The following is a 72,089-nucleotide window of genomic DNA, read 5'->3' as shown; positions in this document are numbered from 1 at the left end:
GATAGGCCTTCCCTTTATTAATAAATAACTCACTCTACCTACAAATGAATGTAGGGTTTTTCCAAACCCTGTAAAAAAAAATAAGCAAATAGGTTAAAGACTTAGGTTGTCAACCATATGCTGTTGGAAAGGTGAATACAATTGAAAACATAATTCTCTAGGAAAGACTTTACTTTCCAGTATAGCGTACTTTGCTTAGACTGTTTTTCCAGCACTCTGACTCAACTGTCTGCAAACATTCAATTATACCCTGCAGCTATTTCCAGAGAAATAAACAAGGCCAGCCTTCATTGGCAGAAACTTGAAATCATACAAAATGCTTTTGGCATTCGTTACTTGTAATCAACTGTTTGAGTACAAATAAGAATTCAGCACAGCATGAGCAGCAAGAATATGCGGATCGTTATCCTGTTCAAACCAGAACAAAGATATAGCATTCTAAAAATTTAAAGGGTTAAATGCAATAGATACGCTCTCTCTACAGAATATAACACACAGAAGATGTTTCCTAAACATTAGGCTGCTGAGATAGGAGTGGACTATAATGCATCAGGTATATTCTATTTGCCTTGCACTGTAAATAGTAAATTGCCTTAATTCTAAGCATGAAACGTGTAGCTAGATACGATATTCCCTCTTCATATACAACCCATAGTGAATATCACAACTGTGTTAAGCAGTTACCTGCAGCAACCTTAGTTCAAAACTGTCAGAGTCTTGTTTATAAAGACCTACATAAAATACAGGAAACACTGCTTTCTGTTCTGTGACTATAATTAAAATATAATATTTATATCTGTTTTAAGCAAAAGAACCTCAAAACATGGACCATCTCTGTAGTCAAGGTAGAAGAGGTCTAAAATGAGGACTATAATTAAACAATTCCATTTTCCATTAGCTGAAAATCTGGTATGTCACACTTTATAGTACAAGTCATTTTATAATGTACAGCAAAGACTTTTTAAGAAAAGAACAAAATGTAGGAGCTGAAAAAAAAATAAAAAAAATATATGTATAGGCACAATCCAGAAAAGACTTCCTACCTAAGACCATGCATATTGCACAACATCAGGGATTCATGCACAGTGGAACAACTGGTGCATATTTTTTTTGGCTTACTGAAAAGATGTGCCAATGTTAAAGCATGGAAGACTTGGATCTTAAAATGACAATCTTATATGGAAGCAAAGACAAAGACAATTCAGGAACCCACAAACTTAAGGTGATGATTTCCACTACATATCTTTATAATTTGGTTGCAGCTCCTTGGCAAGGTATTTTCTGTTTTCCTTTTTAAGACTAAAAGACTAGAGCAACACACAAAAATTCTCTCACAAAAAATTAGTATCATCATTTCACTGCTATGGATTCTCCAGAATCAAAACATCTGCTATAAGCTACAAAATTGTGGACTTGTATCAGATCTACATTGCAAAAATAGTTTTCGCGCTTTAGATGATACTGCAGTCATGATAATTGTTGAACAAGACTGCAAAGATTACTTCTGCTTATTGCTCAAAAGGAGAGAGGTCAATATTTGCCTGGGGTTATCATGCTGTTTGGTCCTGAACACTGTGATATTCTCCTATGGCTTCTAAGAAAAACATATAAGACAGATTTGAATTGTGGATTAAAATAGGCCCAACTACAATCTTTACTATTCTAAGTGATTTCCACCTTAAGGTCTTCAGTGCTAGTGGAACTACAGAAAAGCTATTCATGTTTGAAAATATTCAGAAGTTAGTTCAAAAAGTAGGAGTAGCTGCGTTGGGGAATAACAGCAATTGTATGTACACGTTTGTTTACGAGGCACCCATCGTGATGTTCAGGATGTTTCTTTTAAAAATGGTGCTAGATCTAGTACTTTACAGGCCAATAGAAGTTTGGTCCTGAGCCTCACCAAATAGCTAGCAACACATCACCATATGTATCTCTGTTTTTGCATGCTTCTCCTTCTATTCAGGTCAGAATATCACCTTGAAAGCATTTTCCTTTCCTCAGTAAATAGTTAAGTATTCCACAGGGATCTCAGGTGTTCGTAAGCTAGCTGAGGGAGGGCACTATATACATTTCTATTAAAGATGATTCTCCTACCATCTCCAGCCTTAATGCCAAAGATAAACACAATGTCTTAGTCCCACTGTGTATGTATGACTTTGTTCAAAGGTTACACTGCATCTTTAAAAACAAAAAGTTTAATACTTTTTTCATTTATAGTAGAACATAGGTATTAATTACTCTTCTCACAAGATCTTATCAAATTCACTTAAATTTTAAAAAAAATAAAGAGTTTGATGACAAGTAAAGAATATCAGCTATACTGACGGGAAAAGGGAAGAAAAGAAAAAAGAAAAAAAGTGGCATATAAATGAACCTCTACCTTGTTAATTCAGAAACAATGAGTATTTCTTCAAGTGTACACTTTGCAGAGCTCCATCCTGTAGGTGTCAGTCCTACCATGCCCTCAGCTGTATGCACAGCACCTTTTACTCCTATAATATTCTACAGACAAAAAATAAAAATTCAAGGAGTGCTTCAGAAAAGCTTTCCAAGCTCCTAAAACATTATCCTCTCTCAACCAATTTTATGAATGGTAATTTGTCTTCTTCACACTCCTTGTCAGCCTGTCTTCTTGCAGTCATACAACAGCTTGTCAGATTCACCACAAACAGATGAACAAATGTTGAATCCAAAGCACTTGCCACCTATAGAGAGAGACAGAACTCAAAGAGCAGACATCCAACCTACTTTTTGTGAAGCTGTGTTGCAGAGCTCTTTAAAAATATCAAGCTATTCCCATGCTCCCTCCTTTTTTCCCCATCCTTTGAAAAAAAAATGCATTTCTAGCATACAATAATATATATATTTGTCAATGGTCCAAACTAAATGTACTACTAGAAGTCTTCCAAAACTTTACATTATGCCATACCATATACATTGGCAGTCTGTGCATTACATTTAATTAGCAGGAAAGCTAATAAAGATCACACAGAGCCCGTTAACTTTAAATTGCTTCCAGGGGTAATTAGAAAGTATGTCAGCTCCCTTCTCTATATTTTAAAAGAACATTTTAATCCATTTCTGCAAAGGAAAAATAACAAAACCAACGAATGGATAAACCTTTTGATATTAATAATAATAATAAAAAAAAAAAACAACCCTAGCCCCCAAATTAAAATGCTTCAGTCCCTTTAAAGCTTCCCTAGGTTACTGTAATTCTATCTGTTCAGAGAATCCAAGAAGTCAAAAATTACTCTGTTGTCATTTCATATTAGGTTCCTGTGATCTGCAGACTACCATCGGGGTACATCTTCACATTCTATTTTATTTGGCATGTCACAGGCTTGCTTTATCATACCAATGCAATTTCCAGTTCTCACAATCTAAAGGAAAATATGCACAACTGTTCAAGCAGAAGTTCTAATACCCATCACTTTTGCCTTGGTATGAAAGAGGTGAATGAGCTAATCTTACACCAAGTTCAACTAATGCCATGACATTCTACTTACAATTAATTTATTTTTTCTATTGTATACATACAGCCTGTGTGGAGTAACAAGGGAGAAGGTACCTTTACACCTTTCCATCCTCTATTGCTCCTCCTTTTCCATGCTCAGAGAGAGGAAAATCTGCTTCAGAAAGGAACTAGGTATTTCACAGGGTGTAGCATAGACTCATGCTGCTTCTAACACTGAGTCATGGATCCATGATGAATTGGTGGACTGGTTCTCTTACTGCTTCTAGGGAGTCATTATTTTGAAATGTGTTTTGGTCACACACTTTCCACTCATTTGACAAGTTCATCTGATCTATTACAACGATAGCTGGTCATCAGCTATGTTTAGGACTGGAAAGGGGTCAGGGTTCAGGAAAAAGAAAACCATGTAGTTTTCCTCCTTTCATCTCTCCTTCCTCTTATAGGAGTGTACTATGAGTAAGATGCAGTCTTATAGTTTGTGTCTACAGTAACACAAGAGGATTTTTTCCTTTTACTTATTACTAAGTTAGTAAAAGTTCAGGATCACTGGAGCTGGAAGCTAATTCCACTGGGGACTAGTGTCCCATTGCTAGTATAAGTCATGAAGTTGCACACTCTTCTGATTTCAACAACTGCATTACTGAGTACCAGGTCTGCTTGCACCAAGGCAGAATGTATTAAATTGCCCCAGCATTCTTCTCAGAGGAGCATTTTGTGCTTGCTATTGCAGAGGAGGAGAAAAAAAAAAAAAAAAAAAAAAAACCACCAACCAACCACCAACCAACACATTCCTTTTATGATGCCTGATATCCGTCAGTGCGTAAAGGTCACCTTAAAAAATTCACACGTCAAATATATATACGTAAAGAAAGGTTAGTAGCAACCAAGAGTTTAAGTGAAGGTGACTGTTACAAAAACTGACTGTCTAAATGATGTGCATAAAACTATTTTCAGTTGCTTCAGTACACTCAGTGGATGGACTACAAGGAATCCAATTCTCCTTTTTACTGCTTATGTATATGCCCACTTCATAACCAACATTCTTTCCAACAGATGACTGAGATCTATTAAGCCTGAAATGCTGATCTACCATGACCTCAGATACATATTTCCATATAAAACTAACCATTTTGTACTGATAACTTTAATAGCATTAACTTCAGCAATATTTAACAGACACCGATCTAGCTGACCAACACATTCCTACAGCTGAAGGTCAGTTTAAGAACACCACCTGACTGAGATAACCAATGGACTTTATTTATCACTCTCTTTCAATTTTAGTTATGCCTGCAAAGCAAATTTTAGGAAGTTCTCAACAGTATTTCACATGATGAGTATTTCACTCTGCTCTCCAAGATATTTATCTGGAAATGCTTTAGTGGGATACCATCACAAAAATGAGACTGATGGTCCTCCTGTTTTCATCTTTACAGTCTGAGGAGGAATATTGGCAATCACGTGCCGGTAGCTGTGGTCCCATACAAAGGTCATATATCAGAAAACCACTTAATAATCTTTTCTACCAGTATCACTTTTTGCTACTCAAATAAAACATACTGTTAGTAAAGTCCAAGAAATGGAGACTGCTGAATGGTTTGTGAAAAATACATGCATTTCCCACTGTGTACCCTACAAGTGCATATTTTTAAGTACTCTGAGACTAACTGAAGTGCTTCTAAAAGATTTAGCAGCTTTATTATCCCATGAAATCTCCAGAGATTATATAAATAAACAACTAAGATTATTTATCTCAGTTTGCAGTGATAAATGTGGCTTTTCTGAATGATCTGACGTCCTAAATATGGAGCACAGTATTGTTAGTTATTTCATTTTCCTATTCTGTAAAATGATACCTTCTTACAACTAAAGGGTGCACCATATCTACATTTGTAAAATGGCTTTAAATCACTACATGGAAGAAGTTGTACAACTGCAGAACATTATTAATACTCTTTTCTACCTTTTTTCCATAAACATAGTCATATTAATTACAAAGGACAGTCAGAAGGCAACAAAAATTGATGATAAAGAGAGACTTCAGCATTACATAATCGATAAACATTTGTCTTCCTTGAATATTACAATGGTATGAAAAAGATTGCTCATTTTAGCAATATGCTAAGTGCTGCAGATACAGAAATGAAGATTTAGGTAGTTGTATAGAACTTACCAAGTTACAGAAGTCACATTCTGCAAAACATGAGCTTTCTTCGTTTTTATGAATGCTATATTTAGCTACTGAATAGAGATGAAGATTTTCAAGGGTTTATAGCTTAAAAATGAGAGACTAAGCAGTATGCTGGGCAGTAATGTCAATGTCCACTTTCTGGAGCTAGTTTGGGGAAAAGGTTGTTCTGTGATCTAGCCTACCCAAAAGCTGCTCTTGTCTGTTTGGTGCTACAAAACGCAATGCAATGGACTTTACAAGACTATTTCTCAGAAGTACAGTATAGTTACAAACACCATTTTTAGTAAAGTTAATTCAAGCTTCTACCTGAATGAGCCATGGGTACCATATGTATTTTTGTTACAACCAGCCTCCACTTTTATTGAGTCATTCATAAGAGAGAGAAAAAAAAAATCACTGTAGTTCTGAAAGCTGACTACTTTTTCCATGTGCTGGGATGACTGCAGTTTCCACAACATTGACGAGTAATTGAAATTCTGCCTGCACCAGTCACTCAGCAAAACCTTTCAAATGTAAAGACAGAGCTCTTGAGAAAAGGACACAAGGAAACAATGCTGCTGAAGACGCTCATTGTGTAAACATCCTTATATGTTTACATCTGAATACGTAGCCAGTGCTCTGTCAGTTGCTAACATTCAACGAAGCCCATAGGGAAGATGTTTTCTACAGAACTGATTACCTTATTTCATGAAGGACAAAACAGAAACGAGGGCATCAGTGGCCCTTGTTAATCAAGGGTGACACCAGAAATACCTTAACCAAAAGCACAATTCCCAAAGCCCAGACCTGGAATACCGTGGGATCACAAAAAAACCACATGAACTTTTGAAAGAACACTTAAAGATTTTCCATCACAATGCCTGAAATCACATAAATCAATACCAAAAGGAAAAGGACTAGAAGCATGCTACCAGTACTAGGTTCACATTCTGTACTTTCCTTGACTGCAACCGAAACACATGAAGAACAATGAAACCATTTGTGGAATTCTTCATCACAAACATTGACCTGAAAACCTACACCTTTATTATTTTTTTTTTATCTTTTATTTCTGTACAATCAGCATGTTGAGGAATGGTAAGTTATTGCGTAATAGCCAAAACCATGCAGTGATAGGAAAAGTGCAATCTAATATTATTTATGCCTGCTTTCATAGACCTTTCGAACAATTTTCATTTATCACAGTATTCAAAGCAAACAGACACTTTTCAAGCAACATCTTTTGAAGTAATATTGATCTATAACTTGATTTTGATGTTTATACACAGGCATGACATTGATTTATTTGGAGGACAGCAAGAGCTCAAAAACTGTTAGTTATAATTATTTCATGTAAGGAATATACTGCAGGTTATTTTCCACTGAAGATAAGAACATTGTTATCTAAAACCCTGAGACCGCTGACTGGCACTGTTCTGATCTCTACTCATAAAAAGCTATCCTTTATCATTCCGTACATGGACATTGAATAGATGCTAGATAACACTGCAGCTCTACACAACAGATTCTCTCTTATCTTGAACTTAATTCGTTTGCAGTTTGTGTGGCTGACAGACCATTTATAAAATAAAGACAAACACGAACAAATTAGACTGAAAAGTATGGCATGGTGGGTATAACAATAATAGTTTGCACAATGCAATCAAGATCTTCCTAATAATCATCAGGGAAATTCTTACAGAATGGCTAAATACATAGCTTACTTTCCTTTGTCATGTTTTGGAGTTGAAATTTGTATTTCAAGCTGTTTGTCTGATCTAATATCCTCTGCAACTGATGGTTGATTCCAGCTCCATCTCATTTTAATACAGTCTGCATGGTTGCATACAACACAACCCCACAGAATTCCATCCTAGACAGAAAACTCCTATCTTCTCATGCTCTTCATTGCCAACAGAGTGATTTTTTAAGAGTAGTATGCTGCTTATACTTGAGAATTCAATAAGTATCTAATGATTTGGTTTCAAAGACGCAGAGAACTTACATTTCTCTTTTACAACAGTTTATCTGTTGATGCCCAGCACTTATAAACTTAAACCCCAGGACTTTAATGGAAGGCACTTAATAACTTAAACCAATAAATAATAAAACCTCACTGGGGTTTTATTGGAAGTGGATTTTCAAAAGGGTAATGTAATTCTGAAACTTAGTTCTTGCCACCAGTCGTGCAGCTACTTCTGAAGATGTAATTCCTTCTTTTAGTGAAAATCTAAAAAGTTTCCTATAAATCAGTATGGATTTAGTATTTAAACATTAGGCATACACAACTGAATAAGGAAAAAGCATAAACATTAATGTAGAAACAAACAAACAACAACCGGCATGTACTGTGCAGATGTCAGTACGCAATCTGCCTCTCCCATAGGATCAAAAGGATAAGAAATTTAAAAGCAGCAACTGGTGAAAAGTAATTAAACGACTCGTGAGGGAAAGGTTGGAGTGACTAACACTTGCCTACAAATCTGTCTGAAGAGAATTCCAATAATTCACAACTAGAGTTCATCCACACAGTACTATCTATTTCTAGAGCAGCTCTCTCTTGCTTCTGTATTTTGTTTTTCACTCAAATACTCATCTTTACAGAGAAACAACCATTTATAAATGGTCAGGAATTGTACATAAATGGAAGTAAATTCATTTGAAAGTTGCATAGGTGAAGCCAAGCTTTGGCAGGAGAACTTTTTGGAGAGGAGGGATAGAGAAGGTCAGTTAGATCATGTCCTTGGAAACACCATCTGCTAATTTTTCAACTTGTCCTGGCTCACAAAGTACAATGTGGTAAACTCACCCTGTGCAAGTAACAACTGCAGTGTCTGCTGCGCCTAAGATACATTGAAAGACATTAATAGGACATTGCCAGCACTGAAATCATTGACACTCTACTTACTGAAAGGTTTCTGGAAAGGACAAAAAGCTGTTCACTAATACACTGGCAAAGACAAGATAAACATAGCATTCATCTTTTCTCATGGAAAACTCTTCACAAGCAGCTTGCTATTTTCCAACCACAAAAGATTATCACAAAAGCTGTAAAGGAAAAAGCAAATTCTAGGCAAGACGAATGACATTTTAATACTTCCTTGTAACAAATAAAATCCTGTTGAATATAAAACCAGAAGAGCTGCCATATCGGAACAAGACAATAAACCATTCAGTCCATTATTCTGCTTCCAAAAAAGGCTAATTGCAGCTTCTGAGGATAGCTTAGGTTCCCTGTAAACTGAAAAGTTCTATGCAAGAGTAAGGAATAATTTTTAGCTCTGCTGCAGCCTGACCATAACGTCTAAATGTAGCAAGTACATGTGATCATGGCAGGACAGCCCTGTTTCTAATTTCATTTACGTAAGTACCAATACTAGTATTATCCTGCAATGTGCCACACAAACCTAAGGAGATGGTGTAGGTCAATATTTGCAACAGATACCTCTGAAGAAGCAGAAACACTGCTGAAAGGTGTCTTCCCATTCAGGGTTTTGTTCTATTCATTGTCTCCAAATCTGCTTGCCTGCGAAACTGTGAGACTATGTAAGCCTTCCTAAATTCTTCCTAACCCTTCTTCCTCAATTTCTATTTAGGGCCATATTCCTTGACCCATAGAGAACAGTATTTGCTCCTGGGAGTAATGGCATTACCTTAACTACAAAGACTCAGTGAGGGTTAATTACAACACCCACAGAATGCATTAAGTTTCTTGTAAGAGTGTAAGCTTTTACTAAAAGTTAATATAACTACTAAATCCTTGGAAAAAAAGATTTTGTTTCAGAATTACTTCCTAAGATACTTTCTATCACGCATAACAGTTTTTGACTCGTTTCCTATTGATGACAACAGAAGTTTTGCTTATAACTTTTGTATATCATAGAATCATAGAACTGTGTTCATATGCATGCAGGTACACATCTTGTTGCAAGTAAATAAACAAATCTACTACATGCACTTGGGTAATCTGAAAATAAAGTTCTTGATGCAATTTATTCTTTCTCTGATGTGGGATAGCTCTACTTACCAGCATCTTTTCAGTGCTAATATTTCATATATATATATATATATATATATCACTACCGTTATTCACCAGTGCACCTTCTGATGGCAGTCCTTGTGATACAGAATTGTACTAAAAACAGGACAAAATCCACCAATTTCACAGGCATTGTACAGCAGTCAGATGGCCATTAGTGACTTGGACCGTCCAGCAATAGCTCTCAATTCCGTTTCTAATGCCATCAATTTACTGTCTTCCCCCTGCTTCAGTGTGCAACATGCATGACATTTTCCACAATTCTGCATACAAAAGCTTTGCGTTTATGTTATGGTTGCATACTGAAGGGATGTGTAAAGTCTCTTTTAAGTGTTGTCCTTGTTAGTGTACTAGTCTCAATAAGTAAAATGTTAGGTGTTTTTAGCTCTAAATCAAAAGCCTTATTTTTATATATGCTTCATTTTTAATCTCAAATTAGAAAAAGGCACAAGTTTTCCTGATAAATTCCTTACCCTTGTTTGTCCTTCTGGTCATAAGTGTATTCAACTCTCTACAGTGTATTTTTTATCAGATCTCTTCCTCTGTGCTCTAGTGTTCTCATCTCTTTCTTGAGGAACATCACAGTGCTGCTGTTCAAACATTACAACACCTTTCAGCACTTGTGCATGGTGGCCAACAATCGTGTCACTTGACTAAAGACTGAACAAAGTTACGCAGTCTCTGTAGACCAAAACAAGCCATATACAGCAAAGTATCCACTAATCATTTTAAATCCAAAGAAACATTTAGTAACACAGATCAATCCCCTCTATTGACATTCTTAATTTTTCCTAACCTTAACACCCACGCTCCATGTTGTGCTCTTTACTCCCTAAACCTCTTTTCTCCCAATTTTTTTTTAGCATCTTCATTCCCCTGCCTCAGCCTAAAATTTGAAAACTAATGTAAAAGGTTTAGGCAACCATCTGAATAGAAGTCAGAGACACTGGAAAGCAGTTTACAGCTTTCCTAAAACTCTGAGCTCTCAGGGAAAACACTGTTGTGAAACACAGTGAAAGCAACCTCTTCAGCATACAGTGAAGTCCAGCCGGAAAAATCACGTCTATTGTCACCCTAATGATACGGTATTTTGCCTGAATTAGGGTGCACAATAGCTGCATCTATGTATTCTCTACAAATGAAGCAGTATGACTACTCTTTCAAGGGTCTGCAGGGACTAGTTCAATATTGCCCGCTTTTAATTGTGTCTAAAAATACATATTTGCTTACTCAGCCAGCTTCTACATTTATTTCCCTAAATGTATAAAATGGCTGTGGCTCTGCAGTACAACACTGTGTGACCATGCTGTGTCTTGGGGTGTATTCATCAAATTACAAAGGCACTGTAATCAGACAGAGACCAAACCAAGTCACCTAGGAAGGGAAGTTTCAGGGGAAAGTAGTCCTTTACAGATGACATATGTTAATAAGTTGCATTTAAAAAACAAGACTGAATCTTATTTTGTGCTTTCAGAATTTAAAATCTGTTTCTCTTGGGGATTTTTGGCTGTATACATTCTTATATTTCTTAGCACCTGATCCAAACAGGAATGCACAGCTCCTTCCATCAACTGATACCTCACACCCTCGGGAGATAAAGGAATTTTTATACCTCTTGACCATAACAGCTTTTACTTTCATACCTTTGAATCTAATTTGGTCATAGTTATGAGCCATAGAAAAATGTAGGATGGAAAAAAATTGCCAGTGCAGAAACTTTCTCATGAATCAAAAAGTTTTTTAGGATTAATGTGTGTATCTAGCCTAAGTACCAATACTCTACATTTCCAGTGCAAATAAATTGTAACAGCCCAAGTAAGCTAGCGGGAAATCCTGTGAAGGAGATAAAACCTCAGTATAAAATGAAGGTGCAGTCACTGCTTAGGAAAGACAGATTGGAGCTGATACATGTTCTATCAATATTTCATATTTTATAACCCCTAGGTTAAGTGCCAAGCATGCAAAATATCAGTTTATTGATGGACTCTGCTGCAGTAGTAAAAATAAGAAAAAAGTACTTGCTAAAATTATAATATATTGTATTTTGAGATCTTTTATATGTATACAACTCAGAAATCCACCATATCCACAGCACATTTCTGTGCCCTAGCCAGTCACTTGTTCAATAGTAAGTCTTCCCATTTCTTTTTAAACTACTCTCCCACCAAATTACTGGTAACCCAAAATCTACACATATACCTGTCCAAAAACATTATTTTTTTATGCTGTCATACATGTTTCCCCAATCCTGTCACCTATCCTCTATTCACATAAATACATAAATTTCAAAATTACATCTAGCTACATCTGTTGCGTTTTCTTTCTTTTTGAGTGGGCTTGTGCAGGCTTTTTTTTTTTTTCCTTTAAATATAAACTATCCTGCTAAATCATACTAAGACAGACATAAAAATGCAGAGAGCAATTTAAGTGTATCATGCCTGTACTTGAAGTTATGATGCTATGCAATTTACCATGTTTCCCTGATATAAGATGGTTACGTGCCAGGGGTTTAAAAATTACTAGTCCAAGCGCTACAGAGTTATTAAATGACAGCCAGCCAGCTAAAACAACAACCAAAAAGCTGGTACATAGGATCTTTGTTAAGGTATATCTGAAAGACACAGCTAAGCATTATGGAACAAGATTTTAACTCCTATTACTCACTGCACAGTATTACCTGGAAGTCCCTTTACAGTGTCTGTCAGTATGTATTTTCTTTGGAAGATGAGCATAAATTCATTAACTTTAGGCAGCAATTTAGGAGCAATCTCTCTACCAGGCAGCTATAGTTGACTTTATAAGAGACCCAGAAGCTCAGCTGTTACATATTAATATAAGTGGACCAACTTCAAAGGAGCAGTGCTGATTAACACCAGATCACGATTTGGCTCTTAACAGCATAGTCTGATTTTTTTTAATGTTTTGCTTATATTATGGCTGTTAAATTTGCCCACAGGCTTCATAAAAAATAGTATTTTAGACATGAGGAGACAAAGGAGCCCAAGAAAGACAAAATACGTCTTGCTGTATATAACTGTTGTTACTATCCTCAAGCTCTAAACTGGGTCACATGCATGACACCACTATGGTATCCCCTAAGACTGAATGGAGATTAATATCAAAGGTAAGAATGTGATTGCTGTAAAACAGTTTGATAAGAAAAACAGTGAATGGGCTTGAACAAGGCAGGACAGTATGTCTAGGAACTGATTTTCTACTGGAAAAACTGAAATGGAGCGACCCTTGATGAGAATTTTTATGCAGGGCTACCACATCAGTGGTAACTTGTTTACTGAACTCTAATCATTATTTGAAAAACTACCACTCCAACCAGAGACAAGACTACTTTACTATGCTGGAAAGGGCTTTCATAACCCCTTCTACATGGGGAATATATATGAGGACAATGTTTTGGGAATACTTAAGAAAAAAGGGATATTCTAACTATATCGCATTGTACCTTTCTAAAGTTAGAAACATTTGATCTTTTCCCAAAGTGCCTTGGATATATCCGGTAACAGCTATTTCTAGCAGTTCAGTTGCACTGGGCTGGTGAAAGAGGGTAACAATTCCATGGCTTTGCAGAAAGACACAATTCAGAATACAAGTTTGAAAGAGATCAAAATTAGTCTTCTGATTCCAGTCAAAGGAGACATCTAATTCCTTCTCCTGTCCTTTAACATAATCATTTATTCCAACTGTATTAGCAGCTACATTTGCTCAGTCAGTTCTTAAAACTCTGAAGATGAAGACCCCCAATCTTTCCAGTTCTTTCACTGTCTATATATCAGAGAGGCTTTTCTCACTTCTAATCTGAATGTTCCTTGCTGAAATTTAAGATCATTATTTTTTGTCCTAATGGAGACAGACATAAAGAACATTTTTATGGTTTTTGAGAGCTTTACATATTAGCAGACCATTTCTGTTCATAGGCTTCCTTTTTCAAACCAAGCAATTCCTTCATTAAACCCAGGCAGGTGATGCTTTCCAGATCTCCAATCATTCTCAAGGCTTTAGAAAAGTGGTTCAAAATTCTGAATTGAATTTTCGTGACCAAGGCTGTAATTTCTTGTGTTATTAAAAACAGAACTAAAATCAGCTAAATAAAAACCAGCTAAACTTCATACTCAGTACTTCCTTCTTCATAGGAGAGCTATGGTGACAGCTTTGCATCTGAAACAGTCATTGAAAAGCAAACATACAAACGCTAAAATATCCTGAAATATATAATGATAGACCTAGCAGAGTTAACAAGCTAGTACAAAGCTGCTTAAAGTAAAGTCAGAAATAATTACTGGTTACAAAAAGTCTTGTTGACAGCACTTAATGTTGGTCTCTTGAATTATGAGAAGCATGCCTTGAGGGCAAAATGCATGTAATGCTTGAAAGTCAGGAGTATACTTCCAGTTGGCAGTTTTAATAGCGCTCTTCCATGCTGTGCTCATTTTTATATTGTTAGTAAGCAACTTCTTGAGGAAATCACATTGCAGTCAATGTGCTTATGTAGGAATTTGTCCTCTTCCACCTCAGCTGGCAGGGTTGCACGTATAGAGCGGACCACGTGGTTTAGCGTAATGCCAATGACAGAGATGGCCTTCCTGCTTTTAAGTATACCTTTGGAAGGAATTCAGATACAAAACCCAAAGTACACTTGATTTGAATACAGCAGCAACTGAGATGTCACCAAGATTCCACACAGATAGCTGAGAAAGAGCAATTTTAGAACATCGTACATAAAAAGGGGATGGCAAGTTTGGGTTCAACAGTTTGCAAGACAGATTAATATAGACAAGACATATGAGAGTTTCTCCATGACTCTGCTGGATGACATGATGTAACCTAAAATATACAAAAAATGGTACTAACGGTACCACTCTGAATCATACAGCTGAGAAGCAAAGTGATGTGACCCATCAGCGTAGCAAACTTCATCAGCCTTTCTCACCTTCCAGACTTAGTATAAGTCTTGGAAGACATTGAGTAATTAGTTGCAATTATTTCTACCCTTTTCTCCTTGCACCCCTGTTCAAAACAGTAAAAGATGTGAATCCTGACCATTAATTCTGTAGAGAACACTACTCAAACCAAATCTTGTAGCTAATAGTATGTAAAGCTCAGATTAAAAGGTGTTTGCACCATATAACTGCACAGCCAAAGAACCGCTATTTGCAGATGTAAATGGTGCTGCCTGGTAACACCTTCAAACAAAAATTTAGTTAGACAGTAAATCCACTGTTTCTTCTGATGTAGGTATATAGGTATATTCAGTTGGTTGACATTAACCATATTCAAATAGATAGAGTACAATGTTGACACAACATCACCCTCATATACTAAGACACAAACTTTCAGGATGCTTCAGTAGCAAACTGCCTGCTGCCTCCTAATGACAGTCTGCTGGGGCATATTAATGACATTGTGCTACTCCAAGAGAAGATTTTTTTTTAGTGCATCTTTTCTCTATGCAAGTAGCGTGTTTATGTCTCACAGAGACTGGAGGCAATAGTTGTCTGGCTTAAAATTGCTGTTTAGCCGGACTGCATTTCACAACTGTTTTTTTGTGGGCACTATTTTCATATCATAGAGTACCAGGTTAAAAATTATGTCTTCTTTAGAAATGCAACAATATTTTGTTCCCAGAATGCGAACCTTGTTCTCAGGACATAAAATAAGAAAAAGGAACAGTCAATTTATGTATATTACTGGATCTTTCTACCAGAGATGCCCTGTTCTGCACTTAGCAGGTATGCCAATGCGACTGAAATCTACATCTCCTCATCACTGACTAAGCCACACAGCCCTAAAGGCTTTACATGCTGTATTCCAGTTGACTAACAAATGCTGTCTTGTTTTTGGAGAGGCTGCCTGCAGCACCACAATTGCTTCTGGTTGCAGTCTATTTTAGGGAAATTCTCCTTCAGGAATTTGAACTAACAGTTGGAGTCATAAGGGTAAAAAGCATAGTCTCAGAGCTTGGGGAAAAAAAAAAACAACACACAATAGAATCATATTTTAAAATATACATATATACATAGCACTGATATTGAAGGCTTTCCATTCTTTACGTTATTTTTGACTTCTTTTCTGCTGAAAATCAAATGTGCATGTGGGAAACTTTTTTCTCCTGCATATGTTGCAACCTGAAAAGAGTCTATCCTTTACCATTTTGTCAGACCACTAAAGTTTCCCGGTGGTAAGGCACTTTCTTTTTCTGTAGCCCCTTTAGTTCCTTCCTGCTCTCATGTCCTTACCCAAAATATTTCTCTTGACATAAAGAATAGACATGGAGCCATACAAACAGAGGAATTAAAAGGTATGTAGGGCCTACATTGTACTGTCTACAGCCACAGATGGAAAAACATTAGGTATACAATTAGACTGGGAAACTGGAAGGAATTCCGCTTTCCAGAACACCTTTACTCTGAAAGGATTTCCTTTCTCAAAAGTTTATTCTTCTGCAATTGTTTCTCCGACCTTCCTTTGAGTGTATCCTCTGTTCGTTATGGTAGTAAGAAATTATTTACTGCTACAAAATTAACACGTTCCCTGTTCTTTTGATATGAAACATTTTTATTAGATGATCCTTCTCATTCTCAGTTGAATACCAAAGTGTGGGTTTCACTTTTCATTCGTGTGTCAAATAAGGTGTAAGCATTTTGTTAAATAAATGCTAAGGAAAAGAAGGAAAGCTACTCAAAAATCAATCTTATTTGACTCAGCTGAATGATGTGCTACAGATACTTTATTCCAACAGAAAAATGTCGTGAATTTGGAAAGAAAACTAGTTCCATATTTGGAAGATAAGGGTGTAACAATATAAAGTGAGATAAACACCAAAGTTTAATTTGTATTATTGCTATTATTAATGTTATTATCATGACATAGGTCTATCACAAAGCACAGGGATACCCCTCCTCTGTCAGCTTGAAGATATTCCCATTTATGCTGTATTTTCTTAGCAAGTGCAATAATATTGCTGTTTTCACAATAAATAGAAAAGGCTATACTTTACATGTTTCTAAAGCAATCTTTTTCTTAGGTTTCCTATACAACTTGGCACAGACAAATGTCGAGACTGGTTCTTTTCATTAAAAAACACAACTTATTCTCTTGATATTACCTCATTTGTTTAAAAACAAATGTTTAAAAACAGCCTCTGGCTGATAAAACTGAGGACATCTGTTTCATAAATATTTTAAAAGTAAGGTTCAGGTGCAAAACACTTCAAACATCATGTTCAAATCCTTTAGAACACATACATACAGCAACACATGTATGAATTAATGGGATATGGATTTAATGCGTTGCTAGCATCTTATTCAGTCATTTTTGTTTAGAATGTGCTAAATAAATGCTGCTGGGTAGAATAATCTTCATACTTGTGGCAACTACGAAGGATGAAGGCAAACTCCCAACAAATATCTCCAACAAATTAGAAGAAAAATAGAGTAAAACAGGAGACAGTGCCATCCTTCCCAACAGCAATCTTATAAAGAGAGATTTTTTGTTTTTTATTATGATACTTGAATTAATACCTACTAACCTTCTCCCCTCAGCATGCAGTACACCTGCAGATATTGCTGCCTCTCCATTGGCTGTTTAATGTCACTCAGATACATTTCTGTCGTGTGTGTGTGTGTGTGAGGGTTTCTTGTTGATTGTTTTTACATATCTTTTTGAAGTCTTGCTGATTCTCTCAATGAAGCTTTAATATTGAGTTCCAAGTAACTAGAGACAGGTTACCATCTGATTAACAAATAATTAGTTTTCATAACTAAATGTACTACATTTTGTTAATATAATTCTATGGATATTTTCTTGTCACATGAACCCAACTAGGTGGAGAAAATAGCTCTTTCTGGAATGATAAAGGATATGTCTTAGTGGATGACTGCTTCTTTTCACTCAAAGAGAATCACTTCTAGCACTAGGAAAATAAACTAGTAGAAGCATACTCAGAAAAGATCTGCAAGTTTCAGTGTAGTCTCCAGCCTCATGAAACAGCATCTGGTCACTGCAGGTCACTGTCTCACTGAATTGAGCTCCACTCAGTTGTATAGCTTCAGTGCTAGGACAAACTTTCAAAAAATTGCTGTAATTTATGTTCTTTTCTGTCAGCTCCTGATAAAAATCCTATTAGGATAGCTTGATGCCTCTGGCAACAGGAATAGCTAGTGTGCTCCACTGGGAAGGTAAATCATCTTCCACCTTGAAACATGAGTGGATCCCTCCAAATTTAAAATATACCTCTTTATAATAACAATTTCATTAATATTGGCCGGAGTTTGTAACCCACAGATTTCAGAACAAAGATGCTCAGGTTAGGCTGAGCCCACTTGCCATACGAAGCACTCCAGGCAAACTAGACATTCAAGCTGAGACTCGTGTGTCCTCCTGCTGGCCCTTAGAATGGTAAGTTGTGAGCATTAACACTCTCCTTAACTAAGAATTTCCAGACTGTATTTATTGCTCTCTCATATAGTCAGGGAAATAAAATTAAAATAATTTATAAAAGGAAGCTAAAAACAACAAAAAAAAAACACCACTGTGAGAGGTCTTTTTGACTATCAGGGCAGTGATACAATACGGCCATTCACAACAACCACCTGTTTGCTTGTAGGTTGGTGACCTCACAGTCGTTAAAGTTTAAGAGGCTTATTCAGAAGAAGGCATCTCTTTCCTACCTCTGTTGTAACTGCAGACTCTTGCACAATATGGGTATTTATAAAGGAGAAATGCATACCTGGGAGAGATAATAGTGAACTGTACTACCATACACCCACTTTTTAATGCCTTAATTATTTAACATATTCACAAGCAGACTAAACATTTAGACTCACTAGGTGCCCATGACATGCGTGAAAAGTATAATAGGAACTTGTCAGCTGCATACCTTACTCTGGAAAATTATCCGCGTTATAAAATATTTATTTCTCTGTACAGACATAAAGTAACAGAAATAATGATGTTTGAAAAATGATCTAGTGGGGACAAAAACGATCAAAATATCAAAATGCAGCACCACAGCACAAACAACAAAATCCTACATAAAAGTTCCCAATTACTTCCCAAACATTTTTAACAGCAGTGACTGCAGTTAAAAATACTTGTACAATAGGGACTAAAATGTAAGTCTTAAGTTAAGTGCTTGGCTTCATGGTTTCCACGCAAACATTTTACATCTGTCATCTTGTTGTCCTGGTTTGCCAATTAACAAGGTACCCAGAACCCCCATGGGATTCTGCTGTGGGAAATGCAGCCTCACGGCAACAAAAGGAGCTAAGGATGGTTGAAGTGAAATGAGAGCTGGGACATTGTCTGAGGGTAGTCTTAAGTTACAATCATGAGAAATAAAAACTATTCACGGAGAAAACATCAGAGGTAAGCCAAGTAGGGTGATACAAATAAGTGCATTCTACAGTTACACAGCAGATAAAAGACAGGCTTTGTAAACACTGTAAGTGCATTTATGATTTACTAACCTCTAATAGAGTTAATTACCATCTCTATTTTCCAAAGTAAACAGCTTTTTTCTAATGAATCATGATTCAAGTGAACTAAAATCATGTCTAAAATTAAACTGACAAAATATCCATTTTTTGACTTGCTATTCTTGATTTGAATTACAAGTTGCACGTACCTTTCAAGCAGGCTTTATTTCTGATGACAGAGTTCTCTCACGTGAACAAAGCAAGTATAATGGAAATTATGTATTCTTTAAAAAATCTTGAACTTTGGATACACATAGGTCAGTTTCCCAGTTTCTACACAAATCAAAATTGAAGTGGACATCCTCACAGATTTTAAGGACTCTAAAAGCAAATGTAAATAGTGTTTTATCAAGCTCCTGTGGGCCATGGAAACTGAGGAACATCTTTTCCTAACATAGCCCCTAAAAAAGCATTCACAGCTTGAAGAGTAATACCCATGCATCTTTTGTCTGACAAATAAATCTGTAGTCTAGAGAGAGAAATTAATCTCTCCATAAAGATGAATGTTAGCTGCCAGCACCAAAACTCCTGAGAGATTACACTGAACTATTTCAAAAAGGACTATTTATTTAAAGTAGACACTGCAAAATACTCAACACTTCTCATCAAACTGAGTACAGAACAACCTCCTACCCTGGCTTTGCAAACTTTTCAGAGTTCTTCAGCAATATTGGTACCAAAACCAAAGGGAAACATTTCTTCCTAAAATGAAAAAGTGGGATGAGCAACCACAGTTTTGCCTTTCAAATAAAAAAGGTATATTTCATAACCACACAGAGATAGTTCCTCAATAGACTTTACATCTCACTCCTTTTCAACATTTTCTCCTCTTAAACTCTTTCTTACTGCATAAAGAATTTGTAAATTCAGTTTCTACTTCCTGTTACTTGCCAAACAAAAGAACAACAGGAAAAGAAAGGGAAAAAAAGTTCATCAGTATCTCTCATGCACATATCTTCACCTCTTTCTTAGGACACTGTAACTCCTGTAAAGTCTCAGGCAAACACTGTGAAGTCTAATTTGCAACAATTAATCCTTATATAGAATCCTATAAGGTTTATGACCAACAACAGGTATTTCAAGAGTGGAAAAGACACATTTGTACATGTGGAAAAATTAGATAAATTATGGGATAACCATACATTTCAAGGTTGTGTTCATAATCTGAGAACATATCCAATTTACAAACAGTGGAACGTGGTTATTAACACTTTTTTACATGTCCGTAGCAACGTGGAGCCTTAACCGCTGTGCTTGATATGCTCATATTGTTAATAAAAATAAAAATAAAAATAAAAGTTGATCCCCTCCCCAAGGAGCTTACACATACAAGAAACTACTTACAGGGAAAATTCAAAAAGAGTTCCTCAGGAACCTTCAGAAATGGACTTAATTTGTTATTATTCATTACCCTATGCTGAAGTTACAAAAACAAACAAACAAAGTCTAACACATTCTATTTCTTTAGTGCAAGATGATGGGGGGGAGGGGGGAAGGAAATAAAATACTGGTATCATATGTGAGTGCATAAACACTTATTATCCAGAAAGATGAATGCTTAAGTGGAATTGGACTTGGAGGGAAGCTACAGTCCATACTACAGACCATAAAGAGTCACTTGCCAGATTTTCTCTTCTAAAAGTACAGAAACAAAGAGTAAATAAAGGGGGGAGAGGGGGGTCAAAAATCCTGAAGTCACTACAGGCTTGTACAGTGTTGCATCTGCTACTTCACCGTCTGAAAACTCCCCTGGGCAAAATGAAGCCACAACCCCATTAAAGCAATGGGATTTGCGTGATTTTACCAAGGTTGTTGAAGGACCAGTACACAACAGGGAATTAATACATTAAAGGAGAAAATGAAATGCAGGAAGTTCTGTGAAGCAGGTATCAATAATTAATGCTTTTTTCCATTGGCTTTTCACACTCATGCCATATTACAGAGAGGGAGTCCACAAAAGCATTGCCCATGATAATAAGAAGATATAATTATCTTTAATACAATTTAATATAATGATAATAATAAGATAATTGTTATAATAATAATGCCAAAGCCCCAAGCTATGGAGACTGTGTAATGCATAAAGGAAAATGTACTCTGTTTTTAACATTAATTTTGATATTTTAGTACTTGTCATGCTGGATGTCATGAATTGTTATACACTGAACAGTCCCAGAGAGTTTTTTGTGATACAAACGAGTTTGAAGTTCTTATGTACAGCTTAGTCCATAAAAGTCAACATTAGGGCCTGAGCTAAAAGTACAAAAATAAAAATAAAAAACTCAAAATTCAGTGCTAAAACCCCTTATGCTTTTTAGTATGAGTTCCGAGAGAAGGAACCAGAGGGTTTTTTCCGAGGAGGAATGAAGTAGCTGATGATTACAACAATTCAAAATTGCCTTCCAGCAAGCCGTTTTTTGCCCATAGCAGGACATAATGCTTTTTATAAAAGTAACAATTTGTAAATGAGACAAATATTCTTGATATTTTTATTTTGGGATATTTGTATTGTAAAATCTACTTCTACAATGTGTTCCCTGTGCCTTTGAGGTATCTGAAGGCTGTTATTCAGTAGGAAGTAGACCCACATATCCACTCTGGCAATTTCAGGCTCAAAATGTAGAACTGGTGATGTGATTAGAAAATTAGATTATTCCCATTATGAAATAGCTTCCTTTTTAATTTGCTAATGCATAAAATGTCACTGTCTAAAAATTCTAATATCAAGGAAAATTTATGGGAGAAAAAACTGCAAGAGGAGCTTTCAAGCCACTATGCTTTGATTTGGACCAAGATTTCAAAACCCTCCAGTTCAAAAGTATTGGCCAACACAAGCGGCTATTCCCAGGAACTGCCACGTTTGCCCACTGAAATTAAGTTTTCACTGGCACACAGTAAACCTTATGGTTTTGTTGTTGTTGTTTTGGGTTTTGTTTGTTTTTAAAAACAGAACTGTCTCCTTCTTTTTCCTCTTTCTTTGTAACATGGCAGACTGCCCTGCTTTTACTTGCAGGAAAAATCTATCTTTGTGTAAGAGCTTATTCTCTCCTGCCAGCCCATTGTATTTGCTCACCTCTGTAATTAATGAACCAAAAATGGCAATGGATCTGAAAGGGCTGTATCAGCTTTTTATCAGATTTACTGAAGTGATTTGGAAAAAAAGCAAACACCACTTCAACTCAGGCCAGTGTCACAGCTTCACGAGTAACATCTTAAGGACTTGATCTACAAAAAATAAATGATCGCAGAATGGATTGCCTTGGGGCCTAAAGCAAGATTCACTTATTTTAATACAATTCCAAAAATTGCTCACTTTTCTTACTATTGTGCCATCACCGGTCACTTCAAAGAACAAAGCAAAGTCTGTCACGAAAGGCCACTAGGCCAGGCACTTTCTGACAGCCCACATCAGCTGCATTATGAGGAAATAAGCCAAGCCCAGGTAAGGCAGACCCAGAATGACTCACTAGAATACGGCAACAGAGCAGAACATGTACAAATTTCAGAGGCGGAGAAGATCTTACAAAATCTCTACAAATAGAAAAAATATGCTCTCACTACCAAAACATAGTGTTATTAATCTAATAGGAATGCTATATTCATTTCTGAATACGTAGCATTTTAGTGCACTCATTAGACACATTGGCAAAAGAGGAATTGCATTGTTGGCTCTTGACTATTCACATCCTGCCTTCTTCCTCCACTATTGTCAGGGTCAGTTCAAGCAGCACCAAAGCAACATGCTCATATTCCTGAACTTTTAAATACAGCCACCCTTACTTTTTAAATACAAAAATAGTTATGAACTGGAATCCAACCTTCCCTGCTTGTAAAGCATCAATACAGTGAGAAAAATCCTGAGTGATGTCTTTGGGTGATAAAATAATAGAGACTACTAGAGCTCTCACTAATTGCTCGAACTTTTGTGAGAGACAGGTATTTCCTCATATTGCCATGTGGAATTGCTAACACAAAGCAAATAAAAGATTAAACAAAATAGACTGGAAATTGCTAAAAACAATAATGCTTTAAAATGATACTAACATTAAGCACATGTGCATCATATCAGATTTATTCCTCTTAATAACAGTAAGATGAATACAGAGACTGAAAAAAACAGAGACAAAACTGAAAGCCTAAAACCGGTTCTGGGGAGTTCAGATTTGGGGGTGTTCCGGCACTGATGCATCCACAGGTTTCTCACTTAATAGGTTTTAACCTACATTAAAAAGGCAGGGAAGATTACTTAGCCTTTTACTCAGTTACATGCTCCACATTAGCGTTTTGTACTATCTTCAGATTCAGAGCCAAGTCCTACATAGCTTTTATTTTCATCGTGGTTCTTTGCCTTTCTATCTTTACAATGTCACTGTGGGAAGCACTTGTTCAGAAAATACAGCACGGAGAAGTGGAGCTCTCTAATACAATATTTTCATCTTGTTAAGGCCATAAAGTGGCCATAACAGAAAAGCAGGGGGATACTTTCAAACCAGCTTTTTTCTTTGACTCAAGGATTATTTTTGGGGACAGAAAGAAAGCCGCTGTCAATGTCAAACATTTCAAATGTCTGCTTTTTAGATGTCACTACTCTATGTGCGCTCTATATGTACCCTATATCTGACACAGATTTCATAAGTATAAGAGACTTTATTTTCCTAAGGAATTGACATCGGCTTGGAGCTAAGTCTGTATTAAATCAGAGAATATACAAGTAATACCATCTCAAAGTTTTTCTGATCAGCAGGCATGTAGACCATGTGCTTTTAAAGCAGTTACAATGAACACAGCAGTAACCATGTCTTGTACTACAGAGCAAACTGAACTGTGGGTTTCAGGCATGATATGACCCAAAAGGGATAAATTAATTGCTTTAACAATTCAAAACTTGTTTTAGATGAACCAGAAACTGCAGAGGTTTGATAGGAATTATGGGAAGAAGCATATGAAAATATCAAGTTAGGATTTCACATACACTCTGTGTTAGTAAGGATTTGTACTCCATCTCATTGATCATGAAAGAATCATCTGCTCAGTCTGTACAGCAGTGAATCTGGGTTAAAAATATTAATAATGAAAGGAGCGTTTAAACTGCGTTTGACATGCATCTGTTCAAATTCAAAAAAAACTTGTTTATTTGAAAAGGATGATAGTTACAAACCAAACACTGACACGAGAGTCACAGTAAGACTACAACATGAAATCAGGAGTTTCTCTTCCTAACTCTGCTATTGATAAGCAATCTTGAACAAGGCTTTCCACACCTTTCACATTGTGTTTACTTGCTTGTGAACTTACACTATCTACAGTACAAGACAGAATGCTGTGTTTGTTCAGCACACAGGTCCCTTGGCTTGACTAAGGCCTCCTCATGTTACCAATACAAGAGAGAGCATCCATTAATAAGTACCAAAGTCACTAGTGATTTCAGAAGCCCTTGATCATGCAAAGCAAATGAACCTACTGTGTTCAAGTAATAGTTCATCTCTGCAGTTCTAGTTCTTGACTTGATGTACACAAGCTTTAGATATAAACCACACTTTTTGACAAGATTACAAAATCAACCAAACAAAAAAACATATCAGCCCTCTTAAGGAGAAATTAAAATATCCACAGAAAAAAACAATTTTACCGGATGTGTGGTTTTGAAGTCCTTGGAATGATTCTGCCTAAAATTCCTGCACAAGAAGTGACGGTGCTAGTACGGAATATTCCACATGAATAAGTTTATTTGTCATATGCCTGAAAGAGTTAGAATTATAAGAAGAAATCCAGTTAGAAATAAACTATTGCTCAGTATAGAAATATGTCAGAAGATACAAGTAGTGGTAGAAGCTCAAAGAAGCTAAACATGTCATTCACACACTACAAAATGGCAGTACTTGAAGATATCAAATGAGAGCTCACTTAGTAAAAAGGTCACAGAAATTGCTGAACATAAAGTTACACATTTGTGTTATAAGCTACTACTCGACAGGCAAAACAAATGTGAGTCAGATAGGCAGTAAACTGAAAAAAAGCCAGAGGTATAAAACCAGTGCATATAAAGTGAAGCTGGCAGACAAAAACCAGAAAGCAGCCAAGGACTCAGAACAGCAGCAGAGAGAAAATAAAGCAATATGCATGTTGGAATGGAGTTAAACGAATGTTAATCACTCAGCAGTCGTAGGACTGTAAAGACCAAAAGACACGTTGATAGTCTCATGATACAGGTTGAAAAACATGGCATTTATCATTTCTAGACACTGTTCTTTGCTTCATTATATGTTTAAATAATTGAGAAAGGTATCTAGAAAGAAATTGGTACCTTTTGTCACTGTAGGCTTCTAAATAAAGAACTACATGAATCAAGAATCTGTAGTTAAATTTCCAGATTTAAAGTATCAGTAGCAACCTCCAAGCTGTAATTATACTGTTGCTTGCTAGCAAAACCAGAAAAATGTTAAGGCACTGTAAGTAGATCAGATTTGGAAAAGTAACTACTTTCATGCTGTTGAAAGTTACTGATAAAAAGACACGGTTATTTTTCTAATTGCTATTTTAGTGTACAAAATGTTCCATTTATTGCATTTAGTTAGTACACATACGTGACTTTTGTACATATCTATGATCCGCATACATTATAAATATAATGCTCCAATATACGGTGGAGTATTAGGATAGGTGAGCATGGAATTCTATGCAAATATTTCTGATAGAAATCACTCCAAGAGAACATAGGGGTTCTAAGGGCTGATATCTTTGGCTGCTTCAGGGAAAACAAAACAAAACAAACAAAAATACTACTTTACTTCCTTGTTCATATCTGGTTCTGGACCTGTGTGGCAGATGGTTAAAAATTTTTCAGTGTATTCCAGAGAGGCAGAGTTTTTAACCAATTTATCCTTAGCAGATGGCATCCTCTTTCTCCCCAAAAGCCATCCCAAAACATAGACAATGATTTATGTTCTGGGAAAGGTAGCTCAGTTCTGCACAACAGTCATGGCAACAGAGGTTAGGAAAAGACCATCACACAGCTGGGAAAGATGAGATAGAACTACATACTCCACAACAGCAAGTAAACTGCAGTTTGAATGTGAGAGCTGAAGGAAGAGTCATGCAAGACCTGGAAAGCAAGCAACTCATTATTACAGCAGGTGATGGCCTGTATTAGAGAATCAGTTCTTACAAAGGACAGGAATGGATCCTAGCTGTGAAGACTTGATCAGTATCAGTGTTTGAATCCACATGAGCTCTCCACCAGGATTCAGTGGTATGTGGGCACAGACTCAAGCCTGCCTATTTTTCCTACCGAAACCATGTAAAACAAGCTTAGGTTTTCTTCAGGCAAAGTTGACTGATTTGAAACATTTGCATTTTTGCTTTTTTGTTTTCAGGGAAGTCACTAGAAAAGGGTAGTGAAACTGCAAGCACAGACCCTAAGTTAAACAGCACATGAGACGAGAGAGACAAGGATGGAATACTGGCGTTATGGCAAGAACAAATAAAATATGAAGGCTGCTAGTTTTCATCTCCCTTATGACATTAGTGCCTTTAAAAAAATAAGCAGACTTGTCATAGGCCAACGTAGACTAGAGTGATGCCAAAGAGGTCAAGAGGGGTTGTATGAAGAGCAACAAGTGGAGCACGCATTCAGACATTCTCATTCTCCTGTCAGCTGTGTCAAAGCCCATCTCAGAGACATTAACTTGTGGACTCATTTGTTTTGTCTTCCATCTTTCAGACCATCACACTTGTAAAAAGGTATTCAAGGCCTAGAAACAAATGTTGAGACAATCACCTAAAAGATAGGAATTTTGTTTCTTCTCATGTGGCCATAACATCAATGGGACATCCAAGTGCACAAAAGCTGCAGAATAGCTTTCCATCTACCTCAGGATATGATCTGACATTTTCATGCCATGGCAGCAGCAGTTCTTAACTTAGCAGTGAAACCAGTCCTAAAAATCGTTATGCCATGGAAAAGAAAGCAAGGTGATAATCTCCCTATAAATATCCACTTAAATATTTATCAAATTATTTATTTTCATGACATTTGAATGATTTTGATGTGAACACAGTTTAGCCATTCATCTGTCCTTTTTCTTTAAGCTTAAGACCGTGTATGCATATGCTCTGTTTTCTTCAGCTATGCCAATAAACAAATGTCTGCCTAAAAGATTTTATTCTCACTTGTAAATATCTAGGATTAGCTGGAGATGGTCAGGCACCTAGTTCAGTAGGGTCCTTTACTTTGAAAGCCTCCAACAATATCAAATGCCTTTGTTAAGCACCCCGCTGACATCTGGCCTTCACACTTCACAGCCAGCCCTCTATCATACCAAGGACTATACCAAAATTCTATATCATATCCAGAACATACCAAAACTAGAAGATACGTGTTCCAGAGAATATTTTGTTTACCACAAGATTTAAGCCTCTCTTGGACGCCTGTGTTTATGACACTGTTAATGAAGCTTATCCTTACAGAGATTCTGCCATCTGGGCATGAGGATCGTTTCTACAGGGGAGCACACTGAATTTTCAGATCAGGTGAAAATAGGCACGCAGAAGCCTCCTAAGCAATCTAACAAGGTCTACTACAGCAGCTTTCACTTGCCCTTTTCCTCATACAGCTGTGCTTTCAGTTTACCCAACAGACCTACTGGCATCACACAACCAGAGGTATGACGGAAGCCACAGCTGCCTGAAGAGCTGCAGCCCATCTCCGATTAAGGCTGCCTGCCCACCAATGAAATGAAAAATATGAAAGCTGTAGGTAGGTAGATGAATAGAAAAGGAAAGGAGTAATATAAGTACTACTGCCATAATTCACATTTTTCAAGCAATCACATCTCCAGAAGAATTCTAATAAAAGGGATGAGCATATTTGATCTCAAGAAAAAAGAGGGGAAAAGACTGTTTTCCTAGATTGCCATTTCCCCCCCTTTTTTTTTTTAAACATCATTCAAAGATATGCACAATTTTTAAACATGTAAGGTTAATCCTACGTGAAGCATCATAAATTCTTCTTGCATGCTCTGTGATTTTCCTCTTCCTCAGCATGGACAGAAAGCACAACTAAAGACTATGCAGTTAATTATAGTGTAGCTGCTACCTCAGCTCTGCTGTCATGATTGGTGGGAGAACCACAGGGGAGAACTGAAGAAGAGGCCCTTTTCAAGGATGCCACTGCTTTTAGCCCCCCTCTGCGGCAACCTCAGGATTCTGCTTCACTTTTTATTTCTGTTTTGTAGTTTATGAACACCCTGGAGAATGAGGATCTCTGAGATGATTTCATTTGATTCACTACACAATTCTGTACTTGCAGCTGCAAAGGGGTCACTTCCAGAATCACAGAATAGTTTGTGTTGGAAGGGACCTTAAAAATCATCCAATTCCAACCCCCTGCCATGGGCAGGGACACCTCCCACCAGACCAGGTTGCTCCAAGCCCCATCCAGTCTAGCTGTGAACACCTCCAGGGCTGGGGCATCCACAGCTTCTCTGGGCAGCCTGTTCCAGGGCCTCACCATCCTCATAGGAAATAATTTCTTCCTAGTATCTAATCAAAATCTGCCTTTTTTAGGTTAAAACCATTCCCTCTTGCCCAGTCCCTACACTCCCTGACAGAGTCCCTCTCCTGCTTTCTTGTAGGCCCCCTTTACATACTGGAGGAACGTACACAGCATGGCAGTAGCATGTGTATCTGTACTTGTATTGACAAAAGACTTCAGCCTCCAACAGGGTATAAGAATAGTTTGACACAACATTTTAGTATGTTTTAGCTGCAGAAAGAAATTTTTAAAAATGTCCTCTATATCTGTTAAATTAAAATTTGTAATTCTAGTGGAAAGTCTGTATTTATCTTACAGTGTAACTGGTTCTCTAATCCTTGCTTTGTTACAAAAACAGTCTTTTGAGACTTAACAGGATACACATCTGTAAATCACATTTAGCCACATTTATATCAACAGCCATTATTCATTTTCTTCTCAAATAAAGACTTTAACATAGACATTTACATAATTCCTAATATAAGCTTCATGCCCATTTTTTCACAACCTCCTTCTTAAAATTTTACATCTACTTAGGCACCTAGATGCACATGCACAGAATTGTTTTTCTGGTAATTGTATAATGCTAACAGTGCTAAATCAAATTCTTTTGGGGCACGTTATGCTGCAAAGCTTTGTATCATTTGTTGCAAATACTACTGTACGAACACATGGTGACCCTGTCCCTCCATTTTTTCTTTTGTTACTTACAACAAAAGATCATCCAAAAGCAGTGAAGGTTAATATAATAAAATGTAACAGAAAATCACATCAAATTGAAGTGTCTTATATAACAGCAAGTGTTCTGTGTCTCAAGCAGTGAGTTGGAGTAAATTGAAACTCTGAACATTATCATGGGGGTGGAAAGAGAAGGAGACGTGGCTTACAAAGACTGTACTTTTTAGCCTGAGAAATTCAATGCAAGAAGGCCAATCTAGTTTACAGTCTGCTTATTAAATGCTAAAAGCATCACATAATCTACCAATCCAGAAGCATCAGACTGCAAGACTTCAAGAAGCACCAGAAGGTAAACAAAAGTATATAAATTAAGATACAATATTATAACTGTCTTATTCTTTTCATCAACAGAAAACACTAGTCTTATTTCAGCATTTACAGCCCAACTTAGGTCACAAATCTAAAGCATCGCTTCTGAACATGTTTTCTCTTTCAAAGATGCGTTCCATTAACACCTTTCTTACTAATAAGGCTTTGCAGAATACCTAAGAACACAAAGGTATAGGCTAAGTCATTGAGTATTTGAAACAGTCAAAAACTCAATGGAACGAAGGGATATTTTTCTTATCATTGCCCTTCATAAAACTGAGTTTTCCCCTACTACAGATATCAAACAGATTCCTGGCAACAAAAGGTAGGTATGTGACATGAACTCTTTTTTCAGTTCCCAAATTACCCTGTGCTGCTTTCAAGAAGTGGATTAGGCTAAAATTAAGCTGAACACTATCACAAAGGTGGAAAAAGATGTAGAAAGCAGCTTATACAGACTGCATTGTTCAGGTTGCAATTAAGAAACTTAACATGTGAATTCTTACCAGAACTATTTTTTACGTTCTGTCACTCAGAAGTATGTTTTTGTTTAATAAACGCCAAATTTGTTCATGTACATTCGTTATTCATTTCAGCTGCTGGTGATTACAGTCACCACAGACTAAGTTACAATGAATCTCTCTGCACACAGTCAGAGCACAATTCAAGCCAGAGGGGACCTCCAGAGTCCAACCTCCTGCCCAGACAGGGTACCTTAGGAGATCAGACCAAGTTATTCAGGGGCTGATCCACTAAGGGCTCTGAAAATCTGCATGGACAGAAACTACAAATCCTAAAATATGGCTCATTATATGGCATTTTATTTCCTGACTGCTTGACACCTAAGTCAACAGAGGGAGTGTAAACATCTCCAGTGGGAATATATGAGTACATAAGCACATACATGCACATGGATAGTGAAAAAATGATTTCGTAAATGTATTCATCATGTTTTCTGCTCCCATAATATTTTTCAAGGAAAAATATAAATTTTTGAATACTGAAGGAAATGAATAAATGGAAGGAGGAAAATGCAACACCTCTATTAATGAACATTAATTGATATTTTGTCAATTATCAGAAGGATAGATCCTTGAGTGGCATTAGTGTACACGTTGGCCCTGAGTCATTGAAAGAGGCTGTGAAAAAATGTTCTGCATTTCTGCACCTCAGAAGCTGTTTAAATTTTGTTTTTAACAGCTAACTCAATTTTCTTATCCTTGTGATACAGTTTAAGCTACACAGTGGTTGGCATTAACACCTGTTACATAGCACTGATGGATTCACCTCACATTTCACATTGGAAATGCAGGCATCTTGAACTATAATGAGTGTAATGTAAAACACTAAAACTGATTTACAGTAGCTCTGAAGAGAAACATAGCTATTTAAGAACGTCTTTAGGTCACATATATTTGCACTTAAAATGGCACAAAAGCTTTGAAATGATTGCTTAAGCCGATGTGCTTATTGTTAGAAGTCCATAGCACATCTTTCATTATTTCATTTGCTTCTGAATGACTTCTTACATTGCATCTTTCATTTAAGTATCTCAAATCCCCATTAAAGACATGGCTAACCATAGCTGTTTTCCCCTCTTTCTATTCCTCTCTCTCTGGGAAGACTGTCACATATACACTGTGACTAAAGAGAGTGGGAAGAAAAAGGGGGAGTCTAAGCATATGTGGTGGTGTTTGTTTCTGTTAGAGAAGAAACATTTTTTCATTTTTGAAGCAAAAGGTAAGGCAGGCTGTTACCATCCTTAGCTTCTACGGGTGTCTGCAGCACAGATATTGTGCCATTATACATTTTAATAGTATTAGTCTTTCCAGTATTGCTCTAATTCAGCAATTATATTATCATCTTCATTGCTTGCCAAAGCAATGTGTACAGCTTCCTAAATTATGCAGACTATTTCGTTTTATTAAATGAAAGCTGCCTTAATATCTTTCATGGATATTGCTATTTAAGGTCCAAGAACACAATATTCAGTTTTTATTTTTGTGGTCACTTATGGTTAATGTCCTAATAGTCTTTATTTGTATTGCATTACTATTACTATGGGAGGATAATTATATACCATTAACATGAATAATAACCATTTGTGTACTATTAAATCTCGCACAGGATTACACAGATTGTAAAAGAAGCTGTATTATTTTACAAATATACCATAGTCTCTCACATTAAATTTATCTCCTATATCTTTTCTAAAGAGCTTAGTTGACAAACATGATTTGTTCAACTGACAGTTCTTCCACATGCTGAGAAACAGTTACCATATCTCTGAACATTTTTTGTGTGTGTCTTTGTGGTGGAGAAGCACATAAAATGATACAATTCTGACAGCAATAAATAAATAAATATGAAGGGCTACCTGAAAGAAAAACATAAGGTAGCTGTTTCCATAAAATTCTGTTCTTCATTTTTATGTCTCCAAGTAGCAAAGGCAGTAAATTTCCAGCATATATTCACATTACAGTAATGTGTTACCTTCAAAACCACAGACTACGAGCAGGGTTCTGCAAACTGTGCTTCCATTAAACAGTACTTACTCAAACATATAGTTCCACATTTCTTATGATGCTTCCAACTTAGCACAATATCAAATCCACTTAAAGCATTCCTTCTTCTCAGATAATTCCACAGTTCCATCTTACTTCCCTAAAGAAGTAATCCCATTTTCAATTCTAAGCCTATTATAAAGAAAACTCTAATATAAGGACCAACTGCTTAAAAACATCTTTTGTCTCCTAACTAAGTAATAATACTTCTCAACAAAGGAATGTTTTCAAGGGCAACAATTTCCAAAAATAAAAAAATAAAAATCTACACGTGATATTATGATTTTCAAAATACAGTAGGGTAGTAGAAAAACAATCATCTTCAAAAAACAAACCTAATAGTACTTCTGTGAGCAAAAAAATGTGTGGGCAATACATTTCCAATGCATATAAAAATCATATGAAATTAAGTTTGCCTTTTAGGAGCATATAAAGTATTTCTCAGAACTATACTTAGCAGCACCTAAATTAAAAAAGGCTCAGTAATTTTTAAACATCTGACCAAAACCAAGAACCCCCACTAGCGCAGAAAAAGGAATACTACAATTAATTATAGGAAGTTTCTAGCCTATTTTGACAAGTGCAGAATCTCTTTCTCCAACTACCTGTGTTTATCCTGAATGCTCAAGGTACATAACCATCCAGCAAGTTTGCAGATATATCCTTTCCATGACAATTGCTTGTCAGACTAAAAAGCATAGTTCAAATCTGGGTCCCTCAATGCTAGAAGTGTCATATATCAACTCAAAATCAAATGGCACTTTCTCCTACTAGATTATTCTCCTTTTAATTAGAATAATCACTAGTTCAAAAACAAGGACCACCAGACAGAAAACATAAACTACATATGAAGGTTACACTTGTACTGTTTGGTAATTTCCAAGGAGAGATGATAGGGCCAAGCCTTATGTCAGGCTAACTTCCTTCCCATAATAACAGCCCTGATAACACCAGCTGTGCTTCTAGAAGCACCAGGCAGCACTGCAGAATAACCTGCAGTCTGAGATCGGATCAGAATTGCAGAGTGTGATGTATTAGTCACAGGAGGTTTGGACTGTGCCTCCCAGCAAAGGCAAATATTCAGGAGAAAAGTGAGTGACCAGAGGCAGACTTGGAGATCACACATCTCACTGGACTGATATGCATGGCAAGGAAAGCGTCAATTTGTTTGCCTTTATCTTGTCAAGGGAAGCAGAATTTTGTGTCTTTTTCTGAGAATTAATTGAGAATAAAGTTCAATCATTTGATTTGTATAAACCACCAGAAAGTTAATCATCAAACTTTGGCTATTTGAACTAAAAGAAAAACATTGTGGTCTCTACAGATAACCAGAGAAAGATGATAGAAGAGTTACTTACACAATAATGCAACACATTCATTACTCTATTTCACATATTGATCCTTCATTAAAGTAAATATCATATGGTGTTGAACGTCTCAGTGTAAAGCTCACTAAGGAATCAAGTTAATGACAGCTAGTAGGAATAATTAGACAGTAGAGATAGCTATTATACATTCACTTTTATATATTTGGGGCCAGTAAATAACTTTATTGTATTGCAGATGAGATACAATTCTCTAAGAAAAAGGAAATCAAACTGATATTTCAGTATTAAGCCAGTTACCTACATAGGAGTTATGAATAAACCAAATAATCCAAATAAAAAAAATACTGTTTCAGCTTTTGTCAATTTCTGACCTAAGCATCCTGTCCTGTTATTCATTGTTTAACATGGATCTTACATAAAATACATAATACGTAAATTATAACTGAGACCAAGGGCACCTACCTTCAAACAATTCTAATGTATAAAGCTACCCAAAAATATCAGGGGCAAAATGAACTGCTAATGACTTCATAATGACAATCACCTATTAGGCTAATGGGACACAGCAGCAGAATAAACTACAATGCATTCAATGTTTCAACCATTAGAGGACAGGCTCTGGTTTGTCTTCATAAGCAAATTGCTGCCACCTGTCCTGCTGGCATGCCTCTGCCTGTAAAAACCTAGAGGGATCTCTTATGCTTATAGTCAGAAAAAACAAGCAAGGGTCTTACTAGAGATGCATGAATAATGAATCCTATACTTAATGTCCAAAATGGGATGCTAAGAAGAAATCTAATTTACTCAAAAAAAAAAAATCGAGGAGAAAAAAAAAGGAAAATTTGTTGTTTTTAAGCCTAGCGCTCCCATTTCACAAAAAGCATAAAGTTGTATGTAGGAAATTTTGGACCAATAAGGGATTAATTTTATTTAAATTAAACTCAGCAACAAAGTTTTTTTTGGTTGGGGGTAAAGAGGACAATGTACAAACAGAGGTGTTTGACTTTCAAAGATGTTTATAGTTTCAACAGTGAAGGAATTCAATAGATTCAACACACAAATTACTCATGATCAAAACATGTAATCTTTTTCTGAAAAAAAAAGATACATTAAAATTTTTTTGCTCGGACCTACCTGAATACCTTCAACTGTACGCCTGCATGTTTGCAAGGACAAAACGCTAAGTACCATCTTTGTTCTGTACACTTATGTGACCTGCCTTCTCAGACCTTTGTACTTGTCATTTTCATTATCCTCTTTCCCTCATGACTATTCAGTCTAAGAAGACAGTGCTTTTTTCTCCCACTTACGCTGTCCATGCTGAAGGGAATAACTTCTAAACTTACTATGCCAAACCCAAACATTCTCTTCTAAATATTTTCTTCTTTGAAATCACAAAACATTGACACATTCCTTCTACAACTTTTATAACAAGAAAATGGCAAAAAGTAGCTCTATTAATGTCAGATAAACTAGCCTGCAAGACCTGGAAGAATTTAGTCCAGAATTATTAAAATCCTGTATTTGTTGCAGCTACAGAGGCAAAAGGGCTCTTATACTGAAAGTGTATCACTCTGCAATGTTGTATTTACACAGATGTAAGATAAACTAAGGAGAAGCATGAAACATCATAATCACTGCAGAAAGGGAAAACTGCAAGTGTGTCAAACGTGTAAAGCAATTCTTCAGAAGTACAATGCTGGAGGTTGTCATGGCAACTTTTCTCACTCCTTCCCACTGATTTTTGGCAAGCATTTTTCAATTTTAAAAGCATTTTTACTCCTTCCCTCCTAGACCTCCTCCCCCCCAACACAGTTTGAATGATAACACTGAAAGTGAAGATCATGCAAAAACATCAGTGTGCAGCCACTTCAGATCGAAGATACATCTAGCCTGAATGTGTTTGAGGGTTTATGGTATCACAAGTGCAAGAGTCCAGCTAGAAGGAAAAGATTTTTTCTCTTTTTCCTGTAGAAGATGATGTATGTTGTTGAGCTGTTAATTTTTACTGAATGACTCTAGACAAGAATCTTCTTAAAAGGCTTCTTCTTGATCGAGCTCCATTCTCACAGGATCAGAGCCCACCTCTGGCTATTTTGTGAAACTCACAGAATGCTCCCCTACTTCCAGCTATGGATGTCTGCCCACAGGTATTCTCCTTTCACAGCCAAATTGTATGGAAAGGAAACTCATTTTTAATTTTAAAAGCACCTACTGAAGACACATGATTTCTATTCAGTTTCCTTCTCCAGAAGTGGAGTGTCTGCTGTCCTGACTTAAAGGTCCTTTGAACACAATGGCTTCACGCTAAGTTGACAATTTTTTTTTTGCATGAATAATAATACATTTTTATGGTTCACTCTTTCCAGGAAATAAACACTCAGACATGCTAACAGTATTCTGGGATACATTCTTTTGTGTTCTATTTTACTATATAAAAAGTAAAATTATTTTGACAAAGACAAAAGGTCCATCTAGTCCAGCATCCTCTTCCTGGTAGTGGCCAGTATTCAGGGTGATTTCAACAACTGTGGAGCACATTTCTAGTCCCCTTACTGTCAGTTCTCTGGGAAAATCACCACTGTATACCAAACTTAAGCTCTACGGTCCCCTCAAGGGAAAGTGAGAGCTCTCCATATGTTATGGTCCAACTCCCTTTCTGGTTCCCTATTTTGGCATCAAGAAGTAACCCTTCAATACTCTTCCCTTTCCCTTTTTTTTTTTTCATCTTTTTTTGCTGCTCCCCCACCCTCACCCACCCCCGAAATAGGTTTATTTTGTTTATTCTGTTAACCTCCCTATCCTTGGTCACGCAGGGATCTGAGAATTTATTAGGGATGGACTGCATAAGGAGAAAAAGGGCACTGAGCTTTACTTTGCTCACTTTATTTATGTTCTGTATGTGAAATCTATATACTTCCTTCATATTCTTCCTCATTTACATTCTTTCCAAGCTAAAAAATCATAGTTTAATTTATTTTCATATAAATTGACTATTCCGTAGGGGTTACTCAATAGGCTAATATGTGTCACCCGTTGAACAGACTTCAAATGTTGTATGTCAAGGTGTATATCTCAGCATGAGTACAGTATAAAAGAAATATACATTTAGAAGTCAAAAGTATTTATGAGTTGTTTATCAGATGAGTAAAAACAGTATTTCTATGTGTAAACTGTCACATAAAATTGTTCGTTTAATTTTTTGTTGCAGAAGTATGAAAACTAAACACTTGTTCTCTCTTTTCTGCACACACGTAACACATGCTGACTGCAAACCCAAAGCCTATGCTGAAATGGGATTCAGTGGGTCTGAATGTTTGTTACCCTACCACAGTTATTTCCCATAGGAGGATGAGCCTCCTTGCCAGTGACAGTGCTGCTCCATATGGCAAAGGTTCATGCACTAAGATCTACAATTCTCAGATTCAAGTGCTCCCCAAGACTTAAGAATATTGAATATGCAGCTATTAGTACCTAAATGGTGCAGAATGAAAAATGGGGAAAAGTTCCCCAGTTCTATCAGAACTTTCTCAACACATTTCATCTCCATCAGGTATTACCATACTGCACACATTTAGTACGGGTAATGCAGCTGCTGCTTTTGAATATTTAGAGCTCCGACTCCTCCTCCTGTTTCTCTTTCAGTTCTTCCACAGGAAAGAAGTATTCTTTGATAAGCATTTCAGACTGTACAGATCAAAAGCAACCCGTGAACCAAAATACAGAGCACTAGTATAATGTGCTGTGTGAAGCACACCTTACTAGGTATGTGACCGCCATTCCAAGCATTTAAGTGTATCTTCATGTATAAATCATTATGGAAATCTCATATCAAATCAGTAAAATGGCTTGTAGTGAAGCTTATGTCATAAGTTTTGCCCTTTTGTACACCTTTACTGAATAGAAGACATTGTGTCAGGCATGATACATTAACATCTCAAGTAGTTGAGGAACACAGTCTGAAGTTCCTTAGTAAAAATGCAGCACTTCTAACCTGTAAAATGGACTGAGATTAAGTTACCTAACAGTGACCAGAATTGAATGGAAAAAATGCAAAGTCATTACAAATAATTCCTGTGGAGATTTTACTGGTTTATTAGTACAGGTTTGTGAGCATATTTGTTAAAGTATACATGACATTGCCTAAGGTGGCTACTCTTCACAGCCTGTTATGTTACTGCTGTAAGTTAATGGCGTCACTCATTTCTTTGGAGTTACATGTGTGTTGGGAGTAGGGGGATGGTTACAAGAAGCATAAATAAATATTCATGAGTAGTGCACTTATATATTTGCAGGGAGAAGTCCCACTCCTACTGTAGGGAATTTGGTTCCCAATAGTTACAGAGAGAAATTAGAAACAGGTATGCTTCTATTGTAATAAATTATGATATCATTAACTGTATAAAAATGGTAAAACAAGAAACTTCTGTGGTGTACACACAAGAAAAAGGAAAAGACTACGTAAGATACATTTATTTCTGTATCTACAGAACAGAATGGCAGAGCAACACAAAGTGTGGAAAAAAGCAGGGTGGGACATACTTACTCATAAGTAATGTGTTCTTCCAAGGACCTTCAGCACCTGCTGAAGCCAACTGAACTGATTGCAATATGTAATTTATTGGACTCTACTTGTGTTTTCTTAGACTATTTATAGAAATGGCATGAGTTTGTGCAATTATCCATTTGCATCTGAATAAGCCTAGTGGATTTGAGCTACACTTTTTTTCCTGTATAACCTGAGAACTACACAATGATGTGAGCTCTTTTCTTGACTACACCAGTCATTCAAACCCATTAGGAAAACAATGATATAATTTGTTATATAGAGATATACTATGTTTTAAGGAAAAAAAGAGATTATACTGACATGCAGGAGATCTGATTTTAATGCATACATCTGAGAGGGAAGGATATAATGGTTATGAAAAAAAATCATGACCACTTTCTGATTTCATAAGAAATAACGAGGCATAAAGGAATAAAATAAAATAAAATAAAATTCATCAGGGTAATAAGAGAATGCACAAGACTTTTGTAAATAGAAATTCCCTACCTTTGAGAAGTTCTCTGCCTGTTTTGTCTCAAGCACTTCAAGTGGTGGCTTATAATAAGAAAACAATGGCTGATAGAATCTGAATGTCTCTCCTATAAGAAAAATGGGCAAAAGTTTGCATTTCTATGTTTTATTTATATCGTTAATATGACTCTTAAATATGTTAACAACACAATCATAGGCCAGTGTTAATAAATCAATGTAATATATACAATTTTCTGCTACAAGTTAGCCCTGATTAAAGCCATTCACCTCTAGATTCCCACTCATCACTTGGGATTTCTGTTCTGTTAGTAACATTTTCTTCAGATACAACGCTACATTGTAGTAGCAGATCTACAATCATCTTCCTTCATAGTATGCAGTGGGAGCACCCTGTGCTTTTAGGCATTTCAATAATCTTTTACTTGTATGTGTTATTGAATATGTGCCCACTTAACATTTTGTTGTAAACTTCAAAGCAACAAACAGTAGGTTGGATAAAATCTTCAAGAAAGAAAAAAAATGTTCTGAAGGGAGGGCAAATGGTTTCTTTTGAGAGCACAAAGCTGTCACGACAGGTGACTCATGTTGGGCTGCATTAGTCATGTCATGGCACATTACATAACCAGAGGCAATTGACACAACATAAACTGACGCATCACAACGTAGCCTGTCAGCAGTGATATGTACAAAGCTATGCTTTTTACGGAAAACGTAGGGAAGAAAGTATTGTGGGTTTTATAACCACTTGGGGGGGGGGGGGGGGGGGGGGGAATGGTGTGAAACATTCAGTTGTGAGGTATATTTTCACAATGACACATTATGCTTCCTGAGTTTTCTGCAGGATTTGCCTTCTTTGAGTAGACCCGTTGATCTCAATGGACTGAATTCAGCTGAACTCTCAAACGGCTTCACCCTTTTCCTCAACAGCAAATTTGACCACGCACAGTTAGCAGCTGCACAGCTTCCCTTCAGGTACTCCATTCCCACCTGCTGTCTGACATGACCTCGCGTTGCTCACTTCAGCTACAATTACAAGCATACTGTGCCTCACGAATCGCAGCGGGAGGTGCCACTGCCCATGGCGGGGGCTGGCACCAGCTGGTTTCTAAGGTCCCTCTCATCCCAAACCATTCCAGGTTTGGTGACTCCGAGGAGTTCCCCCCACCTCGTGCCCACCCACGGCCTTGTACACCACGCCACCCGCCTTTCGCCGCGCGCGCCGCCCAACGGCCAAACGGTCGCTGGCAGCCGCCGCCCCCCCTCCCCCCCAAACCACCTCCCGCCGTGTGACAAAATGGCGGGGAGCGGCGCGGTGCCTGCAGCGCCGCCCGCGTTTGCGCTCGGCCAGGCGCTGCTCCTGCCCGCGCATCCCCCGAAGTGCGCCCGACAGACACCGCGAGGCAGCTGGGGTTGCGTCCCCGCAGCCACAACCCAGCAGGGAGCGGGACGAGGCGCAGACGGGGACAGTGCTGAGGAGAACCGAGTCCCACGTCCTCAGCAGGCCCTCGAGAGCTGGTCTAGGAAATAACCCGTTTGGTCCTGCAGCTCGGAAGGGGAATGACTACAGTTCAGCTACCTCAGGCTCTCCTCAGATCCTCTTACAGCTCAGTAGGCTAATAAGGGGATTTAATCAAAAATGTACTTTGACAGCTTCAGCATTCCTGCTCGTAATGTGGTGAACTTGAAACAGTATATCATCACTGCTATTTCAGGCATCACCTCCAAGTTCCACAAACACAGATAAATGCACATAATTAGAAAGCAGAGTGGTGGAGGCCAGGTTTGTATCACACGTTCATGCTCATGAACACACAAGGGTTTGTTTTTTGTTGTTTTGCATTACAAAACTGGTTTCTTGTCTAGCCACTTCAGAGGATTATAGTTAAATGCTGAAATGGGATTAAAGAGGAAATTGTGTGTAAATCTCAGTGTTCAAATTGCAAACTAGAGCACGCAGGTACCTCTAGAGATTAAACACAAATCTGGTTATATTTTCCAGTGATGGAAAAACACAAGCCTAAGCATTAAGACACCAAGCCCCTTGTGAAGGTACACCTTCCATAGCAACTGGGGGGCAGGGCACGACCCATCCCACGCATGCACATCACTGCTCAGTTGTAGGGCTCTGCAGAAATGTCAGGAGTGGCGATGGGTTAGTGCAGAAAAACAGTACATCACGCTGAACCCTCAAGGTATTCTCTCCATTTCTCTTACAGTGATCCACTTACCTCTGTGCGAATACACTTAACCACGATCCCAGTACAGGCGAAGTTTGGAGAGAATCTGAACTAAGGCTGAAAGGCTGCTGAGGACACTGCTGTTTCTCATGAGAAATCATGGCACAACCATTTCAGAATATAGAAACCTGACTACAGTCCATCTGTCCACGTAGAGGTTTTTACTAGAACATGCATGAGATCTGGGCAACCTTTTGGTCACAACTGACCAATGATAACCATATGGGCCAGCAGATCCCTCAGTCACACCGTTATCTCAGACATACTCAGTCCGACAGAGTATGTCAGAGTGTGTCAGACATACTTCACACACCAGCTGACAAAAGTAGCACTTACCCTTATATTTTATATATAAGCAATTTTTTTCAGGGAAATTTTCAACATCAGATTATTTTATTGGCCGAGACAGTTCTGCCAATGGGACCAAGCTTTGCACCTGTGGTCTTTATACTGCTCTGGGTCAAACAGAAGTACTGTATTCAACCCACAATTCACACTGGAAACTGGTATTCCAATTTCCAAGTGGACATGTAGAAGCCATAACTAGCTTGGGACATCCTTCCCAGTAGAGGCAAACATTTGGAAGGGAGGAAAGATTTAAACCATTGGAGATTACTTTGTATAGCAGATGTAGCTTTTACCATGGAAAGCAGTGGCAGTCACTGAGATAAATAAGATTCTCATTGGCAGCACTCGTCACAGATCCATTTATGGATCAGTTTGCATGTCCCAGCTCCTCCCTCCTTGCTTGGAACTTTATAAATCTGGTAGCACTTCTTAAATCAAAATAATGTGTTCTTCATGCCAAAAGATATTCTCACGTGTGTTTACAAATGACTTTACAAATGACATCTCTTCTGTGTTGTTTCCACTTAGACTATGGCATAGTAATTTTCGGAATTACAATTTGCTACATAAATAAGGAACAGTACTTTTACTTACTAGCCACATTAGTTTTCTTGTTTGCTTTTATGAAACTTTATTTTTCAAATCAATGCAAACATGCTTTGTCCTGAATGTTCTCCAGTACCCAAAACAATAACTGCTGTTCATTTTGTCAAGCAGAAATGAATACATAGTTAGAAAAATTCCATCTGTAGATTCCTACCTGGAATTCTGTCCTTTACAGGCCTATAGGTAGATATGTACACCCATTGTGCATTTTCCTCATCCCTCAATCATGTACACAGGAAACATTTGGACACAGTAAATCTGTATATTTGATCATCTACACACTTCATTACCAATCATGCTTTTAAAGTTGCACGCTAACTTGAGTAAAAATGACCTGAAACAAACTATGTCACCCTCACTTAAGTCTTCATCATTCTTTGTAACAGTGAGAGAGGCCTGTGAGAGAAATAGCTTTTCTTTTGTTTATTCTTTATTTTTGGCATTTGAGCTTGTAATAGAGAAGAGGAAAAAAATCTGTGGCACTGTGATCAGCACAGCCTAAGGGCAATGTCTTTTTACTCATCGAGCTATATTTAGAACTGTCACTTGTTAAGAACACTGTCAGCTAAAACGAATTTCCAGAAGAGGCTTCGCATTATACACATGGCCTGAAGCACTCATACTGTAACATCACAGCAACCAAAATAAAAGGAAAGTGTGACTGTACAGTCTAATATTGGCTAATTTATACCAGTTTCATACAAATTCTAGCATTTAGCATTAACATGCTCTGTTGCTAAGGAGCTCCCCTTCCATTTTTTTTCTTAAACAATATGTCAGTTCTTGCTTAAAGTAGTATGTGTACCAAAACACCACACTCTTCTGCAGTCACAAGAATACTAATTTCAAGATGTCAACAAATCAAGTATTTCTACAATAAAAACAGTGTTCAGACATAGAAATATGGAGCTTATTAGTTGTTCTATTTTTTTCCTATAGAAGGACCTAAGAAAGCTGAAATTAAAAAAAAAAAAAAAAAAAAAAGGAATTTCATCTTCATACATCATACACATAAAGATGACTTTATTTGCAAGTGTACCCCTCTCTCTCTACCTCTCTCTCTACCAGAATTGTCTCTTTTCCTGGCTTGAAACCTGTGAATACCTTTCTGCATATCCAAAATTCACTCAGACAGAAGGGAATGCAACTACATTAGCTGTGGGTGGGTTAGTTCCTACCTAAAGTGAAATGCAACAACGTTATACCTGCAGTAAACAGGGAAAATGAAGCAAAGTGTCTGCCTACACATTTTACAAGATCTACTGTATGTCTGAGAGGCCTTATGGCAACCCCAGTCCCAGCGTGACCGAAAATCAAATTCTCCTATCCACACTGACCAGAAGATTCTACATGAAGTGAATCTTCCTTGATGTTACCATACTGGATTCTTGTTATTTACTGCAGATTATGCCTTTGAGGATATTTTCAGAAAACCAGGAAATAACTGAAAAATGTCACAGAATGGAAAATCTTTTCAGACAGTGATTGTAAAATTACTGTACCCCACTAAGGATAGGTTCTCTGCACACAAATCCAGTTACCCTGAATTAATATTATGAACGGCAGCTTTAAAATCCAGGAGGAGGATAACATTTAATAGCTAACAATAGTACTGATCTACTATCCTATAGTAATGACTGAAGCTTATGATGCCTCTAGAAATGAAAAACTTTACTGATATCGAAATGAATTTGACTGCGTACCTCTGTCAATGATATTCTCTCTACATAAGTGGATGAGATGTATCCTTTAATTATAGAAGATAATAAAAAATAAAATTATTCTTTTTCAAGCGCACTGCAGGTCTCAACATCCTGAGTGCCTGGAATGCGTGCCAGAAATGCATGGTGCCCATTTGGACTGCTGAAGGCTGTTGTCAGGCCATAAGACTGAAATAGAAGTCTGATATGCTTTTTAACTAAGAACAAAAGATATTTTACACACACACACACACACACACAAAAATAAAAATCCCTTGAAACTCAACCTCATGGGAATAGGGAAAAATACACCATCAAAAATCGTAGTTTAAATTCAGTGAAGTTTCCATTCCTTTCTCAAAGCAAGGCAGCCGTCTCACTTGTGTAGAAGGTCTATGGGTTTTCTATGGGATCAAAGGGACTAGACATGTACTGTTGCTCCAGTTGACAAGGATAGCATAATTCAATGTTTACTGTTTGCTAGCCACCAGTGGTAACAAGCAATGTAACCCTTGCTGAAATGAAATTACTGAGCTCACTGATGATTTGAAAGCTCTGCATTGGTTCAGACCTGTGTGCTAACAACCTCATGTCCTTTGTGGAGACAATGTTTATGCAACAGTTCATTTGCAAAATGACATAATTCCCATGAGATAGTTACCTTGGAAAAAAGACTATTTCACTTTGAGCCCAGTTCTATGTTTTTGAAACCTCATGGAATAAACTCAAGAGCTTCACCAAGCCTTAATCCTGTTCCCTGCCATAGAATTTAACAGAGGCCAACAGAGATTGACATTCAGTCAATCTCTGGAACTTGTCACTTTTTCTTACAGTGACTGGATAACATATATACAATACATACATTGCTTCCTGTAAAGCTGGAATAGCCAAGCTGGAGAGCATTAAGCTAAAAATTAAAGGATTCCCAGTTTTAAGTCCATGGCTTTGAAACTCTTTCAAGGAGAAGCAGGTTGATGGGTGTATACCCTGAATTTCTAAGTCATTTGAACCATGGAATAATTGTCCTGGGTATAAGAACTAATCACTGATGCAGAAGACAGCAAATGCTTAATAGTAAACGTTCAGTGTCATACAGAAATATCCATATTAATTCAGACTGAACCTACTTGACTACCAAAAGCTGAACAATTGGAGATGAAGTATCCCTTCAGTTTGTATGACCTTACTAACATAGCTATGCCGCTTCAGTACTCGCAGCCTTGCTCTTTAAGATCTAGCTTAGATAGTTCAGCACATTGGCTTCATTACGGCATAGAATGACGTGCTATTTACAAATTAAATGGAAACACTGTTCCAAAATCACATTCTTTTGATAACTACATCAAGTATCTTCCAGATATTACTTCTTCACTCAAGTCCTACAATATTTCAGATTGCATCAGGATGCCCTTTCAGTATGAGTACATCACAGAGAAAGGAATAGGCAGACTTTTGTCACCACCAATGTAATCCTTTTATGTAACCCAAATAGGACTGTTTATCTCATTTACAATTAAAATGTTGAATGAAAGAGCACAAGAGCACAATACACAACATACAGATGAAACAGGGTAGGATCAGTAAGAGATTAATTAATATTATATAATAAACTGTAATCAATGTTTTATTAAACAATAATATTTTATAAGAAAGGTATCTCCAATATTTAGCACATCTATGCTGTTTGCACATCCCTTTCTGTCTTTAAGAATCACTAGGAAGCATAGGAGTCAGTTCACTTCTGGTCCAAATATTTTCCATAGTAGACATTAGCCCTGTGTCATGCATTGAGCCGTATTGCAAAAATATTTGAAAAATAAATCTCTTAGGGGTGTTGTGACTTTGTATAGACTGCCATGAGTACTCTATGCCTTTGTTTTAAAAAAGCCCCCTCATACATACTCACCATGCTGGAAATTAGAAACTCAGAGAACAACCATCCCATGACTTTAGTGCAAGGTTACAAATTCTTCAACCTATTCCAGCAAACACTTTACAAGTGCAAAATAAATTGAGATATGGAGCGCTCCAAACTGCCAGTTGTCAGTTGTATATTGGGGTCATACAGTCATATAACATCCATAGATATGATCACAGCTATTGACTTCAGTGCTGACAGCAGCAGATTAAATGGCATGCAGTAACAGCAGTGCATGAAACATCAAGAAGGATAGACCAGGTCAGTCTTTAATTGGTAAGCACATGCTTGCCTAGAGTAACAGGAAGAACGCCACCCTAAAAAACAGCTAAGAAAATTTTGCTTATGACAAAGAAAAATTTACATTTAAAAGCAGTTTCATGACTGAAAAAGAAAATCAGTTAATAAGTATACAGTGTCTCTTGTACGCATAATCAAACTCAAGAAAGTTAATCTATATTAATTCCTAAAATGGATTATTTAAATAGGGATATTAAGTCCCTGTGCATACACTTTCATTCAGAACTGATTGCAAAAGCCAAACTGATGCTATAGAAGACCGCAAGGCATCTCAGCTCTTTTCAGAATACTACTGGGGTAGAAATTAGTAAACCAAATCAAATCCGGAATACTGCTGGAGTAGAAACTTGTGTATTTGATTTTTTAATTTTTATCTTAAAAAATAATTTAAAAAAATCTTAACTATTCCATTATAAAAGAGGTACTTGCCTTGTCTTACTAATGGTGAAATTGTCCTTTTGTGACATCTCATATTTTGTCCTGGTCTTTCTCCCAGAGGTCCATGGGTGCTATAGTACCTCAAAAACTGATGCCTTTTTGAGATGCATCTTAGAATTGATATATTGATTGCTCTGAAAATGAGGACTGAGGTTATAAAATGGTGGTTTGAGCCAAATAGGCTGAGCAAAGGTACTTGAGGAAAGGACTTCACATGCTCAGTGTCCCACATCAAAAAAACAGTTCTGTAATAGGTGTACCTGGCACCTGGTATTCAACTTCAGTGTATTGAATTAGAGCAATGGGACCAAAAGTAACCCAGTTACAGATTACAGTAATCTCTGATTTGGACAAGAGTCAAAATTTACTAGTCAGCAGAAAAGATTTAGGCTTACTATTTATACAACCACTTTTACTTAAGTTACAAGATACCATGCAGGTGTCATTTACCCTCAAAGGAAATAACTTTGCTTTTTACCAACTCTTAGTTATGCATAACATAATGAAATAGAACTCACTATTAATATGTTGATTCCTTCAAAGCTTCGTTATGTAAAGTAATAATTTCTGTCAAGATTTTACTATCAAGAGTTACACAGAACAGACTATACTAGGAACTATCCTGTTATAGGACATATTTTTATGTAAAATAATCACAGTTAATAATTACAATGACACTGTACAAAGTAAGATCAGCAAATATCATTCATTAAACTCCTGTAATTAAGCTAGCCATCCTTACAGAAAAATAAAAGAAAATGAAAGACAAGAAGCAGCTCACGCACCTCATAAAATTGTTTTGTTCAGTACAGTGCTCATATTTCTATTAGCTGTGCTCCATAAACAAAAGCAGCATTGATTAGGGACATTCTGTTGAACATACTGTAACAATGGCACAATGGCATCTAAATGCTTTATTTTATCTTTATTACCTCAGGGTAATGAATTGTAATGTAAAGAGCTGATGAGTAACTAAACTCATCAACTGTGGATTTAGAGATATTTTTAGTATCATATGATGGAAAATCCTCTCAAGAGTAGCAAGGATATATTTTCAGAGAATATATTATATTCCTTAACAGCTCTCATGAGGGAGCACTTTGTACTCTGTTTCTAGATGTTGAAATTATGAAAGAACACTGTATCTATCTTCATTTTTTTTTTCCCTGCCCAAGACAGGAACTCCAGATAGGACTTCTTTGTGAGCTAAAGACATTTTCTGCTTGCTGAGTACCACTGAGATACAAGAGGTCTTTTGTCCATGGATACTACATACATGTCATACAATAATGATATTAAAATGGTCAAGCTCCTTCCTAAAGCTCCCCCTCCCCCCCTTTTTTTTTAATTGCTTCAAAATATCTCTTCCTATCTGGATAGATGCACATCCATCTATTGGGATGAATTTCCAGCCTAAATTTATCCAAGACTAGTTTATACATCTATTCCACATTAGGGCATTACAGATAGTAGCTTGGATATTGGATGCATCTTGGTTAAGGGCCCTGGAACAAGTCTTAAAAACCATATGCATTAGAAATGCAAACAGTAAACTGTAAGCAGACAATAGGAAATGGTGGAAAATAGACTGACATTGTGGGCTACCAAAAAAAAAAAAAAGAGGAGCTGCAGCTACCACAAACTGCAAACACTGATTTATCATAATGGGAAACAGAAACCAACAACAATCAACAATAATCTGCCCCTTTGGGCACCATCACAGAACACAGCATTTTAAAAAAAATGCAGAAACCACTTCCTACTCTTTTAAACAAGAACGTCGATGACCATTTAGTTCTTTATCATGACCCTCCCACTGAATGAGCATGAAGCCCAGGTAGAGCTATGCAAGTGAGCCAGGCTCATGCCCACAGAGTGCTACTGGCATATAGAAACCGAGCTTGGAGCTGCTACTCAACCCTGCCCTGGCAAGCTCCATGCCCCTCACTTCATGCATACACCTGAGAGTCAATGGAGGTGACGTGGAGGAGGTTGAATATTTCTGAGTGACAAGCATGGAGCTCAGAGAGCAAGACTGAAGAAATAAATCATCACCCATATGGGAACTGGCAGCTCCTTTCACTGCTTCTTGAACCTGATCATCGTATACTTTAGCCTCTTCATCCTGCCTGATGCTGCCTTCATATTGCTTTGGGGTCTTTTCCTTCTCTCAGTGGTAGCCAGCAAATGTCTGCCAGAAGAACTAGCAGCGTCAGCTGCTGCTCTCTGTTCTCTATACCTGAAATGAATGATTAATGGTTTCAGACATTACCTACCTCGGGCTTGGAAATCCACCTCAAGTTCCAAATAACCTACTAAGCATGCGCTTCTTTCATGTTATGTCTGTGTTCCAGATTCCACCTCAGAGCAAAAATATGATTGCTTGGTGATTCAGCAATTCCATTCCAATTTTTGTACTTTGAAATTCCTCTGTACTATGCCTTGTTGGTTTATTTCTTACAGTTTAGCAAGTATCCAGGCAAAAAATCCTTCTGTCTCAATGGGGTGCTCTTAAGGAGCTGGTGACATCTCATGATTAGAGGGTAGGACTGAAAAAACAGACCTTTCCAATTATTTTTGCTAAGTCACAGCATGTCCTGTTGTTTTTGTTTTGTTGTTTTCTGCCCTGACTTTCAACATATATATAATCATTCCTAGCCTTCCCTTGCAAGAGACTTTAAAATCTACAAAGAGCTCTATGTTATTGCTAAATATTTAAACTGCAGTGTCATGTACATCCATCTTCTATTCTGACATAAAACGTACCCTGCTGTATTTTCATTACAACTTTGTCATTTCTTCTGCATTAATATCTCACAGATGTTCGAGCTATTGTCCTATACTACCAGTCTTTCATTTATCTTTATTTTTTGTTTGTTTATTCATGATGGGGGTGCATGTAGTATTCAGCTGAGTTCAGAATTGAATAATGGAATAAAGCCCAGATTATTCCACAGAAAATTACTAGAAAAATTCTATTTCTGGCTGATCCTGGCCAATACAGTCAGTCTGTGTTTTGAAATCACCTTACCTGGGAAAAGATCCATGGTATTTCATTGCACAACAGATGAGCCTGCAATTGTGTGACAATATCACCATTTCAAGTCAGTGTATGATTATTAATTTCAGACATTTGTGTGATGTTCTACTTAGAGAACCTCATTTAGGGTTCTGATCAGCAAGACATACAGGTATTTCCATCTTTAATAACCTCACCACTTGATGGGGAAAAAAAAGCTGACCTTCTCAGTAGGGAGTCTTTCCCAACAAAAGCACTCTTTTTCCCTTAAGAAAAATGTATTTTTCAATTCTGCAGGCAGACATCAGACATTTTCATGAGGCTGAAATAATAACATGCTCTGTTACACTGAAGTATTATTGTTAATACTTAAAAAACAAAAGTACATTTTAGTACAATTATTGAGAACTCTATTGTGACTCTTCCCATGCTACATATAAGAAAAACACATAAGAAAATGCCCATGGGTCAGTGCACACAGTAAATGAAGCATGAGAATGGGAGCTATGTTCCTCTCCATTCTTGTCCTAGCTCTGACAATCATTGTCTTGCTTCAGGCAAATCACTTAAAATTCCTTGGATGCAGCTTCTCTATCTATCAAATAACAATAAAAATACTTAACTGACTAAAGCTTTTGCCCTAAATTAAAGGCTATGAGAACTATTATGCCTTAATTAAAAGGAGCCAAGGACAATTTTTAACAAGAGTTTGATCCAAATGCAGCTCAGTGGCAACCAAATGAAAATCATTGGGATTTCATTAATAGCCTCACAGAATCTTTTTTGACTGCATAAATCAACAGAGTAACAAGAGGCCCAAAGTATTCAGCTAATTAAGCAAGTTAACTTAAGATTATAAATTGATATGCTGGGCAGTAAATGTACAGCTGAAATTGGTATGTGTGCATAAGGTAAGAGTTTAATATCTCTGAGGTTTCAGCACAGCAGCTGTGTCTCCCCATTCTGTCACCTAGGGTTTTTTGTGACTTTTTTTTTTTTTTTTACCTTCTCTGCATTGTCCCCAGTTTCTCACACATTGCCTGACTTCTAATACCCCATTTGAAGAGGCAGTGTTGTGCATTTCTGACTGATAAGAAAGTACAGATATGCTGAGTAGTCAGGATGCTCACTCCACCTCAATCAAAGAAAGGACCAAAAAGCACACTGACATACAAATGGCTTGCAGACCGTATAGGCATTGGCTAGATTCTGCTGTGCCACTGAATATTGCTCCATTTTATTTTAAAGATCTTTCTTTGTTCCAGCTATCATAAGATCTACTTACCTACTTTGTTTTTTAAAAGGTCACCTTTCCCTGTGACAAAAGCTGAAGTTTCTCCTTTTATAAAAGTTTTAAAATGGAAAAATGAAACCGCTATGCTTCTGCTCAAGTTGTATAACTAGGTATTTATTGCTTAAAAATATCTCAGCAAAGAATTCTAGGAATGAATGTATAAAATGTATTTTTCCTATAATATAAAGTTACAATAAAACGTAATAAATAAATAAACATGAAAACCTGTAATGACTAGATTTCCCTAAAGAATCATATGTGAAATTCAGACTGTCTCTTCTGACACAGCTTAAATTAAAAAAAAAAAAATAATAATAAATCTGAACAGGGTATTACATAAATCTAAGGGAGAACTGGATGGTAAAAATCTCTAACTGCAACCCACAACTATCTAAAACTTCATGAAAAACATATGTTTTACATAAAAATAACTGGCATTATGTTACTTTGCAATAAAATCTCTGTAGAAGTCATACTTAATTATACATTCAGGGAAAAAGTGAATAATTTAACCCACATCTCAGATTAACTCAAGAGAACAAAGAAAAAAAAACACATCAAACCATTGTATCCCTACGGTGTATTTCTACGCAGCCATTAAAGGAATAAGCAACAAAAAGCCTTATTCTTTACTAATCAAAGGATACATCAAAAACTGTAATTTAAAAATATTCTGAACTTGGATGATTACTCTAAAGGTGAGATGGTATGCTGTAATGCTTTAAGCTCCACTAAATTGTCACTCTAAGTGACAGCTAAGTTTAAGCTGGTATTTCAGAAGCAGGGCAGTATGGAAACACGAAACTCCCATGTAAGTGGTACAACTTTCCTTTGTATTACAAGTACAGATAGAGATGCTATTCTGTCTTTAACTCACTTAGTTGTGTTTTTTTTTTAAATCTCATTTAGTATTTTAGTAAATCTTTAGAAGGACAACTTACATATGTATTTATATACGAACGCTGTAGCTATCAGAAACCATTGAAATTTATCTCTTCTGAGACACTAGACAGAGTAATTTATTCATCTATCTACTCTCTAAATTAGGGATCATATATGAGTAGAGTAGTTTCAATGGTGAAATGTGAGTCTAATTCCAATGGCTTTTTAGCTATTTCTCCAAAGAATTTGGTATTCCATTTTACTTAATTTTATTAGCAAATGCCTCATTATTTATGTTATTATAAGTTAGAAGATTTCACTGTTCTCTTGTTTATATATAGCACAGTGGCTAATTGCTTTTTGTTGCCCTGAGATTAGGGAAGTCATCTTATTACCTACATTCACGATAATTTTATTGACTCGTATAGGAAATGAAAACTTACTTTTAACTCATGTGGAATATCTGGGCTATTAAAGATGAACTTGCCTCATCTAAATTAAAAATTAAAGAATTATTTCTGAAGCCTGGAAGCCAGCAGACATAGCCCAGTTCAAAGAAAAGTGTAGCCCTTTGCTGCACAGGAGATCCAACTAACGGTTTCCTCTGGCATAAGAATCTATTATTTTCTTAATGTGATTATAGGATTACGGTATTGTACTTTGTATCTGAGAGTCAGCTTCATTTTACAGCTTCAAATCTATGACCTAAGAGACCAGAAGTCATTCCCTTGTCCCTAAATTTCACTCGTTCTCTGCATTACTTTTTCTCATTAGTAAGATGTTCTAAAATCAGTACTTGTGCTGATCTTACCTATTTAGAAAGGTTTGAGATTATTTCCTGACCTTTTGGAGTCTGCAGGAGTGAGTGGAATATAAATCATAGATAATATGTTTGAATAATGTTAATAAAGACAAAGATTCACATGAACACAAAAGAGAAACACTGCAATAAGTATTAACATGTTGAGATAGCATCAGCAGTGATATGAGATGATGAACAGCCAAATAGTTTAGTTGTTCCTTTAATGGAAAAAATGTTACAAAACCCTGTTTTTCATTTATTTGACGTCTTTTCTAACACCAAATATTATCCCTTATTATTCTCGCATCTTTATTCAAAGATACCTCCCAATTCTTTTTGCTCATTTGAAATCTTTGTCTGCAATTCAGATTAAAAAGAAGTATAAACAAAAAATACAGAATGAACAGAGTGAAAAGGCAGCCATTACAGTGGAAAAAGCAAGAAGGCTATTTGAAAAAAAAAAAAAGAAAAAAGAAAAAGAAGAAAGAAAAAAAGAGAAAAAAAGAAAAGAGAAAAAAAGAAGAAAAGAGGAAGGGGAAAAAATGCCGTCTAGTTAAAAAAAAAAAAAAAAGTACTGAATAGTGCATGTAGGTCCCTAGCTGATAGGTTTTCTATGCACTTCTATTCCTAATCAGTTGTGTAGGTTACATGTCCCTTTAAAAAGCAAAACCTTTTTTTACATATTGTTTTCATGTCTAATCACTTCTGGGAGGAAAATAGATTAAATGGTGGAGGAAGCTTTGCAAACCAGAACTATTTTTGAAAACGTTTTGAAGATAAAACGTACCTTGAGAGGTCAGACAGTCATAGGATCTGCTCATTCTTATAGCAAATATCAAGAATACACTAGCCATTCCATCTTCTGAAAATCTAGCAATTATTTTTGGTTGTTCTGTTTCAGTTGGGACAATGGAGTGCTTTTAACATATCCAAAGGAGCACATATATATATATATATATATATGTATACACACACACTGTCTTCAAAGATTTCAGTCAGCTTTGGATCAAATTAGTAGGAGATTTCCATTTATTTCAATAGGCTTTGAGTCAGGATGGCAATATTGGATTTCTTGCACTTTAATTTTATTGCAGCACTGAATGGATTTTAGTTAGCACTTCACAAAAAAGGTCACTTTGCCTACCGCAGGAAGCCAAATTAAGTAGGGATGGACTTGTAGGTTTAAAAAGGCTTGCCCTCAAAATGTGGCTTGCCTCATCTTTACTGGGTTTGAACTATGTTGTAAAAAGAACAAAGATGGAATGAGGTATAAAATACTGGGCAGTGTAAAACTAGATGTAAAGAAAAACTGAACAGCAATAGGAAGAGGGAACATACTAATCAAAGCAAATACAGTAATAGCCAGTATAACTGACAATACTTGAATAAGTTTCTCATGTAGGTAGTCAATTTTGCATGCCTAAGTAACCCTATGAGCCTTCATGTTTCATGATTTTCATACCCATACCCACAGATACGTATTTATGTTGGGCAGGCATGTAGTATAGTATTGAGATTGATTTGTCATACAGAAGAAATAGTGAGCAAACAGCAGTTCTTCTGACTTGCAGAATTCTTCCTATAATTGCTAACAATCAAAATACATTTTGATAATTCTTTAGTTGAATATTCCTCCGTAATGTATGCAGTCATGGTAAAGAAATGAAGTTCTGCATCCAATTGAAGATCATCTTCATCTAACGTAGGTTCTGAATAATATAGCATTAACTGGCTACTTGTGTTTCTTAGATTCTTAGAAGGATCTCATAAATACAGAATAAAAAAGTAGAGAAATATTTTTTAAATGGCAACATTTAGTTTTTGAAACACATTGAACATTCATTCATTCTTTTTCCTATTCCATCAAATGCTGATGAGAATATATAACCGAATGTGCTTTAAGATCACCTATTGTTAACAGAAGACACCATTAGATCATCCTTCCCATATGGAGGAATTGCTAACTTTGTCATTCAAAATGCAAGAGTGTTGCTTACAAAAACATTTCTTTTCATTTGTAACACCCCTGTACACCTCTGAAACCAGCATCTGTCACATAAGCAGCATAATTGCTCTAAGACTTTCTATACTATTTGGGCCTCCATGGCTTCTCATACATATAACATCTCTTACCTTCTGTGAGTGTGTGAGTGGTGGCTGTATTTGCAACCCCAAGTACGCATGAATTAGGAGAGAAAAAACTGATTACTCAGATATTCTAAGTGCTTAAACCACACAATGGTAGGAAAAGTCAGAGTTGAGGACAGCTGCAATACTGAATACAGAATGCTGCGAGGAAACAATATGAAAACTATAGCATGGAGAGATTTATTTATGTATGAAAAGTAAAAATAAAGAAAAAAAAGAGTACTTGTACAGCTTAAACATGGGCAGATAATTTGGGAGAATCGCCATAGAGATGGAATGTGACTGTACTTTGGAAAAAGAAGCTGATTTGACTGATAATTGCTTATAAAGTCCACTTGTAGCATCCCAGTGGGAGTGCTAATCCATAAACTACACTACAGTGTAAATAACAAAATGTACCGGTGAGGGTTAAGGTTCTAGTTCTATATTTCAGAATCTCCTATGCTTTCCAGTGGAAGTCTTACATTCTCCTAAAGTTGGCTTGCTGTTATAAGCTTCTTACATTCAAGGTTTAGGACAAGACTCTGCCTCTGTCTGCTCACCTGAAGATTTGCAACAAACTGTTCCTCCAAGATCAGCTCTGACTGACTTCCCTACAAATGTAATTTTCATTTAAATTACTTCATTGTTTTTCTGCTAGCTTTTGATGAACAGGTCTAAAATGATAGTTTTGAGAATTTCTCCTAAAAATGGTACACTTTTTTCTGCTGCCTAAAAGTTGTGCCTCTTATCTTCTCTTTGCACAAATAAAAGTGAATAAGCTATATGCCACTGTGCCAGGGAGACACAAGGGGAATTACGACAACTACTAGAGATTTTCTGGTCATTTTACTACAACCGCATGCAACAGAGAAAATCAAGCTTTTCGGTGTTCTGGAAAAGAATTATTATGGTAGCATGCTGTGTTTCAGTTCAAACTACAGAAGTTTTGTATTTTATACTGTTGATTTGTAGAAGAAAATCAAAACCTTTGCAGAAGCTTCTTTGTATCATCTTCCAGAGTTTAAGAATGATGCCCCCTTTTTAGAGCTATAGAGGACGTGTCCAAGAGAGGAAAAACTAAGTGGGAAAATACAGTTCACTCTATAAACAATCATTTTTGAAGAGCTCTGCTGGTGGTTTTCCATAAAAGAAGATTATATCATTTCAAGTGGAATAAAACTACCAGAATAAAGGCATGATTGTACTTCTCTTTTGCACCTAAACCAGTTGGTTATTCAGATTCCTTGGCCAAAAAGACATAATTAAGTTGCCTTTCCTCTTTCTTCTGCTAAATAATACACATACTGTGAAGAAAATGAAGAGCACATACAGTAACATCAGAGCACTGGAACTTGTGACAAATATTGTACTGACAGAATAGAAAGCAAAATGATACACAATACTGACAACAGGGATGGCCCACGTTAGAATCTGAGATATAACATTCTTTATTTGTCATATTCCAACTCAGGATGTTTCAATCATCCTATTTGCACTTTCAGTCCAAATCTTTACTAAATTCACTAAATAAAAAGTGTGTCTTGTCCTAATGGAGTCAGTACCAAAGCCATGTGTCATTTGTCCAGCAGGATTTTGCACTCTGTTAATGATGATGGAAACTCATTATCCATCTTGAATATCTAGTCACACAGTTACTGTCAGTTTTATGATGAACAGATTTCTAATTTCATCACTAAAGGTTTACTGAAATTATATGCATTTACTCTAAAGCTGGCATTACAACATAGCTCATCTATTGCTTTCATCTTATTTCTGGTGTTTTATTACTCTTAATTTTATTGTTGTGGTATATTAGTTTTGTTCTTCAGTTAAACTTTTTTCTACATGTCCAGTATCATTCAAAACAGTTGTTATGAAATTTAAATAACTGTATTTTTTTTAGTTTAAAACTCTCAAGGAAAATAGAAGCTACAAATCCAACTGTTTAACATATTGCACACCAGCCATAATACAAGATTTAAAAAAAAATTGCACCATTGATTCAGGATTACATCTTAGCTTGGTTGGGTTTTGCTTTGATTATCTAAGTTTCTGCAAGTATATTTGATAAGAAAAATGACCAGAACATACCATCTGCAATCCAGAGCACCCAGTTTCTATCTCCTACTCTGCTGCAAGCCTACATTATGACCTTGAGAATGTCATGCAGTTTTTCCATTCTTATCTTTACATGCCTACACAACCCCTCTCTTGTGATGGATTTGAAGCTGCCTTGTAATAATGTATTAATACTTCATGTTGACCCACTACTAGAAAGATGAATGTCTCAATAAATTCAGTGAGATTCTTTCTGTAGAAGCAGACAGGAAGTAAATGACTACTTCAAAACAGGCATCTCCATACACAGCATTGTTAAGGAACAAAATCAGAACTCTCATCTGTCATCAACCTATAAAATTGGGTTTGAGTAATGCAAGAGCCTGCAAACAGAAGATCCCAAAGTCTTGACACACACATTTAAAATTGAATACTTCTCAAGAAAGAGAAGCAGTAGTTCTTTCTGGGAATTAGATTCAAATATAGAATCCTAATGAAACTGTTAAAAAAACTTCACCTGCAAACATGTTATCCATCCATGGTAAGATTTATGGTAACGTAGGTTTGTAGGCCTGCTAGCAGGAAGATTTTTTCCAGGTCCTTTTTCTCACTCAAAGCTTTGTCTCTACTGGTGAAAGAAAGAGTACTTTAATGGAGAAAGCCTCTTGCCACACATTCTATCAAGGTACCTAAGCCTGTGCAGTGCCATTTAAAGTGCTCTAGCAGTCTAGTCAAGAGATAATAAATTAATGTACTTCTTCGGATAAAGAATTCTCTATATGAAAATTTGGCTTTTGATGAGTTCAGTTGCCTGAGTTGCTCCTCCAAGCATCAAGGTTAAAAAAGAAAAAAAGTCAGGAAAAATATTCTGTATATTTTAAAATACAGTAGGAGGCAGGAGTGAGTACAGAAGAAATGTAGGGGTTATCAGCCAGCCATTGAAATGTCATTGCTATAAAAATACTACAACAAGTTATCAAATTAACTACTTGAACACAACTAGAAAGAAAAAAGAAAAAAAAAAAAAGAAATAAATGCAACTCAATACAGGTGTAAAAGCTCACTCAGATTGGTTATCTCTGGCTCCCTGCCAGGAAGAAAGCCTTTGGACTAGTCTTAGAGTCTCTCCTGTGCCCAGTACTGTTTGATATTTTCCTAAGCAACTTTCATGGTTCTATGTGGTAAATACGTAGCAGCTCACTTTAAATTCATAATATGTGGGCAAAAATTGGGAAATAAATGGAGTGGAGAAGGGGTGCAATTCTTTTGTCTGTACACAGCATCTGTAACTGCAGATGCTAAATGCAGTTAGTAGTTTTAGGTAAGTTTGACATTTATGTGGACATGTATGTGACATATAGTAGGCCTTGGCCTAACAATAAGAAAACAGTGACATTCCACTCTTGGCAGTGGGGAAAAAATAAAATCAAAGAGTCCAAGAAGGCAGGGAGAGGTATCAAAAACCTTTATATCATGATATATATCAAACCTTTAAATGATTACAAGATACTTTGGAGCCAATTACATATTTTTCTTCTACTATTTTTGGAATGAATGCCTTCCACAAGGAAGCCTTTGCATGTTACAATTACATGAAGGACAGATTATGAAGGACATACTCAGTCTCTAAATCTATTGTATGCATACCACAAAATCAAAATTATATAAGAAATTAAAACCATACTTTCCTACAGAGGATTTCATTCAAGTCTTCTTTTATTTCAATTATGTGACTTCAGTTTTTTATGTTTTCTTTCCTCTCCAAAAAATCCAATATGTGTCTTAACCTTTATTTATTTATTTTTTGTGCAGTGGTGAGTTTAAGGATTAAGGCAAACATTTTCCAATAGCAAAACCAGTGCTTCAGAATCTCACAAGCCAATAAAGAATATCAGTAAGATAAAAGATGACATCACTAAACTAAGACCACTCTGGTAAAACTAAGTCATTGTGCAAGATTTCACATAATCTCCTTGTTTGTTAGTTTTTAATTAAAAGGAACCTAGCTTCCAGATATTTGACAGGCTGACAAAATTAGTCAGGTATGGAAGGAAGCCATTCTAGCACCACCACTGATTATCAACATCCCCCCACTATGATGTGGTGTCCGCAGCACAATTCAGGAGACAGGACACAGAGCTACTCAGCCTTACCGTTTTGTCCAGCATCATACAAGGTCACATTCATTGAGTTATACTGTAATTGAAACTCACTTTGCAGACATGTCAAAGACCACCATGAAAACCAATGTTGCTATTACAAGTGTGCCTCTTATGATACAAACTGGCTACCTTGTCTCCACGAAAAGGAAATAAAAAGCCCCAAAATGAAACTACTCCAGCTTTTCTACTAAATGACTAGAAATCTGTAGGTAAACCAAGAACTGAAAGTAATCCAGAGAATTATTTTGTGTACAAAATAGAGAATCCAGAAGAGAAAGAATAAGAAGGAATGAATGTTATTAGACTTTAAAAGGTGTTTTATGATTAGAATAAATAAATAACTCTCTCAGCTGTGACATAAAACAAGTATGAGGTGTTTGGCGGGAAAAAGTACGTTACTTTTGTGCATAGCTATAAATCTTGTTTTTCAGTTTATATTAAATGTACATACAACCCAAAAGATATAAGCCTTTGCTCTACTTAAACCCAAATGAATGAATTATAAGTCTACATAATACCCATAAGTATAGAAAATACATTCATAATCCTGACCTGAAGTGAAGCCTACCTTCCACCCACATACAGATTCTTCAGAACTGAAAACTGCTGCTTAATTTTACTTTTCCAAACATAAACCAAACCCCCATTTGACAGGTTTCGAGTGCAACAGTTTTATTTAGTTACCAGTTGAAGAATCAGCTATACTAAAATTAAATTAAAAGAAACAGCACTATTAACTATCACATGGATGTTTATAATGTAAATGTAGGATAGAATGATAACTTTTTCTTAAAAGAAGAGGCATACACAACAGGTTCAAGCATTTGAAGGAAACTCCTTGATTAGCCACACTACTGTCGTACTTCATTTCATCCACAACTAGCATCTCTCACTAACTGTAGTCATCCAGAATGCCATTTCTACACAAATTACAACAACTTGCATTTTAAGTCTCTCACAACTTTGTGTTCCACAACAGAGCAAATCCAGCTTACCCGCTACAGCTCTTTTGTCCCCTTTCTGTTTCCTATCTCACTTTCCGCTTCGAAAGGTTTCTACAGTCCCCTTTGTCCAACCTCCCCAGTCACAGAAGTCTGCTCTCTCCTTTTGCAACTTTTCTTGCACTTGAAACAATCCACATCTCTTTTCTATAACTTACAAAACTTTACCTAACTTTTACAGCCATGTTTCATCTGGTTTTATTTAGATTTTCAAGACCTTTATAGAAGAGAATGTATGGTTTTTCAATGCACACAGAAGTCCATCAGCCACAACAAAAGTATCTTAAGAACACTTCTTATATATGCTCTTTTATCCATACCAAGCTTGTGACAAACTATCACATGAACTGTAACAAAACCATTCACACTTCAACCTTTTCTACAAAATCCTGTCTAGCTTTCTGTACACTACGCTCATGCAAGATCTCTAAGGGTTTTACAAGACTGAGAGTGGCAAATATCAGGCATCTTTTGCAAGCATTTTTTTTCCTATACACTTCAGAATTCATGCAACCCCAAAGGCTTCAAATAGAAGCAAAGAAATCTATTTTTCCATTTATCCTACAAAGAACCTTCCTCTATGAATTCTAACAATTATCATTCTTGTCATACATTTCTTCATTCTACCTAAAGGGCAGCTTTTACAGGAATCTAAACTAACAGTAGAACAAACAAATTTGCAACAATTTAACTGTATCTACAAGTCACAAGTGTAAGATGTCAATCTACAGCAGTAGTTCATGCATTTCTTGTATATATCATATAATGGAATCATCGAATCATTTAGATTGGAAAAGATCCACAAGATCATAAAGTCCAACCACCACTTAACACTACCAAGTCCACCACTAAACTATGTCTTTAAGTGCCACATCCACACATCTCTTAAATATCTCAAGGGATGGTGACTCTACCAACTTCCTGGGCAACCCGTTCCTATACCTAACCACCACTTCTGTGAAGAAATTCTTCCTGGTATCCAATCTAAACCTCCCCTGCCACAACCTGAGGTCATTTCCTTGTGTCCTGTCACTTGTCACCTGAGAAAAGAGACCAATATCCACCTTGCTGCAACTTCGCAGGTCATTGCAGAGAGCAATGAGGTCTCCCCTCAGCCTCCTCTTCTCCAGACCAAACAGCCCCAGCTCCCTCAGCTGCTCCTCAGTTCCACCTAACTCTCCACCCATTGTTTGGGCAGTCCGATAATTCCAGCCTGAATCAATACGATCAAGTTTCAGAAGCTTCTGTGTTATAATTATACATAGAACCACTGTCAAACCTTTATGTATTATTTTAAACTCTTTGAATGACAAAGCCATGGAAATAGTTTTTAAAAAAAGGTATTCACTATTGCCAAAGCTTTTTAACATACAATAAGTACATTTCAGCTATTCAAGAACTGCAATCATGAACTGCAGAGCAATGCTGTGAATTAACATAATTGGAGACTGTGCATAAAGAAAGGAATAATGATGATAATGGTATCTTGTAAACGTAGAAGAAAACATAAGCATTACAGATGATGTAACTGAAGTTGACAAAGATCATCGAAGTCAACAAGGTTGTATTCTAACTTCTTTGGAACTGGGGCAACTTTAAAACAAATCGTTTAATGAGCACAGGGATGAAGAATTAAGTAAACTGTGAGCTGGGGATCTTGCCAGAAATCACTTGTATTTAAGCATGAGTTCAACAAATTACCTGGAAACAACAACTGGAATATGTTTTAAGTACTGTGTCTTAGAACAGCTTGTAACACACTCTTTATTCATTAAAAAACATGAGAGCAGACTAAATGCTGGAAGCTGAAAAAGTGTTTCAACAAGCACAATTATTACAACTCTGCTAACACCGTCACTAAAACATGACGATATTCCAAAGAAAAATAAAGAGCAAGTTGAATCAAAAAATACAGGACACCAATGACTTTAGTTTTGGGACAGTAACTTCAATAAAAATAACACAAAATACTATTTTTCCATTTATGTGAATACAACTACGTACTTATCTATTGATATTTGGCACAATTAAACACTTTCAGGTTGTTTTAAATTTTATGGGTACTATTGCAAAAACAGTAAATACTAGAATGTATCTTAATATTAAAATGTAAAATTAAGTAAGGAATTGTAAAAACTTAGATTTTACAATTATATTATTCCATGTGTTTCGCATATTGGAGAGAGCTACTTGTGATGCACTTTAAGTATTTTAAGTAAGTTCTCGTAACTGTGAGGAACTTTACAGTGATAAGAACAGGCTTCAGTAGCAGCTACTCCGAAACAATCACGGAGCCAGAGGAAAGAATTTATAGACTGATGATAATTATCTCAAAGACTTTTAGGTAATTCAAACAAAATCTAAGATTGCAAGATTGACAGAATATCGTTTTGCTTTAAAAATGGTGGGAATAGGGTAGAGTTCAGAACATGCCTATAAAGCTGCGAGCCGCATACCAATAATGTCTTTTTCTTTTTTTAATCAATATTATAATCTATATCATACATGTTATATAATGGATTTCCAACCAAGTGGAAAAGTTCAATATCAATACCAACCCTAGGCAAATTCATTAAGATGTCTGTTTATAACAGAAACCGTAACTATCCAAATACAGTTTCTCAAGAGCTCTGACAGATTCTCAGCCTTTGCCATCTTAAAACTTAAATGTGGTGTGTTTTTTCAATAAAATATGTTTCTAGCTCAAACACAAGTTATCATATTTCAGTATGTAACTAATGAGATGATTCTTTTTGAGATAAGGAAAGAGACAGTGAAGCAAAGCTACTTAAGCAGCTGCTTATTGTACAGGATTTGCTGCATGGGTAGATGCCATCTCTCCTGAATGTCTGTTTGGAATTTATCATCAGTATGCAATTCTCTCCTGAAAAGGAATTTCAGCCTTCAAACCTATAAATTATTCTGCTTAGCTCATGGGTCAACCTCTCGATACTGTACATAGTTTTCCCTACAGTTGGTACTATGTGTATTATCATCTGATTTGTATAATGTATAATGGCACCAGGTTTGTAGTGAAATCTGTGGCCTCTATTATTCTGCTTTCTGCCAAATTTTAATATATATATATGTATCAACGACTAACGTGAGATATAATGCTGCTTATTTAAACGGCTTTTAAGACAAATTAGTGAATTGCATTCATTGGCACTTACTGATTTGTGCTGCACAAGTCTCTTTTGGTTTAACAAACTCCCAGCAATCCCAAAGAGATGAAATTAAGAAACCCTAAAATAAGCACAAACCAAAAGAGAATAGGTATCTAAATGATGAACAAAGTATATAAGCAGGACTCAGAGTGGCAGTGATATGTCACCTGACAATCTGGCAGTTGTTGCACAAAAAAATTAGAATATGGCAGACTTCCAAGGGGAACAAACTCCAAAAGGTAATACCTTCAGATGGGAAGGAACTGTCATCTTCCTCCTCAGTTTTCTTCCCCAAAACCTGTAATGCCATCTCAGCTGTCACTATAGGATGAAGTGAAAAAATGCAAAATCCTCCTGGGCTTAAATCATGCAAGGCTTTGAATATTGGTAGCTGTTAGTCAACAGTACTCTGACTTACACATGGAAGTGAATAAGAAGCTAGTGCTGTATTTCACTGTTGATATAGAATCTGTAAAGATTGCTGTTTATGAAAGCCAGTATTTCAAAATGATTACTGTAGCAGAAGATTGTCTATAGACTCATTTTGCAAGGACAGCAAACACAAAGTTTACTTTCACATACCTCTCCAGATTGACTCCTCCTCATAATTTGAAACCGTAGGAGTATGTGTCATTATCTGCTTCAAGAAATCACACATGATCTGTACAAGTATAATAATACATTACCATTTCATTGTCATCTCAAGGCAATTGTAGGTGTGCATAGAAGTACGTTGTATGGCAATAGTTGTTTCTGTATGCAACATTAGCATTTACTGGTAGGATGGTTTGAAGGGTAATCTCAAGATCCAAAAGGAGTTTTTTCATTTTTAGTTGAAGTGCTCAAGTTTTGTATGAACAAAACCGCTATCAATAAATGTTAGTTAAGCACATGTTAAGCATAACTATGTGTTTTGCCCGTAGGAAATTCTTTTGCAGATGTGTTACAGACTTAATATTTTAGTGATTCTAAAGATCCCGTTATACTTTATCTTATATCTCGTCATTATTTGCATGCATGTAACAATTTCAGACTTGACTGTGGTACCAGTTCTTTCCCTTAGACAATGCTCTAGACATTTGCTCAACTCACCTACCTCAGTAGGGACAAAAGTAAAAGCATTTTTGCATTTGCTGAAGAGCAAAAATGAAACCTGAATGTTACTTCATGAAGAGCAAAACCAAAACTTTCCTCTTATGCTGCTTCAGAACATCAAATGAAGCTCAGAATCCTTCCTAAGAGCAAAAGTTACTATCCGATCCCCTAAGACACTTTATAATGGAAGCAGAACACATCACTCTGATACAACATTGTCTCCTGAGAAGGACACAGATCTGAAAGAAGCATAAAGTGTACACTACATAGGACTTATATTTGGCTCCGAGCTCACTATAACAGGCTGCCATCCCTGAAGCCAATTATGCATCTGCTACTTCTGGGATTCAGTAACAAAGGTATAGAAGACCATATTGGTTGCATGCAGCATAACTTTTCCAAGTATCCATATCTCTGTTGTATTTGATTTATCACATTTCCATGGAACTAGATATTTTGTCTGATTTGACTTTCCACTTCAGAAAAAGTTTTGAAATACTTCATAAATGTGGTAATATCACTTTCTAGTAAAATAGTTATATTGTAAACTAATAACTGAACAATTTACCGGTTTGCATTGTCACAAATTACGTGACAAGCTGATTTTGTTGTATTCTTGTTGCATCTTCTGTTGAAGTAATGGGGAGTTTTCTTATTTCAGGCTTGAATCTGTGTACTATATCTTTACAGAGGTAATGTTCCACCATCCAAAAAAAGACTGAAAAGAGAATGAGAATTTGTCTTCTCAAAATGTTTCCTGCAGACCATACCATAGTAGCTCATCCTTAATGCAGATGAAGCATTCTATAGAATGCAACAGAGAACACGTCCCCGTTTCTCTTAGTGACACATTTCAGGTTTCATAAGATTTCATAGATAGCACTGACATCCTCCAGAATCTGCAAAACCTGAGCAACTCAGGTTGTTTAATCTCCTTCTCTGCCTTCACAGAGCTGTGTTTGCCTAACACATACCACATCACCGTGAGCCTTCTCTTCTACCTGTACTAGCATCTAGTAAAAGAAAGACATTAACACATAAATCAGAATATACAGATTGTCTGCTTCCTTCCATCCTTTATTGTTCCTCACTCATTATTACCCTTGCACAATAACTTTTTCTAGCTTCCAATTAAGAAACCTACATTTTAATACTGCACTATCACATGCAAAGCCTTTCCTTTCTGATGGACAAAATCATTCATATCTGGGAGGTGTTCTTTTTGTTTGTTTTGGTACATTTTCAAAAACAGAAAATTATCATAACATTCAAAATAAAACTGTAAACATTCAGCTGCTCTCCTCAGGGAAGAAAAAAAAAAAAGAAGATTCCATAGTCATATAAATTTTTGATCCATTAAGGAAAAAAACAACCAAACAAAAAAAACTAACCCCCAAAAAACCACAACACTAGAGCACATCAAGCCAGGTTGTACTTTCAATAGCTGTAGGATTTTGCAGACACCAGTAAAGCAGCAGCTCAATAACATGCTCTTGGGTGCCTATGGCAACCACCAATAATATAAAATTCCCCACATTATTAACATTTCAGCAATTTTCCAAAGTATATATGAAATTATGTTTTTAAAATAATGTCTGGGATATTGGGGAAAATATCCTACAGTAGACAAAAATGAGGAAAAAGAGTTGGTAAGAGTCTATGGTAAATACATTTGCTGGCTAAAATATATGCATTCCTGGAACAGGAACATAACCAGCAGATTATTAACATGAAGTGGTGACAGCGTGTTGCTATGTGAATCAAAGTGTCTGTTATTCTTAAGAACGCAATTAATTTTGTAAAATGTTGTGCTAGGCTGACAGATAATTATAAGAGAAGTTTAAGAACTGGATCAAGTGCCAGAAAATGGCAGTGGAATAAGAAATGTTAAATCATCTGATTTTAGGTACAAAGATTGGCAGGAGAAAAACAAAAACAGAAGAGAAAAATGGAAAAAAGGTGTAGGATATGACATGCCTTTTTGTGCTGACATTTTTTACAATGCATCTGCTTCTCAATTATTTTTTGGAAGAGGAGCCTTTTGCAAAGGTTGAATTTCAAGGAAATAAATAAATAAATGTACAGTTTTGCTCATAAGTGCACTGAGACTTTACTCCAAAACAGAGCTAGTATTAGAAATGTGTAGTTGTTTTGTCACTTTCTAAAAACTAAACAAGTCATCTGTCTCTCTATAGGCTCTTGTATACCTTTAGTTATTACACTGAGAGCCTACTGCCACATCTATCATGCAAACCACCTCTGATGTAATTCAGACTACACTTTAAATACTGCTTAACTGTTCTCAGTAAGAAAATTATTTTAATGTATACCTCCTTCTGAAATTTAAAAAAGAAAAATAATCATGGTCAAAGGAGACAGTTTGTTCCTTTTAGTCTGAGGAGAGAGAAAAGAAAAGATCTTACTTAGTTTGACATATCTCTATTTTCAAAAAAACTTTTTTCTTACTATCAGAATGATAAGCATTTTAAAAAGTACAGTCTAAACTCAAGATGTTTACTGTATACAAATTGTGATCTGCCTCCCTCTTCTCTCATGATTTTGGAATACTGAAATCTGCTACGATATATTCATTTAAGAAATAACTTCTTAACCTTTGTCATTTCACTGCCTGATTCAAAGAAGAAATTCTGCTAACATTCCAGTAACAAAAAATATTAAGACTGCCATCGACTATAAATTTTTCTGTATTGACTTGCTCAACATATTATATAAATGTTTTCATTGCTGAGACCTCTTGCTTTAAGGCAGGGGTAGTTTGTAAAGTTCATTAACAATTACCCATACAATTAACTGGTAGACAAAACCGGTACAAATTCTGACTTTAAAAAGAATGCCTTATAAAGCACAAAAAAAGTTTCAGCATAGCTGCAGCAAAACTTCAAAAGGGCCTAAAGACTTCTCTATAGTACGTCTTCTGTAAAGTTCTCCATCCATGCTTCTACATAGTACTTCTTACAATATTGCACTCCTCCGGACCCAGACTAACCCAGATTTACCGAAAGCTCTGTATCTTCTGAAAACATTCAGCTATTAGAGCATGCAGATCCAGGGTGATAAAAATTTTCTCCAGCTAGAAAAAGATGGGGAAAAAAAGGACAAATATATGCAAAGTTCAGAGAGCATACATTAAAATAAAAAAAAAAAATTAAAATAAAATAAAATAAACAAGAACTTAATGTTCTTCTGCAGCTACTCAAATTTAATCCCACGGTTAACTCTGGATTCAAAAGAACGAGGGCAGAATTTGGCCACTGCCTTGGGTATAAGAACTTCAAGTTCTGTATAAAGCCTGCCTGAGACTACCAGAAGCTAGGTATCAGCTATGCTGAATGAACAAAATATAACAGACAGACCCTGCTGAACTGTTTAGCTTGGATTTTTCCAATGAAGAGCCATTTTCAGCCACAGTAGCCAAACTTACAGAGTAAACCTGACTATAATTTTACATCTGAAATCTCCCCAAACATTGATTCAACAGAACATCTATGCATGCCATGAAGCCACAGTGCTTTCTTTGGGTATCAAGAATTAAACTGCAGGTTCAAGTCTTCATGCACCCTTCCAGAAGCACAGAACAAGGCTCGCAGTCACAGAAAAACAATTCTGTCAATAATAGTGAGGTTCCAAGGTTTAAAACCTCCATTTGCAGGCCTAGAAATGCAGTTTGGTAGCTGGTGATAGATAATTCTTTCTGCTCAGGAAAGCAAAGGGAAAAGTACCTGCTTTTTTTGCTTGACTGATCAGATTCTTAATTCAGTCACACCTTCAAAATGCCACTGTCTCCAATAATGTTACACAAGCATAGCCAAAAATAACATTCAGGACCACAGACTTTGGATAATATGTAAACATAAATTACTAAACAAGGATAACAATCAGCACAGAAGAATGTATTGTATAATCCCCTCATGCAGCATCTAAGCAGAACTAGTGTGATTAAAATAGAAACCTATATATTTTACTAGGAATTAACAGGGAGAAAAAATGCTTCTTACTAAACCAGGATCCCTGAGGATCCATGAAATATGTACCTCAAACCCTGTGGATAAGAGTAAAAGAAGGACCATGCTTCTGTTGTCTCTGACACTGCAGAATACTGTCAACTCTTTTTCTAAAAATGTAATCATGTCACAGGGATTGCTATAGGTTGAATCCTGATTTTTGTAACACAGACAATAATCCAGAAAAGTTCCATTGACTACTGCTAAAAGACACAATCTCCTAAAAGTCTATTTAAAAATACTAGGATGCTAAGAAAACAAGAAAATATAGTAGTAAATTTACATAAATCAGTTAAGTATCTGGAACAAATGGAGCTAAGCACAAAGAATATGCAGAATACAAACTTGAGAACAACAATCCTATGTTATGAAAAACAGTTGATACATGGTGAAAGTCAAGCCTGTTGCAATGATGGGTACATCCATGCAGCATAAATTGGACTTAAGAATAATGTCACATATTGAGCTTTTAACAGAATTACTGTACAGCTGTAACAGAATTACTGCCAGGTTTGTAAAAGAAAAAAATATAGGAATATAGTCCCTATATTCCTAACTTTTGCCTGCATGCATGGACCTGAGAATACTGTTTTCTGAATCTTAGACAACAGGGATCCTCCTTCTTTAATATTATCCCTATCAGGAAGGTTCACAAAGCAAAGCAGTTTTCATTACCTAGATTCTATTCACTCATTTTCTGATAACTAAAAATGTGCCGAGTCACTTTATAGACAAAAAAAAAAAAAAAAAAAAAAGATCAGTCTATGGTACAAAAAGATTACAAACTAAGCCTCATATACTGTAACTCAGTGAGTGCATTTGGACAGTGTCTGAGTAGAATTTGATGGGGTAGAGCTCCTCACCTGTACAGAATTTGTGGGTTAAGCACCTACTAATGACTTACTATTTTAATGTTAGAAGTATTATTCCAACAGAAGCATGTAAAAATTCCAGTGCATAATCATGACCTAAACAGACATGGCTAAGTGATGACACGACACAGAGAATGAAAATGAAGGCACATTAATCCACATATAAGAAAGCACCAGAAATTACCTTGAATGCAACACTACTGTATAAAGAATTATCCTTTACTTGAGCAGAAAAAGAACATTTAAATTGTAAAATATAACGTTGTTATAATTGTCAAGTTACACACTTACATAGTGGACCCAATAGTATTACAGAATAACAACAAAAGCAGCACAATTATAGTTCGGGCAGTACGTTGATTAATATTTCCTCAAATGACAATCACTCAATGTCAAATGTTGACTTCACTAGAGTTGGAAATCATTAGAACTCATTATTCAATTAATAATATTTCACATTCTTCATCTTATGAAACACATACCCACTGTAAATCTAACTTATTCAGCTTAAATACAGTTTTCCTCAAAAACTCTAATAATCAGTAGCAGACAAATTTTAAAAAAATAAATAAATCTTCATACTGAGGTAAAAGAAAATATACACATGAAATAGGAAACAGAGTGGAAAGAAATCGTAGTACTGTATATACCGAGGAGAACCACAAAAACTAAAAGTTGGAAGGAACTGGTATGTATTTCATATGGTTTAAGGGATATTTTATAACAAGTACTATTTGCAGAGGCCTGTTACAGAGTTTTAGGTCAGGACTTGAGCAAAGGCTTCCTTCAAAGCAAGCTGTACAAACAGACTGAGAAATCAATGGAATTCAAGGGCCTGAATTGAGGGCTGCCACACAGTTCTTACTGTCTTCAGCAACAGTAAAAGTTAAATTATAGTGTGAATAAAATTAAAGTCAGAGGACTAATATGATGAACAGAAATACAAGTTCAGCAGTACTGTCACCTCTAAATTTGATTTCCCTTTCCCCCACTGGCTTGGCAGAAGCTGTGGATCTTTATGATGCTACCCCTCAGCAATGGTCTGAGAACTGAAAATGTGGCTACTATTCCCCTATCCTCATATGGCAGTGACAGGAAAAGCAAGCTATTAGCCTTGTACAGGCCACAAAAGTCAGAGCAAAGCAACAGCTGGAAGACAACAGAAAAGAAACCAGCATTTTAACAGGGAGCCAGAGGACTTCTGTGAGCTAGAGAACATGAAATAATGCTATTAAGGATCCACATGCTGATAATACAATGTTTTGTGTGTACATGTGTAATTGTGCTGAACAGCTGAATTCTTCAATTACTTTCCTCTCTGCCACATCTCATTAATGTTTGTACATGTGAATGTCTGTGCACATAACCAAAGCGCATTTTGGTTAGTCTTGCTTTCTGTCTTCATTCTGTTTCAAGACGCTCAGCAGCAAAGTAAGCACAATTTTTAACAAATATCTCTACGTGGGTTATCAGCATTGTTCTGCATAACACAACTGTTCCTACTTTATGTAAGTCCTGACTCAGGTAATAGAACTCCACTGATAAAACTAAAAGAATCTTAACCTGAGGATCTAAGATATTTTCTAGTCATTAATCTGTGAAGAGAGGATACTGACTTGCATCACAAGCAGCCCTAAACTACCTTTGACTATATTAATTAAAACACACAGCCTTGCAAATATCAATATTACTATAAAACAAATCAACAAACTTTGAGTATCTTTTCAAAACAGACATCTGTGTCTGCATAGACTTCTGGGCTCTGTATCTAGGATACAAGGATGGTCCCATCCTTGTCACTGTCTCATCATTTGCAGTGCAGCCATCCCACTTCACAGCGAGTCAACTGGCACACATAGTGGTTAAACAGTCTGCCCAAGGCTTAGGCTTACAAACTGCAATGTCACACACACCTACTAGATCATTCTCCCTCTCATAGCTACAAAACTCTGCTTATATGAAGTAACTGTCAGGCTTATGGTATAACAAGTTTTCCTTTTCTCTGTTCTCATACAGAATAACTCCAGGAACAACCCTATAAAAATGATATCGACTTCACATAAAGAATTTTGGTTCTTTATTACAGTTAAAACTATCAAGAAGTAAAATACATCATGAATAATGCTTTTTTCTGCTCAAGAAACTTCAGAAGAAAAACTTAAGTCTGAAGTAAGTACCTAAAGCTTAGACATTGTTTGCTTTCCCTTACATTGATTTCCAAAGCTGTTAAAACTTTGATGTTTATGATTTATCAATATATTTTTATAAGAAATAATAACTATTAAAACTAAAATATTGAGATAAAATAAATAAAGAAAAAAAAGTAAACTTTTAAACTGTACAAAAGAAAACTGTATTTGCAGATTTAAGTGGCATTCTTCACTCTAGGTTCTTGGCTCTAGGGGTAACTTTCCAATATATACTTGCATCCTTGTCATTATATCAAATCCAGGAATAAAAAACATTCCTCTCTTTAAAGCCATCTTCGAGGCCTGTGGACTGATAGATGCACAGATTCCGGGAAGCAGAGCCCGGATCTCCCTTGTCTTCAACTTTTACTAGGATATGTGTTTTCTCCCTTAATGAATTAACCTGCAGTTTACATAAGCAAAGAACTAGATGTCCTAAATGTTTGGGGCATGTCAGAAAGATATTACCTCCCAAGATGGCAAAAGAAACAAATAAGAACCTACTGGCAAGGTGCTCTGAAAAGATCCCAGGCAGCTTGTCTTGAAATGAAACTTCAGCTTCAGTGGAAGGCTAAAAACTAAGGATACACAACTCCTTTTTTCCACACAAGATATAACTTATACAAGCAGGATTCAATAAAAACTGACATCCTAAATTCAAACAAGGATAACAAGTTACTGATGCTTTAAAAATTTACTTCTATTCTACTAGCATACAGTGAGCTAAATGAATAGGAATTATATTCATGAGTACAGCCAGGCACAGCAGTAGAGATGATGTGGACTTTCAGTGTTAACAACCTATTAACACTAACGAGTACCAGGATCTTAAAAGGAAAATTCTCTGAATGATTTTATTTAGAGAATTTATTAATGAAAACAGACAAACCAGTCAGGAAACTCAATTAACTTTGGTGCACTGAAATAGTATAGTTACACAATTTATTTCATTCCTGCCAACGGGCTGAAAGTTGATAAGATCCATCATGCAAACAGAATCCTGAGGCACAATCAAGTTTAAATTTGAGTACAGGATTATGTTCAGTCCACTATTTGATTAAGTTAATCCTGATCTTTAGAGCTGGCTTCTTTCACCAAGTCATTCCAGACCAATGAGCTGCTGAGAAATACAAAGCTTCTGAAAGTGGCAGTTATAGAC

The sequence above is a fragment of the Cygnus atratus genome, chromosome 5, assembly GCF_013377495.2.
Source record: "Cygnus atratus isolate AKBS03 ecotype Queensland, Australia chromosome 5, CAtr_DNAZoo_HiC_assembly, whole genome shotgun sequence".
Taxonomy (NCBI): domain Eukaryota; kingdom Metazoa; phylum Chordata; class Aves; order Anseriformes; family Anatidae; genus Cygnus; species Cygnus atratus.
This window is presented reverse-complemented; position numbering follows the sequence as displayed.